Source organism: Hibiscus syriacus, unplaced genomic scaffold, assembly GCF_006381635.1.
Source record: "Hibiscus syriacus cultivar Baekdansim isolate YM2019G1 unplaced genomic scaffold, ASM638163v2 tig00117009_pilon, whole genome shotgun sequence".
Taxonomy (NCBI): domain Eukaryota; kingdom Viridiplantae; phylum Streptophyta; class Magnoliopsida; order Malvales; family Malvaceae; genus Hibiscus; species Hibiscus syriacus.
In genome coordinates, this window is record NW_024063521.1 from 942,256 (window position 1) to 1,014,344 (window position 72,089).

The 72,089-nt window shown below is 33.8% G+C and overlaps 2 protein-coding genes and 1 pseudogene across 2 annotated transcripts; 1 reads left to right on the top strand and 2 right to left on the bottom strand.

Moving 5' to 3' along the window:
• The first annotated feature begins 14,191 nt into the window (after window positions 1-14,191).
• Window positions 14,192-16,714, top strand: LOC120195187. Its single transcript, XM_039197272.1, has 4 exons — window positions 14,192-14,230; window positions 14,263-14,403; window positions 15,312-15,423; window positions 16,349-16,714. Exons 2-4 carry the CDS (start codon window positions 14,279-14,281, stop codon window positions 16,421-16,423), a joined length of 312 nt encoding a protein of 103 aa, XP_039053203.1. The 5' UTR covers window positions 14,192-14,230; window positions 14,263-14,278; the 3' UTR covers window positions 16,424-16,714.
• A 7,319-nt stretch (window positions 16,715-24,033) lies between these two features.
• Window positions 24,034-25,879, bottom strand: LOC120195186 (annotated as a pseudogene).
• A 34,638-nt stretch (window positions 25,880-60,517) lies between these two features.
• On the bottom strand, window positions 60,518-61,953 carry LOC120195184. Its single transcript, XM_039197271.1, has 3 exons — window positions 61,837-61,953; window positions 61,416-61,627; window positions 60,518-61,109 (listed from the first exon to the last, which is right to left on the bottom strand). The coding sequence occupies exons 1-3, from the start codon at window positions 61,951-61,953 to the stop codon at window positions 60,518-60,520; spliced, it is 921 nt and encodes a 306-aa protein (XP_039053202.1).
• Between the last annotated feature and the right edge of the window lie 10,136 nt (window positions 61,954-72,089).

The following is a 72,089-nucleotide window of genomic DNA, read 5'->3' on the forward strand; positions in this document are numbered from 1 at the left end:
TTAAATTTGAAGTTTGTCATGATTGGATAATGGTAGAGGATGTTAAATTTGAGTAGTACAGAACCAAAAATAATATTCATCAATTCAATTAACCTTACTAGCATTTTATGAATAAAAACGCCACTACAAGTCATAATGTTTACGAAATTATGTTAAAATAATCCACTAATGTAATACATATTTGTGAGAATACATGCCCAATAGCGGCGTTTGGGTGAAAATGTTACTATATATCAAAACTATTGGCAACGCTTAAGTGAAAAATGCCACTATATATCATTACTATTAGCGGTGTTTGTATTAAAACACCGCTAAAAGATAACGACTTTTTGCGTCATTTGTATATAAACGCTGCTAAAGATCTCAACTTTTTGTGGCATTTTGTGCTCACAAACACCGCAACCTATTCTGGCATTCGCTTTAGCGGCGCTTCTTGAGGCGCTTTTACTAGCGCTGGGTGTAACACCCTTAAGTCGTATATGTACTTAATTACGAGTTAAAGATGTCACATTGACTTTGAAAACATTCTATACAAGAAAACTTGTAAAATTTTGTTTCTTTTTAAAATTTCAATTTATTTATTACAACTAATTTAATTAATCGTGTAAAAACATAAAATAATATTTGATTATCAAATTTAAATATGATTTTAGGCAGCAACTAGGCAGTTGAATGTTGTTTCTCAACATATATAAACGGACAAAATATCGACAAATTTATAAATCATTTAATTACCCTTTAAATTCTGTCCACTACAACCGTTTGAAGTTAATCCATGATCGCAATTCAAAACATTTATAATATACATGCCAATAATGATTAAAATATGTATTACTGATACTGTAAGTTGGTTTGATTTCCCAAGAAGAGAATGTCTCAGTACTTTTTACATCACGTCTTTTTCTTTATCTTAACTTATGCATGAAAAACATCACGCGCTAAGTAAAACTTAGTGAGGCAGTAACACACTTAAGGTGACATTAAACATAAAATTTCATAAAAATTTCATATCATTAAAATTAAAATTAAAATAAAATCATTGAACTTTCAAACCGAGTTATTCAAGCCTTTTTCTTCTTCAGAAACCTGAAAATCATCATCTCATGATTTTATCAAAATTATGTAAATCAATTCCAGATGTAACAATAATTCTATGTTCTTTTTCATTCGAACACAATTCAGAACTTTCATATTTCATTTTCATATTCTTTCCTTTTCAGATCCTTTTCATAACTTTCACATTTAATTCCATAGTCCAATGTATATGCAAGAGAATGCAAGGTACGTGAGTCATACATTAATGTACTCACTAAGTACCAACGATGCCAATCATCATCATCATAAGATGCACTCCAAGTGCAATCCTATCATTTGTACCAATGGTGCTATACATAACGTACACGAATATACCATATCGAAATCAAACTTTACCTTACTTTACTCAACTTCCTCAAGTATACCTATGACTCTCAATGCAATATACATTGTGCTTTTATATCATATCATATTTGTTTAAATCAAACATTTCCATTTAGATCGTTTTCAAAATATCCATTATTAAAAACAAGTACTTGGACAGTCCATACCCTAAAATAATTCAGAAAATATTTCTAAAATCATTAAGAAAATATTTCAGTATTAAAATTCAAATCATTCTTTAAAATCATTTTAGAAATTTCATTAAAATATTTTTCATAAAATATCATATATGGGTAATTCATACCCAAAATAAATCATAAATCATTTCGGTAACTATTATGGAAATATTCCATAATTTGATTCAAACTTTTCTTTAAAAATAAATCATCCGAGCTTGACTTATCGTGAGTCTTCCTCAATCAGAATAATTAAATAAATAAATGCACTCACATTTGCCTCACTACTGAACTTTTAATATGATATTATTTTATTCAATTGCTTTGCCCCTCGCTTCCGGATAACTAAGATAACAAGATTTGTCGTAGTCTGTACGACATCACATTCGTAACAAAATATTCAAACTATATGTTATTAAACTAACATAATCTAATTCCGATAATATAAATTCTATAAATGTAATTGATACTATATCGATATATAAACCTAAATCACAATTCCATCATAACTTTAAACTTTCCAAAAAACTATTCGATTCCATAAATATTCATTTCCATCACCAATTCTTGAACTTTCAAAAACTTTACATTTAAATCACCATTTATGAAGTCTTTTAGAATTCACATCAACTTTTTCATTTAATTTAAAACAGTCCTTCACCATTTTACTCATTCCAAACCAAATATTAAAAATTCCAACATATAGATAATATACCCAATTTAATACATTAAGAATTGAAAATTTGCAATTTCATCCTTTATTTTCCTAGCCTTTTCGAATTCAAGCATTAACTTTAGCAAACTTAAAATTTGATCCCAAATAAATACTTATACTTGAAATTCAACATTCAAGTAATAAATTCCAGCATTGTAGTATCATACTCAAATGGTACCCCCTAAATTTAGCAAAATTGCAATCAAGTCCCTAAATCCCATGACTATTCGAATTCCACCTTGAAATTTAACAAAAAGTTGTACTTTGATCCTAAATCAACATTCCAACTTATAAATTTGTAAGTACTAATTAAATTTCATCATTGAATACCCCAAATTACACATTTATACATCAATGTCTCACAATTCTCAAAACTTGCAAAATAGTTTTGTTTCTATCTCAAGTTTTCAAATTGATCCAATTAAATCTCCAAAGCTTGTAGAACACATCTAATATCAATTCTAAACCTTAGGAATTTTTTAACATTTTCCCCATAATTTCTTCCCTATGGTTGAATGTCCTTAATGATACAGGGAAAACTTTTTATTCATTTCAAGCAAGAATTCATCTTCCTAACATCCAATTCATGTTATTCCAATCATCCTAACATTAAGCTCAATCAAAACTATATCACTCCTCATATTCCTTAATATGTTTGAACCTTGTGTATGGCTTTACACTTGATTTTAATCATCACTCATGCTTTAGAATTAATCTACAACATCAATAACATAAAAATCTTCCATCAAATCTTCTAAATCAAACATGTTCTTCAACCACCTAATTCATGAATGTCAACATCTAAGCATGATTTGCATGTAAATTTTATACCAAATGGTAAACAATTTTAAGAGGATTAATTATTTATCAAACAGTTTAATCCAAAAAGAAACCATGGAAGCCTAAAAATCAAAATAAAATTCTCACCTTTGGCAGCTATGGTGTTTCAACCCTAGCAAGAGGAAATGGTTGGAAATTTTTCCTTTCTCTTCATTATTCTAGTATTATTTCATAAGACACTTATCTTTATACTAATATAATTGAATTTAAAATTCAATTAATGATAAACCCCACTTTTACAATTAATGAACCATGATAATTACAACTTGACATTGGAATATCTTCCATTAAAATATTCCACAGTCAAAGATGAACCAATTTGGAGTTGACTTTCTACTTTAGCCATGCAATTTTTAAAAATTACAATTCAGTCACTAAATTTTCCTAATTTCAGCCAAATAAGGAAATTAACTTCAATTCAATTGATTCATGCTAAATTTCACTATTCTAAAATATGGAAATAATAATTCTAACCTTTATCTAGCATCATTTAAATTTTGGTGAAATTATGGTTTGATCCGAGTATCCTATTTCTTACCGGACTTTACTACTTTATAGCTTTTAATTTAAATCCTGAATCAAAATTATGATTCACGCGAAAACAATTACTTCGGAATAAACAATTCATTTATGAGCTATAATATATAACTTTTAGAAATTACTTTTTTGATCCCTAAACTTTTATAAGTTTATACATTGGTTGTTAAACTTTCAAAACCCATATTTTGGTCACTACCCACAAATTTGGTGTATTACAATTCTTTCCCCTTAAAGAAAATTCCTCTTCAAAATTTCCATACATATTTACATACTTCAAGTAAAAAATATGAGGAAACTATTTTTTCATATTTTCCTCTTGTTCCCGTGTTGCTTCGTCAACTTTATGATTCCGCCAAAGAACTTTTACGAGTGGAATTTTTTTATTCCTTAGTTCTTTGACTCTATTAGCTAAAATCTTTATTGGTTCTTCTTTATATGACAAGTCCGGCTGGATCTCAATTTCCTCCGATGCAACCACATGTGAAGGATCCGATCGACACTTCCAAAGCATCGATACTTGAAACATTATGTATTTTGTCCATTTCCAGAGGTAATGTTAGATAATAAGCTATTGGTCTAACTTTTTAATAATCTTACATAAGGAAATGAATCTCTGACTCAACTTTTTTTTATGTCTGAACCTCATAACCTTTTTTCTAGGTGATAATTTAAGAAATAATTTATCACTAATTAATATTCAATTTCCTTTTCTTCATATCAAAATAAGATTTATATCGGTCAGGAGCTATCTTGAGATTGTCATGTATAAATTTTACCTTGTCTTTTACTTCTTTAATTAAATATGGACCGATCATATCTTTATCATTCAGCTCATGCCAGTTTAGTGTTGTCCAATATTTTCTTCCGTATAATATTTCAAAAGGAGTCATCTTAATATTTGACTGATAATTATTGTTATAAATGAACTCTAATAAAGGAAAATACTTTTCCCATGATCCTTTAAAATCAATAACACGCGCCCTTATCATGTCTTCAAGTATTTAGATAGTTTGCTCAGACTGTCCATCAATTCGATGATGAAATGTTGTGCTGAAATTCAACCGAATTCTCAATGATGTATTCAGAGATTTCCAAAACTTCGAAGTAAATCTCGGATCTTTGTTAGAAACTTTCTAGACATGTACTCTATACATTCGTATAATCTCCTGGATATATAATTCAGCATACTTATCCATCGAAAAATCTGCTCATACTAGAATAAAGTGTGTTGTCTTAGTCAATCTATCCACAATCATCTAAACCAAGTCTTTCTTGCTAGGTGTCAAAAATAAACCAAAAGCCTATCACGAAATCCATAGTAACCTTTCCCAATTCCACAGAGGAATGAAAAATAGGTTGCAACAACCTAGATGGATGCAATGTTCTACTTTGATTTACTAACAGGTCAAACATTTGAATATAAACTCAGTTGTGGTCCTTTTCATACCTACCCACCAATATCGACTCTTTAGATCTTGATACATTTTACATCTTCCTGGATGCATAGTCAAAGGACTGCAATGAGATTTGGAAAGAAGATCCTCCCTTAGTTCCTCATCATCAGGTATGCAAACTCGCCCCCGATAAAACAAACATCTATCATAATTAACTTCAAATTCTCTAGTTTCACATTTCTTCTCTTTCTTGATATTTGTTAAACATTTATCATCCTTGCTTTGAAGATCTTTTATCCCATCCAACAATAAAAGTCTCAAACTTAATTTTGCAATAAGCACACCATCATTTTGCATAAATAATCGAACATCCAAAACTATCAAAGAAAAAAATGTTTTTCGGCTAAGTGCATCAGCCACCACATTAGCATTTCTAGGATGGTAATCAATGATTACATTGTAATCTTTCAGAAGTTTAATACATCTTATTTGTCTCATATTCAATTCTTTCTGAGTTAACAGATACTTAAAACTTTTATGATCTATATAGATATAACATAATTCACCATACAGGTAATGGCGCCAAAATTTTTAAAGCAAAAACCACTACTGCTAACTACAAATCATCAGTCAGATAATTTCTCTCATACGTATTTAACTGTATCGAAGCATAAACCACAACTTTTCCTTCTTGCATAAGCACGTACCCCAAGCTATTACGAGATGCATCATTGTAAATCACACAGTCTTTGTCTAATACTAGTTGCACTAGAAATAGTGCTTCTGGTAGAATCTACTTAATCATATCAAAGTTTCTTGGCACTTTTTGTCCATAACAATGGCACATCTGTAATACCCCAAGTATCGGATCAGTGATCATAATGAAAGGATTTAAAATTTGGAGAATTAAATTGAATAAATGATAAAGTATAAGAAATGGTTTAAACATTTTGATTAAGATCAATTAGTAAGAATAGAAGAATGTAAGGGTGTTTTGGTCCTTTAGAGGGAAATGGATTTAATTTTTTTAATAGGGTATTTAAAGTAAAGGAAGAAGGGGAAAATGGATAAACAAGTAAGTTCTCTTCTTCTTCCCCTGTTGCTCGTGCTCTCCTCCATAGCCAAAGGTAAGGCTTCATTTAGATAGTTTTTCCTTTCGTTTTTGGTTTATTCTTGAAACCTTAAGTGTGGTGGAAGCTTAAGGATGGTTTAAAAATGATTAAACTAATAAATGGATGACTTATTGGAGATTGAAGAAAATGGGTTTTTAAGTGATTTGTTGAAATATGAGTCTTTATTGATGTTTACAAGCATAATTGACTTGTCAAAGAAGTAGATAAGAGATTAGAAACCTTGGATGTGATTAAAAACATGTTAGAAAAAGTTGTATGATTCTTGGTTTGAGAAGTTCTTTGGAGATTTTAGATGTTATAAGGAGCAAAATGAAGGAAAGTTAATTGGGATAAGTAAAAAAGAGCTTAATAGTATTGTTGGAGGTAAAAGTAAGGGAATTTGACGAAATTTGGGTAAAAATCAAGCTAAAAAATGGAAAATCTAGGTAAGAGTATCGGTACTGGAAGAATATTACCGATACTATAGGTTTAAATTTGAAGAAATACGATGAACAATATCGATACTGATACAATTAGTATCGATACATATGTGGATATCGATACTAAGAGGAAGGTATCGATACCATGAATTCTAGAATGCAAAAATGGTATCGATACTGAAGGGAGTATCGGTACCATAGTATAGAAGTATTAATACCATGGTAGGTGTACCGATACTATTGAGTCTGGAAAATTAAGATAGGATGAATTTTGATAGAAATTGAATATAATAGTACTTTTAAGTATTATTAAAAGTATAAATGTTAGAGAGTATACTAACATTGGTATGGTATGTGTACTTATTGGATGCTTGTGTAGATCGTAACCAAGCTCCTGAGTCAAGCAAGAAAAAGGGAAAATATAAGGTTTCCGAATAGCCAGACATCCTTAAAGCATATTAACGAGGCATATAAGATTAGTGTGTTTATTATGTACATTAAGAGTTTTAGTTGCATGTGGTTAAATGCATATGTTGCATTGTTATATCAGTACTATGTGTACTATCGGCACTAAGTGTGCAACCCACGGAATTCATAATATGTTTATAAACGACCGTATCAGCACTAAGTGTGCAACCCACCAAATTCATAATATGTTTATGAACGATCGTATCGGCACTAAGTATGCAATCCACCGAATTCATAATATGTTTATGAACGACCGTATCGACTCTAAGTGTGCAACCCACGAAATTCGTAATATGTTTATGAACGACCGTATCGACACTATGTGTGTAGCCTAAATGACTTATAATGAATTGAAAATAATAAATTCGAATTTGATAGTTATGATATACTGATGCATTGATTTCACTGTAACAGTGTTATTGCCTCACTAAGTAAATACTTAACGTGTGTTTATTTCACGCGTAGGTTTTAGCAAGCAGAGTAAGGAGTGCATCTGACATCGTAAATCAAGAGTTGCCTCATCAGTAATTGTACGACAGCTATGTCTATTTTTGATATTATTAGTCGGCATGTAATAGAATTATGATAACGCTCTGAAAAGTATTTGATTTATAATGATGTAAAAAGATAAAATGTTTGAACATTAAATTTTTGTTTACATACTAAACTTTAATGAGCGTTTTATTATTATTAAAATAAAATATTTTATGAAAAGAAACAAAATTTTTATTGGTTTTCAAAAGAGGAAATGCTTTAAAAGTGATGTGACATATGTGTCTCATGTACGGAAATGTATAAGGGAAATGGGTGTTACAACATCCTTTTTCAGTAACTTGATGAGTGAAGAAGCAATCATCGAGAAATTCTTCAAGAATCTCCGATATAGTCAGCTAATTCCAAGTATCTTCGAACTTCAGAGCCATTTTTCGGAGTTTTCCACTCAACTATTGCTTGTACTTTCTTGGAATCAAACCTAATTGCCTCTGCTGAAATCACGTGACCAAGGTAAACAACTTCCGGCAACCAGAATTTACACTTTGACAACTTAGTATAAAGTTTTTTTGTCCCGTAGTGTCTGAAGTACATTACGGATATGTGCATCATGTTCTTTTCTAGTCTTGGAATAAACCAAAATATCATCAATAATTACAATTACAAATTGATCCAAGTATGAATGAAACACCCAATTCATCAAATCCATAAATGTTGCAAAGGCATAAATAAATCCAAATGGCATCACTACGAACTATTAGTGACCATATCGAGTCCTGAAAGCCATCTTTGAAACATCTTTCTTTTTAATATTTAATTGATAATACTCGGATCGAATATAAATCTTCGAAAATACTGAAGTACCTTTAAGCTGATCAAACAGATCACCAATCCTCAGAAGAGGATATTTATTCTTCACTATCACTTTGTGCAACTGCTGATAATCTAGGCATAATCACATAGATCAATCTTTCTTTTTAACGAAGAGTATCGGTGCATCCCATAGGGACACACTCGATTTGATAAAACCCCAACCAAGTAGCTTCTGAAAATGTGCCTTTAGCTCTCCAAGTTCAGTCGGTACCATTCAGTACGGGGTCATTGAGATAGGTGTTGTACTCAGAAAAATATCAATATTGAATTCTACCTCGCAATCAGGAGGTAATCCAAGTAATTCATTAGGGAACACAATCAAAAATTCTGAACAATCAGAATATCCTCAAACTTAACCTCAAATGCTCGAGTATCAATCACTTAGCCAAGTAAATTGAACAACCTTTTGACATCATTTTATTTACAGTCACTGTTAATTTCACATTGGGCAATGATTGCATTTTTTTCTCCTGTATTATTATTTTAGACTCCTTTACATCTTTCAGAAATAATCATTTCATGCAACAATCTAGCCAATCGTAATACAAAGATAACCAATTCATGCCCAAAATGATCTCAAATAGATCAAATGACAATTCCATAAGATTCGTTGGGAACATAACCCATTGAAACTTTATTGAACAATTTCTACTTATCCGCTTTACTCTGACACTATGACTTGTCGAATTTATAGTTTTTTCTCTACTTATATATGGGTTCTAACAAAATACCTTTTTCTCTAACTGATTTCATACTAAAATAGGAATACGTAGAACCCAAATCAATCAAAAGTAATACAAATGCATCTTCTACTTTTATTTCATTTAACTAATGATATTCTATATAAGACCACATAAAATATTCTTTCTTTAAACTTTTAGCGGACACTTTACTTACCACTTATCCTTGCTCTCTGGCCGTAAGGATTTAGTCTTTAATCTATCACTTAAGATTAACTCAAACCATACATTTCTTTAAGCAACTTAATACTCAACTTATATACTTTTCAAAAATTTAAACAACTTAGTAACACTAAAATCATCACTAGATTCAATAATCTCCGTATTCTCTTTAGTCTTAAATACCTTCTAACATTTGATAGATTTCTCTAATTCATTAACCACATTAAGGGCGGGGCATTTCTTCGACAAAATAGAGGATAATCTCTTATAGCTCCAACCCTTTTAGGGCGAATTACTAAAGTTTTCTCTGGTTTGTTTGAATCAATTACCATCTCGATCTTCTTTTTATCCTTATTAGGTTTATTACCCTTGTTTTTAGCTTCATCCTGAAGCTCAAAATTGATCGTTCGAGACAATCCTTCTTCTTTCAACATCTAACACAACAACATTTCAAAATTATGTTAGTAAGGAGAAAATCACTAACCATACCAAGTCAATAATTTCGAAATCATAGTGGCATGTATTCCCTTTCAACATAAAACATACTTGGTTTAGGCCAAGAAACGGCTAAACCTATAGCTCTTATACAAATAAATGTAACACCATTTACCAATATGCGTACTTAATTATGAGTTAAAGATGTCACATTGACTTTTTATAACGTTCCATACAAGAAAACTAGTAAAATTTTGTTTCATTTTAAAATTTCAATTTATCTATTACAACTAATTTAGTTAATTGAGTAAAAACATAAAAGAATATTTTATCATCCAATTTAAATTAGATTTTAGGCAACACCTAGGTAGTACAATGCTATTTCTCTACATATATAAAATTGCCAAAATACTACCTAATTTATGTATCATTCAATTACCCTTTAAATTACGTCTACTACCAACCATTTTAGGTTAATCTATCAGAGCAATTCAAAACATTTATAATATACATGCCACTAATGAGAAAATATGCCTTATGATATTGTAGGTTTGTTTGATTTCATAAGAAGAGATGCTCTAAGTACTCCTTACTTCACGTACTTTTCTTTATATGAACCTATGCATTAAAAATATCACGCGCTAAGTAAAACTTAATGAGACAGTAACACAACTATGGTGAGATAAAACAAAAAATATCATAAAAACTTTCAAATCATTAAAATGAAATTTAAATAAAATCATTTAACTTTCAAACCAAGCTATTCAAGCATTTTTCCTCTTCAGAAACCTGAAAATCATCATCTCATGATTTTATCAAAATCATGTAAATCAATATCAAATATAACAATGATTCTATATTCTTTTTTCATTCGAACACATTTCAAAACTTTCATATTTTATTTTCATATTCTTTCTTTTTCAGATACTTTTCATAACTTTCACATTTACTTTCATAGCCTAATTTATATGTAAGAGAATACAAGGTACGTGAGTCATACATTAATGTGCGCACGAAGCACCAACAGTGTCAATCCTCGTCATCATAATATGCACTACAAAGTGCAGTCCTATCATTTGCACCAACGGTGCCATACATAATGTACATGAATGTACCTTATCGGAATCAAACTTTACTTTACTTTACTCAAATTCCTGGCATGTCAAGTATACATACGACTCTCAATGCAACATACAATGGGCTTTTCTATCATATTTTATTTGTTTAAATCAAACATTTTCATTCAGATCATTTTGAACATATCCTTTATTAAAAACAAGTACTTGGGCAGTTCATACCCTAAAATAATTCAAAAAATATTTCTGAGATCATTAAGAAAATATTTCATCATTAAAATTCAAATCATTCGTTAAAATCATTTTAGAAAATGCATTCAAATATATTTTTCATAAAATATCATATATGGGTAATTCATACCCAAAATAAATCATAAATCATTTCAGCAACCATTATGGAAATATTCCATAATCTGAATCAAACTTTTATTTAAAAATAAATCATTCGAGGTGACTTATCGCAAGTCTTCCTCAATCAGAATAATAAAATAAATAAATGCACTCACCTTTGCCTCACTACTGAACCTATAATATGATATTATTTTATTCAATTGCTTTGTCCCTCGCTTTCGTATCACTAAGATAACAAGATTTGTCGTATTGCGTACAACAACACATTCGTAACAAAGTATTCAAACTATATGTTAGTATTATACTAACGTAATCTAATTACGTTAAAATAAATTCTATAAACGTAATCGATACTAAATCGATATATAAAACTAAATAAAAATTCCATCATAACTTCAAACTTTCCAAAATAGCTATTCGATTTAATAAATATTCATTTCCATCATCAATCCTTCAACTTTCACAAACTTTACATTTAAATCACCATTTATAAATTCTTTTTTAGAATTCACATAAACTTTTCCATTTAATTGGAAATGGTCCTTCACCATTTTACTTATTCTAAATCAAACATTAAAAATTCCATCATATAGAGAATGTACCCAATTCAATACATTAACAATTGAAAACTTGTAATTTCATCCTTCATTTTCCTAGCCTTTTCGAATTCAATCATTAACTTTAGCAAACTTGAAATTTGATCCCAAATAAATACCTATACTTGAAATTCAATGCTCAAGTAATACGTTCCAGCATTTTAGTATCATACTCAAATGGTACCCTTACATTTAACAAAATTATAATCCAGTCCCTAAATCCCACGACTATTCAAATTCCACCTTGAAATTTAACCAAAATTTGCACTTTGATCCTAAATCAACATTCAAACTTATCAATCAGCATCCACTAATTAAATTTCAGCATTGAATAACCCAAATTACACATTTATACATCAATGTCTTACAATTCTTAAAACTTGTAAAATAGCCCTTTTTCTAGCTCAAGGTTCCAAATTGATCCAATTAAATCTCCAAAGCTTGTAGAACACATCTAATATCAATTCTAAACCATAGGAATTTTTTCAACATTTTCCCCATAATTTCTTCCCTATGGTCGAATGTCCTTAATGATATAGGGCAAACTTTTTTATTCAATTTCAAGCAAGAATTCATCTTCTAACATCTAATTCATGTTATTCCAATCACCCTAACATTAAATTCAATCAAAATTAAATCAATCCTCATAAACCCTAATATGGTTGAACCTTGTATATGGCTTTACAATTGATTTTAATCATCACTCATGCTTTAAAATTAATCTACAACATCAATAACATAAAAAACTTCCATCAAATCTTCAAAAGTAAACATATTCTTCAACCACCCAATTGAAGAATCTCAACATCTAAGCATGATTTCCATGTAATTTTTATACCAAATGATAGAGAATTTCAAGAGGATTAATTCTCTATCTAATCGCTTAATCTAAACATCAACCATAGAAGCTTAAAAATCAAAACAAAATTCTCACATTTGGGAGCTATGGTGTTTCGGGACTAGTAAGAAGAAATAGCTGAAAATTTTTCCTTTATCTTGAATTTAAAATTCAATTAATGAGAAATCACACTTTTACCATTAATGAAACATGATAATTACAACTTGCCATTGGAATATCTTCCATTAAAATATTTTTACAGTCAAAGATGAACAAATTTGATGTTGACTTTCTACTTTACCTATTCAATTTTCAAAAATTACAATTCAGTCACTAAATTTTCCTAATTTAGCTAAATAAGGAAATTAACTTCAATTCCACTAATTCATGCTAAATTTCACTATTATAAAATATGGAAATAATATTCCTAAACTTTATTTAGCATCCTTCAAATTTTCTTGAAATGCTGGTTCGATCCGACAATCCGATTTCTTATCAGAATTTAATGCTTTATTGCTTTTAATACAAATCCCAAATCAAAATTTTGATTCTCACAAAAACATTTATTTTGGGACAAACTATTCATTCACGGGCCAAAATATATAACTTTTAAAAATTTAATTTTTGGTCACTAAACTTTTACAAGATTATACTTTAGTCCCTAAACTTTCAAAACTTACATTTTTGTCACTACCCAAAAATTTGAGTATTACACCGGGTGAGTTTTTGGACGTGCTTAAAAATGCCGCTATAAGCCTAAAAAACATTGTGAAAAATCTGTTTTGTTGTAGTCAATTGTAACGTTCAGATGAAATGTTGGATGTTTTAATTGTTATATCCCAATCATTTATACGTTTATCATTAAGTACTAAAGTAGACTTAAACTATGATTGAAGGACCAAATACGATATTCTCCATTAATTTAATGTGTTACATTATCCTTTCAACCATAATAAAGACATAATGCCTATTTTATGAAAAAATTTAAATTTTAGTATTTTTTATTACTTTTAAAATTTCAATGCCTAAAGTCAATAATCTCTAGAGCATATTGTTAAAAGTTTTCCGTTACATTTTCCATCTCCCATAAGTTATGGATTCAGTACTTATTAATAACAAAATTTCTCTTTTCCTCCCCTAGATAGAAATTATTCAAAAGAAATTTAGTGTCTAAAAAATATTTTACTATAATTTAATTTTTATTTTTAAAAATTCAGCTAAAATTTAATTAAAATTTATGGGAAAACTATTTTATAATAATTTTATACTATTAAAAAATGATCATTTTTAGAATTTATCCAAAATTTAATTAAAATTGGAACGAGTATACACCACTTTCTTCTTGCTTAGTAGTTAAGGCGTTAAGCAAGCTGACCTGGTATCCTAACTCGGTGCCAACACGACGCCGCTTTCACTCCCACGTCACGAGCAGAAAATCAAACTAAAATCATATTATCTTTTTTTTTTTTTTAAATTTCGCGAAGAAAACAAAAGTAAACCCAAAGAAGAAGAAAAAACATCTGGCGTTTCTATTCCAACTTCCAATTTATTATTCATTTTCAAGTTAATTTACATTTTCGGGCGACAAAAATTAGATTTAAGCAGTTTACCATGTGGGTGGAGATCATCTGTGGATTTATCTTTTACCGCTTGTTCCGCCGCTTCTTCTACGGCTCCGACGACGTTTTGGGCTTGGAAACCTCTGATTTCAATGCCATTTTCTCCGTCGCTAATAGGTACTACTTTTTCAATTTCAACTTTTTTTTTCTCTAATTTCGTTCTTTTTATTGTTATTTTAATGATTTTTCTAACTATTTTTTAAAAACAAAAGAGTGGAACTTCATTGATTTTAGTTGAGGTTGTTACTGAGCTGAGCTTGATTGTGTAAGTATTAGGCTGTTATGGTTTGTATGGTTTCATGGAAAATTGAATTCTTAGAAAGATCTTTCTAGTAGTAGTCATTTCTTTCCGATGGAAATAGTTGTGAATTTACTCTTCGTTTGTTGTTGCTCTTTTTTTCTTTTCTTTTAATTTCTCTCGGGTTCTGAAGTGAAACGGAAGAATGGGTTTGAATGCGAACATTTTAAAATTAATATTTTAAATCTTCGTAGTAATGAAGTCCATGATTTTACTATGTAGAGTGGGAACAATTATTGTTGTTAACATGTAAATGTTGCTTTTTTCGTTGGTATAGCCAAAAAAAAAATCAAGTAGCAGAAGACCAATCACAAATTATCTTAGGTTACTTTGTTAGTTTATTTGCGACCAAAATTGACATTAGCAGAGTATTTTGGCAAATCTATGGGGCCGTTATCAAATTCTCTCACTTTTTTTTTATTAACTTCTTCTTTTGATGCAACTTCATTGTAGATTGAACAACTTTATGGTGGCAAGGTGTATGTGGGGCTTCGTATTCCAGTTGCTGACATATCGATATTGTTCATATTACTAAAGGGTAATGTGTTTATGCTTTTTCACCTTCATTGCATTTTCATAGAAAATTTTTAAGCGTCTATTGTTTTCTTATTTTCATTTTTGGTTCGTGTTGCAAAGATAAGACTGTGTTATCACCGGAGTTCTCCTCGATGCTCATTTTCTGGTGCTTTTTTAATTTTACTTTTTGAAATTTAATTCATTTGTGCAGAGAAGCAGCGGTTATTTCTGTCAAGAATCTAGCAGGCTTCGTTTCTGTAAATGAGGATGGTAGCTGGACTACTGATGGTGGCAGTACAAGGGCTGTGTGTCATCCTGATCCTGTAAGTCACCATGTTTATATCTGCTTCTTCAGGAACTCAATGTATGTGGTATGTTTAGGGTTGTAAATGAACTGAGCTTGAATGAACGTACTTTTGTTCATGTTCGTTTGTTTATTTTAAGCTCGTTCATATTCAATTACGAATTCCAAAATTGTGCTGGTGTTTGTTTAATTTCAAATTATACGTTTTTGTGTTTGTTTGTTTAAATTAAATGAATTTTTTCGTCAATATTAAACAAACACGGTGAACGTTAAATGAACGTGCCCATGAACATATGATACAACATGTTTGTGAACAATTAAAATTATGTTTGTGACATATGTATAAATATGCATGTTTTAGATATAGAATATCCAAACATAAATGCTAATAATTATATCATATAATAAATAAAAGAAACACAAAACAATAATATTATTGATTATATAACAATCAAATAATATACAAGTCGTAAATGAGTTATTAAACAGTCTTTAAACGAACATAAAAGAGCATGTTCATGAACATAAATGAACTGAACATGCCTTGTTTGTGTTTGGTTTGTTCAATAAACAAAACAAATCACAAAATCTTGATCATATTTGTTTATTTAGCTTGATAAACAGATAGAAATCAAAATGTTTCTCGAATGTTCTTTTCATCTATGGTCCTATCATGTTCACTTGCTTATTGTGAGGAGTGTGATTGTTTGTTGCCAATAAAAGCTTTTCTAGATGGGTTATATCCTCAGTGTCATGATGTTCATGAGCTGCATTTATGAATGTATATATGTTGTCTTATAGGTTCAAGCAAAGCCTTAATATGAATGCCAAACTTTTCTACCGTCACCGATGAGAAAAAATTCTCTTTCTATTTTCTGCCAATAGTAAAGCATTCTAACTTTAGAGGGAGGTGAAGATAGAGTATAAACTATCTGTTGTTTCAGGTTTCAGAGGCTAAAGAACAAGCTTCAGTACTTGAATCATATATTGAACAAAGGGGAGTTCGTGTACCAAAATGATATTTTTCGTACAAAGCTGTAATTCCGAATCCGGAATTCCAGTATTTACTGAATAACTCCCCCCCTTTTTTAAAGGAAAATCCTTATAAGACTGTACTAAATAGATTTCATTTGCAGTACCTTTTACAAAAATTTTCCATCCGAGGTTATTACTTATGACTAGTGGGTGCAATTAAAACCAGAACCAAAAAGTATTTTTCCTGGATGGATTAAAAGTGCCTTTCGTGGTGGGAAGGAGGAGTTGCAGGAATCTTTTCATGAACAACTAAACTTTTTTCTCAGCACAGCTCCAATGTGGGATAGGTTTTTAACTTAATGTGCCAGTAATTCTGATCATAACTTCATTCACATAGTGGATTATATATAGACGATTTTAGATATTTTGTAATTTTTAATGATAATCTGTTTTTGCCCCTCCCCATAATTTTATAAGTTCATCTCATCCTAAAATTTTAGAAGTTTGACCCTTACATAATATTCTGTGTCCGTCCTTAATATTATCCATATTATTTCGTTTTCGATCTATAATATTGACAATGTACCTTGCTATGTAACACTAAAACTCTGTTGTGCAATTTCATTTTTATTTCTCTTAACTAATTGCATGATTTTCCATCTTTCAGACACTTGTAAATAAAATGATAATGCAAAGAATATCTAACTAAAGAGATTTTGAATTAAGCATTAGGGATTACGTAGGAATTAAGTTATTTTGCAGTCATATAGGAAGATGAAATTATTTGTTATACGAGTGGGTTTCAGATTCTTTTGAATGTTATATTCTGATCATCCGCAATTTAAGCGCTAGAGGATATGTGCAGGATGGAGCTTAAAGATAACAAGTATGTTCTTAGAGATCCTAGGTTCGAGCATCTAAGTTTGCAGTGTTGCAGAAGACGGCTATAAGATAGAGGAAAATCGAAACTGATAATTTGAGAAAATAAAAATGAAGATAAAAGAGACACAAAATTTACGTGGAAAACCCCTGAATAATATAGGGTAAAAACCACGGGCAACAGGTAGAAGAATTTCACTATGAGAAAATAGGAATTATAACTTCTCTCGATCTATCAAGGAGAAAACAATGATAATTCTCTCTTGATAAAAATGAGAAAACAACTCTCAAGAAACTCTCTAAATTCTCTCTAGTATTGGAAGAAAGCTAGAATGCTTTGGGATGATTTTGAAGCTAAATGAGCTAGGGTATTTATAGTTGAAACTTAAGGACTAATTTTATAAATACCCTAAATTACAATGACTAAAATTAATTATCCAATTACCAAATTTCAACAAAAATTAGGTGCTTAATTTTTGTCTTTGACAAAGCACCATTTGGTGCCTAATTTGGTGCCTAAATTATTTGACTTTTAACAATTTCTCACTTGAAGATTTGATTGGAATAATCATATCTTCACACCATTCTTTCTACATTGTACCTTCATGTTGCTTACGTTTCTGACAGGCCACAGGAGGATCGACACCAGGTAAATTTATCAGCATTGATTGTCTTCGTCATGAAATCTGCTATGTTGTCTTTGGTATGGATCTTCTGCATATCTACCGTTCCTTCTTCCACCTTTTCACGAATGAAATGGTACTGAACTCGTATGTGTTTTGTCCTTGAATGAAATGTTGGATTCCTTGCTAAATGCAAGGCGCTTTGATTGTCACAAAACAGAGAGACATACTCTTGATTGTGCCCAATCTCCTCCAATAGCATCTTCAACCAAATTGCTTCTTTACTGACTTGTTTAGCTGCTACATATTCTACCTCTGTTGTGGACGTAGCCACAACTGACTGCAATTTTGAAACCCAGCTTACAGCTCCACCAGCAATTTTGAACACATATCCTGTAGTAGATTTGTTTTTATCCAAATCCCCTGCATAGTCAGAATCGACATACCCATTTATAAGTAAGTTTGATCCTCCGTAATATAATGCAACATTTAAGGTCCCTTTGATGTATCTTAGGATCCTCTTTACAATATTCCAATGCTCTTTGCCTGGATTCGTCATGTACCGACTAACCACTCCCACTGCTTGTGCAATGTCTGGTCTTGTGCATATCATAGCGAACATTAAACTTCCCACTGTTGATGCATACGGTACTCGAGACATCTCCATCCTCTCTTCTTCACTGCTACGACTCATACTGGAGGATAATTTGAAGTTAATAAGAAGAGGGGGTGGAAATTGGCTTACAATCTTGCATGCTAAATCGTGACAATATTTTCTTCAAGTAATTATTTTGTGAAAGCCAAATCTTCATATCACTTCTGTCTCGGTGAATTTGCATCACTAGAATCTTGTTTGCTGATCCCAAGTCCTTCATTTCAAATTCCCTAGCCAGTTGTGCCTTTAATTATTCAATATGATATTTGTTGGGTCCTGCAACCAACATGTCATCTACATACAACAGTAATATAACAAAATCGTTATCACTAGACCTCTTGAAATAAGCACAAGGGTCTGCATTAAGTCTGTTGTATCCAAGGCACATAATGAATGAATCAAATCTCTTATACCAACACTTCGACGCCTGCTTTAGACCGTACAGAGATTTGTTCAACTTGCAAACCAAGTTCTTCTTTTCTTTTTCTTCAAAACCTTCAGGCTGGAGCATATAAATCTCTTCTTCAAGATTTCCATGAAGAAAAGTTGTTTTAACATCTAGTTGCTCTAGATATAAGTTCAATGTAGCACACATTGCCAAGACTACTCGAACTGTTGTTAGTCGAACCACAGGAGAAAAAATTTCATTGAAATCAATACCTTGTTTCTAAGCATATCCTTTGACCACCAGTCTTGCACGATACCTCTCCACTTGATCGTCACCATTTCGCTTGATTTTGAAAACCTATTTTGTTACCAATTGGCTTCATTCCTTGTGGTAGCGGCACAAGGTCCCATGTATTATTTTTATGAAGGGCTTCGATTTCTTCTTGCATTGCCATCATCCATAGTGAAGCATCTGAGCTGTTTATTGCCTCCTGGTATGTTGATGGCTCACCGTCCTCTGTTAAAAGGCAGTATGCAATATTACCTTTTATAACATAATCTGAGTTCCAATTGGGACGTCTTCTCACACGATCTGATTGACGAGTTGTTGGAGCTTCAGAACTCTCTGGTTCTTGTTCATCATGTGTTGGTTATGCTTCAGAAGAATCTCCTTGTTCAAACTCTTTTTCCACATGTATCTGCGTAGTCTCTGACTTTTTAGCGTTACCATTTTCTTCTTTTCTTTGTAGCTTATCTTCTACAAAGATAACATCCCTGCTGATGATCACTTTGCGGGCAGTGGAATCCTACAAGCGATACCCCTTGACTCCATCAGCATACCCCAAGAATTTGCATTTCCTGGATTTTGGATCCAACTTTGAGATTTCTTGGGAGTTATACATCACATACACAATACTTCCAAATATATGGAGGTTTGAATAATCAGCTGGTTTACCAGTCCACATCTCCATTGGTGTCTTTAGCTCTATTGCAGTTGATGGAGCTCGATTCACCAAATAACAAGCGGTATTGACTGCTTCTGCCCAGAATGATTTTTCTAGGCCTGCATCCCTCAACATTGCTCTTGTTCATTCTAACAATGTTATGTTCATCCGCTCTGCCACTCCATTTTGTTGAAGAGTGTTTGCCACTGTGAACTGTCTTTTGATGCCTTCTTTCCTGTAAAAGTCATCAACTTCTTCGCTTGTGTATTCTCCTCCATTATCTGTTCTGAAACACTTGATCTTATTTCTAGAATCAAGTTCCATCCGCACTTTGAAGATTTTGAAAGTTGAAAACACATCTAACTTCTTAATAGGATACACCCAACATCTCCTAGAGTAGTCATCAATAAATGAGACAAAGTATTTTGCTCCACCTAGGGATGTAACTGGTGCTTGCCATACGTCAGAATGAACCAATTCTAGAACATTTTTGCCTCTAGAATTTGACGTGTTGAATTTCAACCGGTGCTGCTTACTTGTTATACAATGCTCACACAAAGGAAGTGATATCTTTGTTAAGCCGGGAAGTAGCTTTTGCTCCACAAAGACTTTCATTCCTTGTTCTGACATGTGTCCAAGTTTCTGATGCCATAGCATCGCAGAATCTGAACTACATGAGGCAACAGAGGCTTCTGCTTCTAGCAAAGTCTCTCCCTTCAGCATGTACAAGTTTGCTGCTATCTTTTAGCCTTTCAGCACCACAAGCGCTCCACGGAACACCTTCATGATTCCTTTCCGTGTTTCAATCTTTCTTGCATTATTATCCAACAATCCATAGGATAATAAATTTTTCTTTAGGCCTTTCACGTGCCGCACATCTCGAACAACTTTAATTGTTCCATCATACATATTCAATTTGATGGTTCCCACGCCAATGATCTCTAAGGCATGATCATTGCAACTATACACATATCCTCCTGAGACAGGTTCATACTGACGGAACCATTCTCTTCTTGAGATCATGTGATATGTTGCTCCTGAATCAATGAGCCATATATCTGCAAATCTTTTTCTTCCTTCTACGGTGGTTGACGCTTCACAGCATAGTGCATATCTATCATCTGAAGTGTTTGATGTATTGCCTTGTAGATTGAAGTTTTTATTTTGACTCCAATAATCCTTCTTCAAGTGACCTTTCTTTCCACAGTTGTAGCACTTTAAATTCTTCTTGCTCCTTGACTTTGATCTACCATGTTTGTGACTGCTGCTTTGGCCACGTTCTGTTGATCTCCCTCTCGTCGTTGTCAACGCTTTTGCTTGTTGCAGATTTACTTGTCTGTTTTCTTTGTTCTTGCGCCGATTTTCTTCTTGTAGAACAGTAGCTGCAACGTCATCGAAGACTAGACTGGTGACGTTATTGTTTGTCAAGTTGATAATAAGTTGATCATACGAATCCGGTAGACTTTGAAGTAGAAGTTCAGCATGTTATTGTTCTACTATTTTATAGCTTAAGGATGTAAGCTGAGAAAATAAAGTGTTCAGTGTGTTTAAGTGTCCCGTCACTAAAGTAGATCCTGACATCCGAAGAGTGTACAATTTCCTCTGAAGGAAAATTTTATTGTGCAATGATGTGGCCTCGTACAATTTGGTGAATAGCTTAAGGATGTAAGCTGAGAAAATAAAGTGTTCAGTGTGTTTAAGTGTCCCGTCACTAAAGTAGATCCTGACATCCGAAGAGTGTACAATTTCCTCTGAAGGAAAATTTTATTGTGCAATGATGTGGCCTCGTACAATTTGGTGAGATGATCCCATATCTCCTTAGCTGTCTTCTTCTCCTCGATACTTAACAATACTTCATCTGTTAATGCTAGATGAAAGTTTGCCATAGCATTTCCGTCCATCTCGTTCCATTTGTTGTCATCTGCGAAATCCATCGGCCTTTCATTGATAGCCACTAGACACCCGTCTTTCCTCAGGATGACCTTTATCTTCAATTTCCACAGTGAGAAATTTCTCCCATTGAATTTTTCAATATCAAATTTTATTGCCATAGCTTCTATTATTGATAGCTCCCACTATTTCACTATCGTGAATAGTTCTCTAGAACCTCAAAGAATGGGTAATACCTTCTTATTTTCTTATGTTAGAGGATCCACCCTTTGGTGGCAACCACAAAGACAATAAGCAGATATTACACACTCAAATCTGATTCTGATACCAATAGTTGCGGAAGACGACTATCGGATAGAGCAAAATCGCAACTGATAATTTGAGAAAATAAAAATGAAGATAAAAGAACACAAAATTTACGTTGAAAACCCCTGAATAATATAGAGTAAAAACCACAGGCAACGGTAGAAGAATTTCACTATGAGAAAATAGGAATTACAACTTCTCTCGATCTACCAAGGAGAAAACAATGATAATTCTCTTGATAAAAAAGAGAAAACAACTCTCAAGAAACTCTCTAAATTCTCTCTAGTATTGGAAGAAAGCTAGAATGCTTTGATATGATTTTGAAGTTAAATGAGCTAGGGTATTTATAGTTGAAACTTAAGGACTAATCTTATAAATACCCTAAATTACAATGACTAAAATTAATTATCACATTACCCAATTTCAACAAAAATTAGGTGCCTAATTTTTGACTTTGACAAAACCATTTGGTGCCTAATTTGGTGCCTAAATTATTTGACTTTTAACATGCAGGTTGTGTATACATTGTCGATGATTAAGAAAGATTCTAGATAGATAGCCAATGAAATTGTGATACTAGAAATGGTAAACTACCAATGAAATTGTTATGGATATTGTTTCTTCCCTTCTTTCCTACAAGACTAACAATTTGGAGTACCATAAAGATTATGCATAGGCATTGAACTTGATGTGTATAGACAATTATCTACTGGTTAGCTGTATTGCCATATACTTGTGCAATCATCTTATATTTTCTTGTTGATGCAGCAGCTCATTCAAAGCTTCAGGTTTTGTACTCTCCTCGAGATTATCGAAGTGGAGGAGCTTCGGCTTCTGAGTGGAAGGAAGTAACTGTAAGATCGAGTACAGAGGTCGTATTCCAGCCTCAAAATTCTACTAAAGTCCGCAAATTCAAGATCTCTTCGATCACGTCTCTGTCTCTAAGTGCCTGAGGATGATTCCTTCGAACATATAGATGTATTCTTTCGTTAAGTTAATGACAACCAGTTCTGTAATGAATCATAATTTTGTTTATATGGGTGGAACTTATACGTCATACTGGGAAATTCATAGAGCTAGTTGTTAAGAGGAACAACTCCTGAAAGTGGATGTAAATATTATATTTTCCTTTTCAAAAATTGCTTAGAATTAGATAACTGTGCAGATTCCATAGTTTGTTTGTGATGCGCAACAGTAAAAATCAAACTAGCCAAAATGGCAAAATTGGCCAGATAAGGCATTGAAAAAAGTTTCCTTTTCATTGCAATTAATCTTTTATTTTTTTTCCAACTAGAGAGAAATTCACGATGTTTGAGGAAGACGGCTGGATGATATGACGTCTTCCGTGAATACAGTTGGTCGACAATGCGTCTCTTAATCTCTGTGCATAATCCGGCAAGAGTGTGAACAAAGGTTATCTGTAGAAGATGTCATGTTGTCTAGTTGTTTTTCCCGACGTTGTCTTGTAATTTCGACGTCTTCCCTGAAGTCGTCTTGTGATTCCTGCATCTTTCCTGAAATCGTTTTGTAAATTGTAATTCCAGCATGTTTCTTAATGTATTGTAAAACAAAATCTTACTTGAAAAACTAAACTCTAATGATTTTTTTCCCTTTTTGATTTCTTTAGTTAACTGATTTTAATCGCCACCATTTTTTTTAATGAATAGTGACAATTTGATTAAAGAATTGGGCTACAGATACAAAGCCTTGTTGTATGTTTGCAGGCGAATGGATTTAATGTATAAAATAATAAATCATGTTTAAAGATATATTGATATTCCCAGCTGGAGATATATAATATAATCAGAAGCCTTAAGACCAAGCAAACTTCCTTTTAAAAAATGTGGCAATTCCCTTTTCTTTAAAGAATATATAAATGGGGAGGGTGTATGAATACATGATGCTAAATATATAACCTACCTTACAGAAACTTCTTTTGCTTTCTTTTTTTTAAAAAAAATACTCAGTTCTTCATAACAAAACAGTGAAAACGTCTAAAAAAATAACATAGGCAGCAATCCAAGTCTCAATTGCTCAAAACTTGGTCATTCTCAAACTCCATCAAATTGTTCAGCTTCCTATTGCTTATTCTTTGTTGATACACTCTTGTTTTCTCCCAACTGCAGGCACAAAGTACTTATAAAATCAATAAAATAATAACATTAATTACTTCAACCTATCCATATCGGCCACCAGACAAGTCCATACACACAAATATAAAGCTCCATTAGGTCTCTCATAATAAGTGATTTAAATTATGAGTGCGATCGTGTTTTCAATCGCGATTGTGGATAAAATCAGTGTTATTGTGGTCATTACGAGTACTGCGATAATACAATTAGAGACGGACGTAAAATTTTATATTAGGAGCAAACTTATAAAATTTTAGGGAGCGAAATAGATTATCAATAGAAGATATACAAAAAAAAAAAAAAATTAAAATATAGAAGAATTTGAAAAGTTTTAAGGGAGTGGGTGGGGGTCGGTCCATCCCTTCATGCAATGACCATTTCGGAAGGTAGCTTTACAACTATATAACAGCCGTTGTTTTGATAGTGGACCGATATTTAAATCTTTGCTTATAAGCTTTGAATAAATTTTTATTTTGTTAAAAAAAACCGAGAAGGAAATTGCTAACCTTTGAGGAGGTGAAGAATTAGAGGAAGGTAATAGCATCTGAGCAAGTTTATCAGCATCATGGCTGCAATTGATCACATGGTTGAAGCATAGATACCGACCGTAGGATGAGACATCTTCGAACACACAAATGTGAGCATTGGCAATGAACCTCAGATCCACAGTCACAAAAACCCCATCTTCATACATCTCAGCTGCTCCTTTTAGATAAGGGTTGGTGATGTTCAGGTCGGGAGTCATCAACAATCCTCCATTAATGGTCACCATGTTTATATCTCGGTCCATCGCCAGCGCCCATGCCGACTTCTCGGCTAGAGTTTTCGATAGTGCATGCCATAGCTGCTCAAAATTGAAGTCCCAAGGATCAATTGATGCGTCCAAGAAACTAAATCTGGTTTCAAATGGAAGATGAAAGTTATGTAAGTTACCTTGAACTTCTTGCAAAAATCGATGTCGGTCCAGTTCTTTTCGTTGAGGTCAGACGAGGCCGTGGACAGACCTTCTTTCCATATGACGGCGGTCACGGAGGACGTGAAGACGACCTTCTCCATTGTGTCTGTTTGAGCACATGCTTCCAACACATTGTGTGCAGCTCTCACCTCAATTTCCGCCATGAATTCCTGCACCAAACAAGCCCACATGCATGATTCTCTCTTTTTGTAAAGATGTGATTCTTCTACCATTTTAGTTGTACCATATGCAATGAACTTTAATTTTTTTTCTTTTGTAAACTAGAAAATATACAAATAATTGAATCCATCAAGATGTTGCCTCATAATCACTCGTACTATTTAAAAAATAGTACAGATAACCTAAATAATAGGGGAAAATAGAAAGAAACATACATCATAGGTAGAATGATCAGAAGGAGGCTCGAAGCAGTAAAACAAGCCACAACATCCCTTCAATGCATTCGTTATGCTATGATAATCAAAAGGGTCTGCATCGAATATCCTTAATTTTTCATTATCACAAGGAAGAAGAAAAAGGAAAACAGGAGAAGGTAGCTAATTACCACCATGAACATGGGGCTGAAGCGCTGCATGGACAGTGTATCCTCTATGCAAGAGCAAGTGGACAAGGGCGGAGCCGAGGTGGCCGGAGGCATCCATCACGCAAACGGTCCTCGAGTTCCGATCATTTGCCGAGATTGCCATTGGTATAAGATGAAGATGAAGAAAAGGTATACAACTGTAGGAGAAGAGGGTGAAGGGTATTTATTAGAAGAGAAAAAAGTAGATGGAAGTTAGGTTGGGGTTAATTATAGAGATAGTTGGAAGGGTGGTAGTTAGCTTCTATAACAGAACTGCATTACGCAATATGCATGGAATTGGGTAAACTTGCCTTCATGCAATGAAATGGAGAGGATTTGAGATTATTGATGAAGTCAGAACTGAATTAGAGAACTAGTGTTTATATTGTTTTTATCTAGTTTCAAATTTATTTTTAATATTTTTATATAAAATTTATAAATTATTTTTCTTAAAATTTTAAGTGTTAACTATTCATCGACAGATTTATAAAAATTTAAGAGTGAATTTATAAAATTTAAAAAAAAAACAAAACACCTTATCAATAAAAATATAAAAAATTAAAATATATAATATTTTAAAAATTTTAAAGAAACGACTGCTTTCTCCTACTTCTCATATTTGTCCCTACATAGATATCATGTGTCGTTCAATGATTTTTGTAGTAATTGATTCTGTCAAATTAAACAAAATTATAAAAATGTTAATAAACATTAAACTTTTAAAATTTTAATTAAATTTTAATAATCTTATATCAGTTAATTTAAATGATGGAGGTATATTGTTATTATTATTATTATTATTATTTGGCGGATGAGAGGACAGGTCACGTTCTGCAAATTATGGGGACCAAATGCAAGCTAAGACCTAAGACCATCATTTATGACTTCAAAAGGTTTTTAATCACACACAACTGTCTCTTCTCTTCTCCTCTTATTTTTTTTCTTTTTTTTTTTATATTTTCTTTTTCGAGGTTTACGTGTGTTAAACTTTTTAAAATAAAGGTCCGTTTATTAGTAAGAAAATAAATACAACGAGAGCAAGTGCAAACCCACAAGAATGGGATGGGGGCTCAATAGAAAGCTCAAACGAAGAGGATCAAAACTCAAACAGCATAATATTAAAATTAGTCTCTAACATTTACTGAAATAATTATTTTTATTTTTATTTTTTTGAACAATTAATATCTAAAGTTTCATTTTAAAATAAAAAAATTCATTTATAGATGAAAATAATTAACTAACAAGCAGTTAACGATTCAAAATAGAGGTCTTTTACCTTAAATAAATATTGAGAATTAAAATGCTCTAGAAATAAAATAAAGCCCAATGGACTATTCAGTAAAAAATCAATTGAGAGCCCTGGAGATCAAATGAAGAAAAAAATTGGAAAAAAATGTCACAAATTGGAAATCCAAATGTCTTATGTTGATGGTGGTCCTCCTATCAGGACGCTTAACTATACTACAAATTCGAACAGGTCTCCAAACAGGAGTCTAAGTGGTAGGAGCTGACTACAAAAACTCGTCCAAAAATTTTAATAAATGCAATTACATGATTTTGATCTAATAAAGGATTAAATTGAAATTTCTGTAAAAATCAATATTTTATTCGATTGAAGATTTTTTAAGTTTGTAAAAATAATTTTTAAGTATCAAGTTGTCAAAAATAAAATATTTTTTGGAATTCATAAAGATATAAAATACTTATGCAAAACAAAACAAGTCTAATTTTTAAAGTTTTTTGGGTTTGGTTTCGAAACCCCCTTAGGTGGTTTCAAAACCCCTAAGGCAGTAGCTAAAACTAGCCTAAAGATTTCGTAACTCCCGTCACTGGTTTTGAAAACCCCCTGTTCAACGGTCAAGTTTTTTAAGTGCTTGTGGGTTTCGAAACCCCTGTGTAGGTTTCCATTGAATGCATAAATTTATTGCTTTAAACGGCTCCAAACTCTCTCCAACAACCTCAAACAACTAAAAATCAATGAGCGTATATAAAAGAGGTCTTCAAACAGCCAAAAAAAGACAAGAAAGTTATTCCAACAATCAAAGAGCAATTATCATTGTGCTACCAAACTCTCTACTTTATCAATAATCGTTGAATTATGATAAGCTTCAACCATTCAGAGGCCTATGTTGTCCTTGGCTAGGACTGTACACCAATTATAACACCCCTTTCCCGTATCCGATCCCGAACATGAGTCAGAGATGCTACCGAACTTTTATAGACAATCTACATTTGAAAACTGGTAAAATTTTGTTTCTTTAGAAATAAGACAATTTAACATACATAATTTAATCGCATAAAATCAGAAATTAATATTTAAAATATTTCAGATTCTTTTATACATATACATGTCAACTAGAAATTTAAAATAATAGTTGGATGTCATTACTGATACCGGTAAGTAGTCTCCGATGATTGATGCCAAGCTCAGCTCCTTATTCCATTCTCTTTCTTTTACCTACGCGTGAAAATCATCACACGCTAAGTATACTATTAGTGAGGCATTTTCATAACCATATAAAACAAAATAAGGCATATCAACATATGAAATATCATAATAACCAAAGTACCATATGAAATATATATATATGAACATATAAAGCATACTTATTAAAGTCATTTCTATCATCACATAATGTATAACATCAACATTTCATTTATAAAGCATATTATGCCAAACCAAGTATTCAGTACGACACAAGCTTTCATTGAAAACACATAATATGTACCTGTCATATATATATATATATATATATATATATATATATATATATAATATATATATATATATATATAATATATATATATATATATATATATATATATATATATATATATATATTCAGTTCATAATATGAACTTATTCATAATTCAAGTCATGTAACATGGCAATTCACATATTCCAATCATAGTCCAATGTATATCAAATGAGAACGCATGGTACATGACTCAGACGAGTGTGCATAATATGTAGTCTAACTATCACATAGATCATCTGCATGCTAAGTGTTAAACAGGAGCATATGTATTGTAGATCAAAACATCTTTATACTAATAATCGGGATGGCAGTTCACATGTCAAACATCATGAACACCATAATTGCACGTATAGTGCCAGGAGTATATGAATGTACTAAAACAGGAGTACCCAAAGGTATTAATACAGGAGCGCCTTCATGTACTAATACAGGAGTACACATAGGTACTATTATAGGAGTGCACGAATGCACTGTTACTGGAGTGCAACAAGGCACTAAACAGGAGTGCAACAATTGCAGTAATACTGGAGTGCACGAATGCACTAAATAGGATCGATCGATAAACTCTAAACTGGATTGATCGATGAAAACTCTACTTCATGACATGTCAATTGTATCAAAGACTCTCAATGCACATACGCTGGCTTTTATACCATATTCGTATATCACTAATTTTGGCCCCATAAATGAATAGTTCCACCCCAAGAATGATGTTTTGGTGGTTAACAGTTGATTAATCAGATTAAAAGCTATAAAGTATTAAAGTCCAGTAAAAAATTAGTAAATCAGATCGAAAAAATTCTAAGAAAATTTTAATGACATTAAATTAAGCTTAGAAATATTATTTCCACATCTTAAAATGATGGAAAATAATATGTATCATTGGACTTGATAATTTATTTCCTTGTTCAATTTGGGCCGTTGGATTAAAATGGCAAGATTGAAATTTTTGGAAAGTTACATGGATAAAACGTTAAAGGGTGAATTATTTTGTTCATCTTTGACTTTCGAAAGATGATAAGGGTTATGTGGCTTGGTATGGATGTACTTATTACGTTTCATTAATGGAAAAATTACCATTTCTCAATTAAATGAATTTTAAATTCATTTAAGCTTAAATAAAGGATAAATTAACATGAAATTAGTTAGAAATTTCATGTAAGCTTTCTCATATTATTCATCCAAGCCGTGAGGTCCCAACCAAGGTAAGATAAATTTTATTTTCATTTTTGAGCAATTTTCTTTGAATTTTGGATCGAACTGTAAAATAGAAAATTATTCTATTTGAAAAACGCTATCATTTGGTACCATTATTGCATGCTAATTTTGCTTGAGTTCAAATATCTCAAACTCTAGGGTTTATGTTCATATTAGGGATTCAGGAATTGATGATGGATTTAGAGGTTATTGAGGTTGTAAGATCATTTTCAAGCTTGTTTGATGATTAAATTATGATCAAACCTCCTAGAGATGGTTTTAATCAATTCGACCTAAACCCTAGATTGGGAAATTTTGTGATTTCATGAAATTAAGTTAGGGGTATGATTGTAGAGGTTTTGAAATGATGAATAGAGGTTGATTTCATGATTGAATCAAGTGAAAATCATGGATTTACAACCCCTAAATGTTTCAACCTTGAAGAAAGAAATAGGGAAAATTGTGAAAAAATTCCCTAAGCTTATAAATTATATTAGGAAGGTTCTACAAGATTTAGAAAATTAATTGGGCTAATTTGTAATTTTATGAAAGTTGGGGGACCTATTCAATAATTATGAAAAGTTACGAGGTTAATGTGTAATTGTTTAATAGTTGTTGTACCATGTTGAGAATTAATGTTAGAATGTTTAAATTGATGTTAGAGTGTGAAATTGAACCACTTTAGAAAGTTGGTAAAAATTGAGGAGTTAAATCACAAATATGGAAAAATTGGAAACTTAAGTGAAAGTGTTATGTGAAGTTTGGATAAATTGGATAAAAAAGAATTGGAATGATCAACTTGAAGTGATAAAGTCAAAATTTGTGTTGTGACATGGAAATTGTATCAAATGAGCATCGAAATGTTTTTAGGAAATTATTTTCTACTGTGTGCCTATGTTAGTGAGATTCTAACATGTGGTCAGAAATGTATGTCTTATAATGACGTTCATTTAGATTATTATTGAAGTCAAGAAACTAGAGTTAAGGATGAATGTGAATTTCTAAGGAAGGTTTGCAAGCTAAGGACACCAGGTGAGTGCATATTTAATTGTACTTATGTTATCGAATAAACATTGACTTGCGATTAGTGAGTGACAGAGTTGATATGGTAATAAGTGACTCATAATGTTGTATAAATTGATGATTCATGATTATATTTACATTTGGTGATCTAATATAATTAGTGAATAAGCTGAAAATGCAATTGGTGAAGTCTGCCGGGATTTATGATATGATCAGTATATTTAGAAAATTACCATAAATGCTACAGAAATGATTAGAGGATGATTCTTATACCTTTGGATTTTTATATCAGTATAGTTTTGTGTAAAACACAAACTTATACTAATTTCAATAAGTATACAAAAATATATTAATTTTTAATCGAGGATAGGACATAAAATAGGGCAGTAGATTCTGCTCAAAACAACTTCTGTAAGTAAACTTTGAAAATTCAATATAAATTGTACAAGATGAAATAGAAGGAGTGTCTTATATGGTTAGAATTGTATTTGAGTCTAATTTCCATTGGTATAAATGGAATAATTTTTAAGTGTGTAGATTAATACATAATAATATTTTTTTGAAGGTAGTGCAAACCGCCATAATATGAAAATATGATAAATTTGGGATAGAACCAAATCGAAAGCAAGGGATCAAGTTAAAGCTTAGTGGTGCTTATATTTTGACTTGAATATAGAGTTTCAAGTGAGTGCATTTTTATTATGTACTTATATGATATCAAGAAGACTTACGATGAGCCAACTCGAGTGTTTTATTAAGCGTGTTTTTAACGCATTTTGAAATATTTTCATAAAGTTTTATGAAATGGTTTTTTATTGAATGATTTTGGGACATGAACTTCCCTAAAATAAATGGATGTATTTCACACTATTTAATGTCTATTGATGTTTTGGAATAAATATTTAATATGCGATTAGGATATAATAGCATATTGTATGTACATTGAGAATCATAGATGCAATTGTAATACCTTGAATAAGGTGATTATCTATCGATATTATTTAATGCATTATTGTGTTATTGGAGTAGTACATTTGTTTTACTATGGCACTAAGTGCGCAAAGATGGTAGTAGTACATTTGTTGTACTATGGCACTATGTGTGCAAAGATAATAGTAATACATTTGTTGTACTACTATATGTGCAAAGATGGTAGTAGTACATTTTTTGTACCATGGCACTGTGTGTGCAAGAATTGTGTTTAAAATGAATTACCACTCCTGAATTATTAGTATAGTTTCATTGTATTCTATAGTACCTATACGTCATTGTGGCACTTAGGTGTTTATTGGGTATCTTGCATTCCCATTTGCCATACATTGGGTTGTGATTGGATTTTGAATACATCGACTGATAAATATGTTATGCATATGAAATAATATTTCACAGGATATGTGACAGAAACTTTGCTTATCAAGGTAGTTTTATGAGTTTATATATTTTTATATGATTTAGTTTGTATTTTGATCTTTTATGGTTTATTTATGTTTTTAAAATGCTTTACTTAATTCCTTATATCCCACTAAGTGTATACTTAGATTGTGATGGGTTTCACACATAGGTAAAAGAAATGATTGGAGTAAGGAGCTGAGCTTGGCATCAATCATCAAAGACTACTTACCAATATTAGTAATGACATCCTATTGTTGTTTAAAATTATGGTTGGCATGCATACATGTATAAAGAGTATATATTATTTTAATATGAGTTTGACACATTTTATAGTAGAAGTATATATTAGATTATATTATTAAACCGTATTATTTAAAGAAACAAAATTTTACTAGTTTTTGAGTATGTAAAATGTTTTAAAAAGAATGTGACATCTATGATTTGTGTTTGGGGATGTATACAGGAAAGAGGTGTTACAATAAGAGTAGCATAAAAAGCATAATTTATGACAAACTTCATATGTTGGCAGTTTGCGCTACCCTTTAAGAAGTATTATTTTGTATTAATATACACACTTAAAAATTATTCTGTTTGTACCACTAGAAACTAGAATCAAATAAGAATCCAACCATATAAGTCACTTCTTCTAGTTCCATTTGTACAATTTAAAGTGAAATTTCAAATTTGGCTTACATAAGTTTTTTTTAGCATAATCTGCTGCCCTATTTTTTGACATATCATTGATTAAAAATTCATATTTTTTGTATACTATTCAAAATTAGTAGTTGATTGTTTTAAATAAAAATATAATGATATAAAATATTATGGTATAAAAATCATCTTCTAACCACCTCTATAGAATTTATGGTGATTTTCTAAACTTACTGCTCAAGTCACAAGTATAGGCAGATTTCACTAGTTTGCATCCTTAGCGTATTCACTAATTCTTAGCATACAAAATGAACATATATGCGTGAATCACAATTCACTAAAATTTAGGAGTCACTTCTTACTATAGTAACTCTTTCATTGTCTCATCGCAAGACAAAGTTTGTTCGATAACATAAACATAAATTAAATGCACTCACCTGGTGTCCATAGCTTGCAAACCTTAGAACTTCACATTTCATCCTTAAGCTTCTCCTTAGCTTTAATATTAATTGATCTTGTTTCAATCATAATCTAATGAATATAATTATGAGACATATATATTTCAAACCACATGTTAGAATCTTACTAACATAGGCACACAATAGAAAATATATTTCTAAAAATCCTTCGAAGCTCATTCGATACTATTTCCATGTCATAACATCAAAGTTGACCTTAACACTTCAAGTTGCCAATTCGAGTCCCTCTTTATCCAATTTCATCACTAAGGAACACAACATTTTTCAACTTCACATTTTAACCACTAATTCTGAATTCTTTTAGAACTTTTCTCAACTTTTCCATTTTACTAAAATGGGTTCCCTGCCATTTAACTTTAAATCAAGCTTCAAATGATATAATTAAAAATCACAACATTAAAATCCAGTATAATACCTAAAATATTACACCATTTTCAATTAAGTCACTAACTTTCCCAATATTTTCCATTCGGTCCTTAAACTTTCATAACTTTTTAAAATGGTCAATTTTTACATTCTAACATCAAATTCAACCCTCTAACATTATATTCCAGCATAGTATATCATGTGTTAAACATTTGAACATGAAGCCCATGATTTTTCATAATTGATGAATAGGTCCCCCAACTTTAACAAAATTACAAATTGGTCCAACCAACATTCTAAAGCTTGTAGAACCTTCCAAAATCATTTCTAAGCTTTGGGAATTTTTCATAATTTCCCCCCATTTCTTTCCTCAAGGTTGAACACTATAGGGGTATATGTTTCATGATTTTCACTTGATTCAAGCATGAAATCAACCTCTATTCAACATTTCAAAGCCTCTACAATCAAAACCCTAACTTAATTTTATCAAACCATAACTTTTCCCCAAACCTAGGGTTAAACCGAACCTACTATAAGCATGTATAGGTAGTTTTAGTCATCAATCAAGCTTGGAAATGATTCTACAACATCAATAACCTCAAAATCCATCATCATTTCACAAAACCCTAATATGTTCATAAACCCTAGAATTAGGGATCTAAGAATTCAAGCAAGATTATCATGCAATAATATTGAGTAGAACAAATTTCTATTTCACGCTTTAATCCAAATTCCATAGGAAATTGCTTAAAAATGAAAAATACACTTTCTCTTACATAGGGTTTATATTCCATGGAAATGGAGGATGATGGAGACCAAGCTTACATGAAATTTCTAGTAAATTTCATGTTAATTTGTCATTTATTAAGATTAAATGAATTTAAAATTCATTTAATTGGAAAATGACAATTTTACCATTAATGAATCTTGAAAATTACCTCCATACCAAGCCACATGTTACTTATAATCTTTCCAAAGTTAAATATGAACAAAATACATTGCCCTTTCCAACTTTACACATGCACTTTTCCAAAAAATTCAATCTTGCCATTTTCATCCAACAGTCCAAATTGAACATGGAAATAAATTCTCAAATCCAAAGATACATATTATTTTCCATCATTTTAAAATGTGAAAATAATAGTTCTAAGCTTAATTTAATATCCTTCAATTTTTCTCAAAATTTCTATTCCGTCTGATTTACTGAATTTTTACCGGACTTTAACATTTCCTAGCTTTTAACACAAATTCCATATCAAAAATTTAGATCACCATAAAAATGTCATTATTTGGGGTGAACTATTCATTTATGGAATAAAAATTATTTTTGGGAAAATTACCACTTTGGTCTCTAAATTTTCCCACTTTTATACTTTGACCACTGAATTTTAAAAAATTACATTTTGGTCACTAACCAAAATTTGGGTATTGCACCAATCATAAAATTGAACAATAGTCCACCGAATGTTTTTTTATTAGATACTCTATGATGTAGTCTTCTTATAAATGCTTGGATCCAGACACCAACATAATTTATGTCTCTCATCATATTCAATTCGTTTATCTTATTTTCCTATTTAATGCATGGAGTGCAATCATTGTGCCACAATATTCCTCTCTTTCATTATTTCCTACTACCTTTATATCATATCCTCCAACTATATAAGTTTATATGCCACCAAAAAAATGATGAATCGACTGTAGTGCCAACACAACTTGACAATAGATTCTTTGCCATTGCAAAATACTCGACAACCATACACTTTTCGACTAAATCTGAGGCATTTTGGTCTTTCATTTTTTAATATTATTACATGTCACCATTTGCCTTCCACATTAGAGTCGAAAACTGATGCTTAAGATCTTAAAGATCCGTTATGGAGGCTTGATATGAAGGATGAGTTTACTGCCTTGATGTACAATCACACATAGGATCTTGTTCCATGATCTAAGCAATCTGTCATAGGATGCAAATTAGTGTTCCATGTGAAAATGCATTTAGATGGCTTTGTTGATTAATACAAAGCCATATTAGTTGCAAAGGGGTATTCTCAAGAGGTTGGTCGAGACTATTTTGAGGCTTTTATTCCTATCATGAAACCTGGTACGATACACATTATCTTTACTTTTGTATTTCATGTTATGTGGCATATCAAACAAATTAATATTAATAATGCCTTCTTTAATGATACTTTGCATGTGTATCTGGAACAACCTTCGGGGTATATTGACACTACAAAACCTTCTCATGTTTGTCGATTATGTAAGGCCTTGTATGTACTAAAATAGGCACCAAGGGCATGGAAAATTGAGCTTTCGTAATTTCTTCTTCAGTTTGGCTTTAGAAATCAAACGCTGGTGAATCACTCTTCATTTACAATACAAAGTGAGTCATTTTGTATCTTTTAGTATACGTGGATGACGTTGTGATTACTAGAAATGGTAATGAATTTATTGCTCATTTTACTAGCTTATTATCTACTAAGTTTTCTTCAAAGGATATGGGGTTATTCAATAACTTTCTTGGCATTAGGTAATTTCTACTTTGGATGGTTTGTTTTTATATCATACGCAATACATCTCAGACATCTTGGCAAAATTTCATATAAAAAATAAGGCAATTTCTGTCACACCCCGAAATTTTGGGTTAACATTAATAATCTTAATTGGATTATTTGTTTAATTAATTTTGGAGAATAGTTTATGAGTTTCCAAAGTTTTGGTCCAGTTTTTAGATTTCCCTAGAAGTTGAAGGACCCAACTTGAGGTTTTCCCATTCTCTACATGAACAAAAAAAGAGAAAAAGAGGTTAGGGTGGTTTGAACCTATGACTTAGGGAAAGGGTGTGCCATGCCTTAGCCACCTAGGCTAGGCCACTCTAGTATAATATAATAATAAAACATAATTTAAAATGCTTAGACTCGGGTGAAAATACCCAAAACCAAAAAGCCCCCTCGTGTTCGTGTTTTAATTCTAAATCAAACCCTTTATTCCCCAACCTTATTTGCCACACCCTTCTACGATTCGCCCTTCTCTGGCCGTCGTTGCGGTGTTTTGACCCAACCAGTCAAACTTCCATTCTTCGGTGACCCGTCCCTAGTCATCAACAACCCCAATCGGTCACTGATTGTCATTAATCGAAGGAGGAAACTTTGCATCGTCATCGCTATTCTTGTCGATTATCGTCGATTTAGTCGTCAGCTTTCCTCACCGCCTATGCCGTTCACCTCCCCATTGTCGTTCGCTCGTAACCCAATCAGGTTCGTCATCCACCATCGCCATTCTCATCGTTCACCGTTGGGGGTAAGCCTCGAATGATTTTCGGTTGATTTATTGTGGTTTTGGTTGATTAATGGCTTGTTGTGAGTTGTATTTTGTGCTTGAAAGCAGTAGGAGCAATCAGATGATCACCCCAACTTTGTTACCTCCATCACGCACTGCCACACGTCACCTCATGCGTATGGGGTTCTTCTACGCTCCAGGAAGCCTTCTAGACCAGCCCAGTCGATCTGGACTGTCTCAGATCGGTTTGAACCGGCCTGAGTCAACTCGGACCGAACTGAGTCAACCCGAAGCAACCTGAGTCAAATAAACCGATCTAACCCATTAACCATTAACCTAAACCGTTGACTCTGACCTGACCTTTGACCTTCCGTTAACATTGACTTTGACCGTTGACCGTTGAATTTGACCAAAAAGTCAAAATTTTTGAAAAGTCATATTTTATGTTTTTCGATGTCCTAAGTTCGAATATGAAGTTCGTTTTGCCAAATTTGAACTCGAAAGCCTCCAAATTGACCGTTAAACCTGAATGTGCATATACAAATTAAGTATTTATTTCAGTGCATCAAATTCAACTTAAGGGTGAATGACTAATTAATGTTATGGTATATTTAAGGTACTTATGGATCTCATGATCGTTCGACTGCTCGACCCGGTTCCTCCTGACCTTATCGTCCGTAAGAGCTCGTGAATACTCTTATAGTTTTATAACCCTGTTAAATATTTAGTTTAGTATAATACTCCGATAATAACTCTGTGTTGTTATGACCTAGGTTCCTGTACCAATAAAGAGCGCAGTGAAGCCTGTGCTCAGTAGATCTACCGAATTGATACTTTTTACGATGTGTGTTCCTTGTGTGCCATATAGTTGTTTTAAATATATGTTTGAAATAGGATGTGCACATGAATGTTTATCTTATTTGCAATATGACTATCTGTTTGACTTGTTTTCGTATGATTTATCCGATTTAAAGTCCAATTTCTGATTTACTAAAATTTAAGCCTGATTGTTTGATTCCTATTCTCTGGTTACTGGTTTTATTGAATTGATATCTGTTTGAACTCTGATTTCCTGCTATCATTGGTTATTGTTTTTAAAAAGTTTTTCTTCGGGGTACTCTGGGATATGGTATAAAGTGTGTATAGATTCAGCTTCGGTCGAGCTGTTAATTCCTTATGGACCTAAGACAACCCTTGGGTGGGCTTCTGGGCCCAATGGGCCTAGTGGTAATACCTTATGGACCTTAAGGTACTCCCTTAGGGTGGCACCTCTGCTATGTGCATTGTGTAAGTCCATATGGGCCTAAGGGCACACCTCTTAGGTGGGCACCTACGCTTCAGATAGGGTAAGACCTTATGGACCCAAGGTGCTCCCTTAGGTTGGCACCTACGCCCTTTGGGCCTAGGGTAAGTCCTTATGGATGTAGTTCTGGGGAACTACATATGATGTTCGGTTGGAGGGCGATTCTGTATTTTTAAGCTAAAACACTACTAACATTTTCACAAGTTAGAACTGAACTGATTTTGGAAACTCTACCGACATTTCATGACTTCATTGATGAACTGATTTTGAAATCTAAACTATATGTTTTTATTTCTACACTATTGGAACACACTAAACTCCCTAGCTCACTCCCCTAACCTTTTTCCTTTTAGATACTTTTGATAGGTGTACCGAACCTGTCACTTGGATGATCAACACATTCGTACAGTTCCATTGTAATGTATTTATCTTCCGAGCTGCATTTATTTTGGGTGACATGTGTCTATTTCAAAAGTACTTCTTTTATGATTTATACTGCTTTTGCTACTGCTGTCAGATTTGCTTTTACACTGATTATTGAATGTTTTATTTTACTTAGTCATTAATACTTTAACTATATGGAATTGAATTTTAATATTATCAACAATAATTTTAAATATATTTATTCGAAATATGATTTTAAATTATTGAAAAATGTTTTGGAAAACTTTATCGTAATCCGTTAGATCTGGTCGAACGTATAGGTCGGGTCGGTTTTGTAATGTAATACACAAACGATGCCCCATGTTGTACGCTCATATATATAAATACCAAGACTTTTTGTAATTCCTTTCAATAGGAGAAGGCTATCTCGTATTTGTAAGAGGGTAGTATTTGGGTGTATTTCCTCTGAGGTAAGGTCAAGGGTCCTTGTTTTTCTGGTTTTCAATCTTGATATTTTGTCAAAGATTATAACTCTAATCATAAAGAGTTTTTTAATCCAGTTGATATTCAAAGAACTGCAAGATTGCAAAATTGACTCAATGCTTATAACCTTAAAAGCAACACGAGTTTATTTATTGCACAAAAGGCAGAGAAAGGTACTACAGTGGTTGAAAACAACTTCCACTTGTTTTGTTTAGTTTGCTCTATCATTCCTCGAATGTTGGGTGTATACTTGGCCCATGATTTTCATCCTTATTTGCCCCTGTAACCCCCTAGACCCGGTCTGTGAGTTAGACTCAAACCTAAGTGGTCACATATCCCATTCAGAGGTTTTTTTTTTATATCTTACAATACATTATATTAATAATACATATATGTCCAAAATTATAGCAAATACATGTCACCAAACATAACTGAAAAACATATAGAAATATATGTTCGTACAAAATAAGTAGTTGATTTCCACTGATGCCAAATCTGCTAGCTTACTGTCTGCTACTATCTGAAAAAGGGTAAAAACTACAGAATGAGCTAAAAAGCTCAGTGTGCTCCATACAGTATATCAGAAAAATATACAGATAAAATCTTTCAATTAAATCGGTTTATGCAATATGTTTTTTTTTTATTTTTATTTTTAAAACATGAACACTACCCCCATCCGTTCACATCATAGTTGTGTAGGTTCCCCAGAACCATACACCCAACCGCACATGCCATTTAGACCCTGAGCACAAAGCCGAGAAGTCTGCAGATAATCTTCCTTCAACAATACCCACCCAAATGACAATGAATGTATTCAAATGAAAACAATGATTAATCACTTAAAACATAACAAATATTTCATGCTTAAAAACCATATGCAGAATACAAAAATCAGAATTCAAATCAATAATTCAGATATCAGATAAGCAGATCTCAGAAGTCGGTATGAAATACCTTAATTCAGAAATTATATCAGAATATACAGTAAATCGGATATCAAGTATTCGGTATTCAGATAAATCATTTAAATCAGTAATATAATACTGTTAGGAAACACACCTGTAACAGTCTGAGAAATCGGATAGGGAAGCCTACTACTGGATTTGTCGATCACGCTCTGCTGCAGCGCTAGATCCTACGAATTGGAAAAATCCTTATTGGAATTCTAATAAAAAAAATAATCTTAATCTTTACTTAAATAATATACGGAAACCTACGGGTAGTTCTTGTAATATGCGGTTCGGACTGATCTGACGAACGGACAACACCGGACCTGACTAATCCTTGCTCAGGTGAAACACGAGTACCTTCATAAAATATTTTACTTAATCAATTTCTTAACCATATATCAAAATACTAAAATACTAAGCCTTTTTAGGTTCACAAGCTCGATTCGAGAATTTCGGGTCAGAATTTGGCAAAACGGACTTCGGAATCAAACTCAAGACGTCGAAAAACATAAAGTATGACCTTCCGAAATTTCGAATTCTCAGTCAAAATAAAAGTCAACGGGTTTGACTGACGATTTGGAGACTTCCGGATTCGAATTTGGTGAAACAGACCCCAAAAACGGATTCGGGACGTCGAAAACTGTCAGGATAGGTGTTTTCGGAAAAGATTAACGATCGTTTAATAGCTGGTCAAAGCCGGTCAAAGTTCTGGTCAAAGGAGGTCAACAATCTGTTGAACATTTTACACAAATAGCACCCTTTTTCGAATTATTTACCAGAATAGCACCAAAACCTAATTATTTACCAAAATAGCACCGGTCAACGGTCAACGGTCGGGTCGGGTCAACGGGTCGGGTTAACGGGTCGGGTCAACGGTCGGGTCGGGTCAACTATCGGGTCGGGTCGTGACCGGTCAAACCGGTCAAACCCTTAAGAAAACCGGTCAAACCGGTTTTTTTCAAACATTCACTCGCCCACCGGCGGCGCGTGTAGGCGCGTGGGACGTCTTCCGGGACTCTAAAAATTCCGGAAAAATTTCTAAAAATTATTTTCAGTGATTTCGAGATACTTACAAAGATCGGTTCAAATTTTTGAACGGCGGAGAGCTCGATTTCATCAAATCGGAAACTTTGACCGCTTCACCTCCCCACGCGCCGCCGTCGACGGAGATCGAGGATGACACCGGCGAACTCGGAACGGCACAAGGAACACGATGGTGCGGAAGGTGTCGTAAACGGAGCAACGATCGGCGATGAATTTAGGATTTTCAAGGCGATTGAGCTAAAAAAAAACGTCGATGCTTTGACTTGAAATTCACGACGTTTGGCAGCGTTTCGTTTCAATTAAATTGAGGGGATTGTTCCTGACTCGATAACGAACACGATGGTGCTTTCAAAACAACGATCGGAATTCAGACGGCGTCGGAATCGGGGTCGGAAGTTGAGGCAAGGAAATGGAAATTTGGGAGGAATTGGGTTCTGATTTTCAGAACCCAATTCACGCATAAATCATATATATAACCAAATACCTAACTTTTTGGGTAAATTCAGGGCTTGGTCCCTGAATTTCCTTTAACTCTAAAACAAGCTTCAAGTTTTAAAATCTTTCAATTTAGTCCCCAAATTTTCACCAATTACACAATTAAATCTTCAAATCCCAAATTAATATTATTTGAAATTTTCGGGTTGTTACAATTCTCCCCCTCTACAAGAAATTTCGTCCTCGAAATTTACCTTATGAAAACAGATGAGGAAATTGAACCTCCATTGACTCCAATGTCTCCCAAGTAGCTTCTGAGGGGCTACGGTTACTCCACAGAACTTTGACCATTGGAATACGCCTATTCCGAAGAACTCGCTCATCCCTCTCTAAAACATGAACAGGCTCCTCCTCATATGACAAATCAGGTCTCAGCTCTACCTCATCAACCTGAATGATGTGATCTGGATCTGGACGGTATCGCCTTAACATAGACACATGAAAAACATCATGAATACGACTGAGCTGGGGAGGCAACTCAAGCTGATAAGCAACAGGTCCAACTTTCTTCAGAATACAATACGGCCCAATAAATCTCGGACTCAATTTACCCTTACGTCCAAATCTCAATACCTTCTTCCATGGAGATACCTTGAGAAAAACCTGATCTCCAACCTCAAACTCGATATCCTTACGTCGCTTATCTGCGTATGACTTCTGCCTATCAAATGCCTCTCTTAAGCGATCACGGATCAGTCTGACAGTATCTTCAGTCTCTCGAACCAAGTCTGGACCCAAAGTCTTCCTATCATGCAATTCAGTCCAACATATAGGAGTACGACATCTACGTCCATACAGAGCCTCATACGGTGCCATGCGAATACTCGCCTGATAACTATTATTGTAAGCGAACTCAGCTAATGGCAAGAAATCTTCCCAGCTACCACGAAAATCAATCACACAACCACGTAACATATCCTCCAACACCTGAATCAATCGCTCAGACTGTCCATCGGTTTGAGGATGAAAAGCTGTACTGAAATTCAAACGAGTACCCAGAGCCTCGTGCAAAGCTTTCCAGAACCTGGAAGTGAATCTCGGATCTCGATCAGATATGATAGACAACGGGACACCATGAAGTCTAACGATCTCAGAAATGTACAACTTAGCCAGTTTATCCAGAGAATAATTAACCCGAATAGGGATAAAGTGCGCTGACTTGGTGAGTCGATCAACAATCACCCATATAGAATCCTTTTTGGAAGGAGTTAGAGGAAGACCAGTAACGAAGTCCATCGTAATACGCTCCCATTTCCACTCAGGAATCTTAATTGACTGTAACAATCCAGATGGATGCTGATGCTCTGCCTTAACCTGCTGACAAGTCAAACACCTCGCCACAAAATCTGAAATATTTTTCTTCATACCAGTCCAAAAGTAGCGCTCTTTGAGATTATTGTACATTTTGTCCCCACCAGGATGCATAGCATAAGGACTACTATGAGCCTCCTGAAGAATAACTCGTTTCAACTCATCATCTTTAGGGACGCAGTAACGATTGTGAAAACACAAAATACCATCCTGATCCACAGTATACTCCGAACTCGATCCTTGCTTAACTTGTTCAATAATAGGAAGCAACGAGCTATCAAGGAGTTGTTTGGCCTTAATCTCCTTGGCCAAAGTAGGTTTAACTTGTAGCTCCGCTAACAGACTGTTATCATCAAATAAGCTCAAGTTGGCAAATAAGGCTCTGAGATCTGATATCGCCTTACGGCTCAAGGCGTCTGCCACTACATTAGCCTTTCCTGGATGATATTCTATCTCTAGATCATAGTCCTTTAGAAGTTCTAACCAGCGACGTTGTCTCAAATTTAATTCTTTCTGAGTAAGTAGATACTTCAGACTCTTATGATCAGTATACATATAACACTTCTCTCCGTAGAGGTAGTGTCTCCAGATCTTTAAAGCGAAAACCACAGCAGCTAATTCCAGATCGTGAGTAGGATAGTTACGCTCATGCGGCCTTAATTGACGTGACGCATAAGCGACAACCTCCTATCTTGCATCAAAACACATCCTAATCCAGAATGAGAAGCATCACTGTAGACAGAAAAATCCTTCCCAGATTCAGGCTGAATCAACACTGGGGCTTGAGTTAAAACAGTCTTCAATTTCTCAAAGCTAGCTTGTTGGTCCTCAGACCAGACAAATGGAACATCTTTCCTCAATAGTTTCGTCAGAGGAGCTGCAATAAGGGAGAACCCCTCAGCGAAACGACGGTAGTAACCAGCTAAACCCAAGAAACTACGGATCTCAGAGACGTTCCTGGGTTGCTTCCAGTTCAGAATAGCCTCCACTTTGCTCGGATCCACCTGAATACCATTAGCAGAGACGATATGTCCAAGAAAAGTCACTTCGCTGAGCCAGAATTCACACTTGCTCAACTTAGCGTATAGTTTATTCTCCCTTAGAGTTTGAAGAACAATCCTTAAATGCTCCTCATGTTCTGCTTCACTTCTAGAATACACCAGTATGTCATCAATGAATACAACTACAAACTGGTCCAAATAAGGTCGAAACACCCTATGCATCAAATCCATAAAGGCAGCAGGGGCGTTAGTTACCCGAAGGACATCACCAAAAACTCATAGTGCCCATACCGAGTACGGAAAGCAGTCTTCGGAATATCCACATCTTCACTTTGAGTTGGTAATAACCAGATCTCAAGTCTATCTTGAAAAGATAGAAGCCCCTCGGAATTGGTCAAAAAGATCATCGATTCTGGGCAGAGGATATTTGTTTTTAACCGTGAGCTTGTTCAGTTTTCTATAATCAATACATAGTCTCAATGTCCATCTTTCTTCTTAACAAAGAGAACTGGGGCTCCCCACGGTGATACACTGGGTCGGATAAATCCCCTGTCCAACAACTCCTGGAGTTGGACTTTCAGTTCCTTAAGCTCCTTCGGGGCCATACGATAAGGAGCCATTGAAACCGGGGTAGAACCAGAATAGACTTCAATCTTAAACTCGACTTCTCTATCTGGAGGTAATCCAGGCAACTCCTCGGGAAAAACATCGGAAAATTCCTTGACAATTCGGATGCCTTCAATATCTGATTGAGATCTCTTAGTGTCCAGAATATAAGCAAGAAACGCCTCGGAACCCTTCCTGATCATCTTCTCCGCTACCAAGGAAGACACAACATTCGTCAGAAATCCACGTCGTTCCCCGATCATTACAATCTTTCGATTATATGGGGTCTTCAGAACAACTCTTAGTCTCAAAATCAATATTTACTCGATGTTTATCCAACCAATCTACGCGAGAATCAAATCAAACTCTTCAAAGGGTAACTCTATCAGGTCAGCCAGAAAAATCTCCCCATTGATCTCTATAGGGCACTCTCTAAAAATACAATCCAACACGATGGAATTGCCTAAGGGCTTTGAACTATCACTGAACGCTCAGTATTCTCAACAGGAATATTTAGACCCTCAGAAACGGAATGTGATACATAGGAATTTGTAGAGCCACTATCAAACAATGCAAAGTATGGAACTGAATGAATAGTAACAGTACCTGCAGTCACATTAGGCCCATCTCGATCTTGTCGAAGTCTAGCAGTGTAAACCAATGCAGGTTGTCTAGCCTCAGGTCTGACTGGACCCCTACTCTGAGATGCTCGGCCTCTATTAGCCGATCCAGGTGCTCTCTCCTGAGTACGACCACCTACAGGAGTCTGAACAGTACTCTGAGTACGAGCGGGTGTACGAGCTGGTGTCTGAACTGTAGAAACTGACACTGTGCAATCCCTTATAATATGGTCACTAGAACCACATCTAAAACATGTGCCAAATTTTCTTCTGCATTCCCCAAGATGATGTTTTCCACAGTAATCACATGTCTGCAAAGGTTGCAACCCAGAAGATTCACCATGTCTAGTAGACTGAAAAGTTGAAGCACCAGATGCAACAGGTCTGACACTCGCACCGCCTCTCTGAAAGGAATCACCCCTGCCTCTCTTGCTAGGATGTGCAGAAGAATTAACAGAACCAGAAGGCCTCCTGAATCGGGTTTGAGCTCGATCATTATCTCTCCTGTGCTCCATACCCAGTCGCTCTATTTCCTCAGCAGTCTTGGCTATCTCAACCAAAGCATCAAAATTCCTCTCTCGGTGAGTAGCGACTCGACTCCTGATTTCATACCTGAGTCCATTCTCGAACCTCAAGCATCGATCTGTCTCAGTATCCACAAGTCCAGGAGCATATCGGCTCAATCGGATAAATTCAACCTCATAATCCATAACAGACATATTACCCTGCTCCAGATTCTGAAACTCCTGGCGTCGCTCCTGCAGATATCTCTCTCCGATGTAGCGACTCCGGAAGCGCGTCTTGAAAAGATCCCATGTTAATTGGTTCCTTGGAATACTACCAGAAATGGATTGCCACCATCTGAAGCTTTCTTTCTTCAACATAGTTAGGGCCCCCTTTAACTTTTGCTCAGGTCTGAGGTCCATCTCATCCATAATCCTCTCTGTGTCCTCCAGCCAGTACTCAGCGTCTGTCGGAGGTCCACCAGTAATACCCTCAAATGGTACTACACCAGCAGCAACCAGAGAATTTGAAATCTCCACTGCAGTCATGTTACTAGGGGCTCTAGTAGCTCTCTGAAACATGCGGAAGATAGCTCTATTAATGGCGTCTTCATTCATCTCAGAATCCTCATTTTCAGTGACAGGAGGGTCTCTCACAGGAGTAAACTGATCATCTTGAGAAAGAGTCGGATCTACTTGTGGAACAGGAGAATCAAGTGGTGACAATGGATCGTCTATCGTAACAGAAGGTCGAGTGACTCGCCCTCTACCACGTCCACGTCCTGTCCTACGACCTCTAGCAGCATTCATCGTTGGATCTATAAGGCTCTACATAAAGAATTTGAAACATGTGTCAGATTAGCATCAGGGATCTCGAGAAAACTTTAAATCATAACATAAGGTGACATTTTTTTTTCTTCTTAAAAATCCAAAATTTAGGACCCATATACAGTCCGAGTGTTTAAAACCGAAAGCTCTGATACCACCAAATGTAACCCCCTAGACCCGGTCTGTGAGTTAGACTCAAACCTAAGTGGTCACATATCCCATTCAGAGGTTTTTTTTTTATATCTTACAATACATTATATTAATAATACATATATATCCAAAATTATAGCAAATACATGTCACCAAACATAACTGAAAAACATATAGAAATATATGTTCGTACAAATAAGTAGTTGATTTCCACTGATGCCAAATCTGCTAGCTTACTGTCTGCTACTATCTGAAAAAGGGTAAAAACTACAGAATGAGCTAAAAAGCTCAGTGTGCTCCATACAGTATATCAGAAAAATATACAGATAAAATCTTTCAATTAAATCGGTTTATGCAATATGTTTTTTTTTTATTTTTATTTTTAAAACATGAACACTACCCCATCCGTTCACATCATAGTTGTGTAGGTTCCCCAGAACCATACACCCAACCGCACATGCCATTTAGACCCTGAGCACAAAGCCGAGAAGTCTGCAGATAATCTTCCTTCAACAATACCCACCAAATGACAATGAATGTATTCAAATGAAAACAATGATTAATCACTTAAAACATAACAAATATTTCATGCTTAAAAACCATATGCAGAAATACAAAAATCAGAATTCAAATCAATAATTCAGATATCAGATAAGCAGATCTCAGAAGTCGGTATGAAATACCTTAATTCAGAAATTATATCAAATATACAGTAAATCGGATATCAAGTATTCGGTATTCAGATAAATCATTTAAATCAGTAATATAATACTGTTAGGAAACACACCTGTAACAGTCTGAGAAATCGGATAGGGAAGCCTACTACTGGATTTGTCGATCACGCTCTGCTGCAGCGCTAGATCCTACGAATTGGAAAAATCCTTATTGGAATTCTAATAAAAAAAATAATCTTAATCTTTACTTAAATAATATACGGAAACCTACGGGTAGTTCTTGTAATATGCGGTTCGGACTGATCTGACGAACGGACAACACCGGACCTGACTAATCCTTGCTCAGGTGAAACACGAGTACCTTCATAAAATATTTTACTTAATCAATTTCTTAACCATATATCAAAATACTAAAATACTAAGCCTTTTTAGGTTCACAAGCTCGATTCGAGAATTCGGGTCAGAATTTGGCAAAACGGACTTCGGAATCAAACTCAGGACGTCGAAAAACATAAAGTATGACCTTCCGAAATTTCGAATTCTCAGTCAAAATAAAAGTCAACGGGTTTGACTGACGATTTGGAGACTTCCGGATTCGAATTTGGTGAAACAGACCCCAAAAACGGATTCGGGACGTCGAAAACTGTCAGGATAGGTGTTTTCGGAAAAGATTAACGATCGTTTAATAGCTGGTCAAAGCCGGTCAAAGTTCTGGTCAAAGGAGGTCAACAATCTGTTGAACATTTTACACAAATAGCACCCTTTTTCGAATTATTTACCAGAATAGCACCAAAACCTAATTATTTACCAAAATAGCACCGGTCAACGGTCAACGGTCGGGTCGGGTCAACGGGTCGGGTTAACGGGTCGGGTCAACGGTCGGGTCGGGTCAACTATCGGGTCGGGTCGTGACCGGTCAAACCGGTCAAACCCTTAAGAAAACCGGTCAAACCGGTTTTTTCAAACATTCACTCGCCCACCGGCGGCGCGTGTAGGCGCGTGGGACGTCTTCCGGGACTCTAAAAATTCCGGAAAAATTTCTAAAAATTATTTTCAGTGATTTCGAGATACTTACAAAGATCGGTTCAAATTTTTGAACGGCGGAGAGCTCGATTTCATCAAATCGGAAACTTTGACCGCTTCACCTCCCCACGCGCCGCCGTCGACGGAGATCGAGGATGACACCGGCGAACTCGGAACGGCACAAGGAACACGATGGTGCGGAAGGTGTCGTAAACGGAGCAACGATCGGCGATGAATTTAGGATTTTCAAGGCGATTGAGCTAAAAAAAAACGTCGATGCTTTGACTTGAAATTCACGACGTTTTGGCAGCGTTTCGTTTCAATTAAATTGAGGGGATTGTTCCTGACTCGATAACGAACACGATGGTGCTTTCAAAACAACGATCGGAATTCAGACGGCGTCGGAATCGGGGTCGGAAGTTGAGGCAAGGAAATGGAAATTTGGGAGGAATTGGGTTCTGATTTTCAGAACCCAATTCACGCATAAATCATATATATAAACCAAATACCTAACTTTTTGGGTAAATTCAGGGCTTGGTCCCTGAATTTCCTTTAACTCTAAAACAAGCTTCAAGTTTTAAAATCTTTCAATTTAGTCCCCAAATTTTCACCAATTACACAATTAAATCTTCAAATCCCAAATTAATATTATTTGAAATTTTCGGGTTGTTACAGCCCCCCCATTTTTTCATCATTTATTGTGTCAAGACTCCCTTGTCAACGAGCGTCTCTATTTCCTTTAACAATGGCCAATAATTCCCTGTTGAATGCCCGATACCCCCAAGTGAAAATTACAGAAGCTATTTTGATCATAGCAATGATCATAAGGATTTGGTGACACTTTTTACTAATCTTGGTGTAATGTATTGACCTTTAACTAAATGAGGGTACAAATCTGAAATAGATTCTTGAAACACCTTCAGAGTTTTTCTCGATCGAGAGACTTTCACTTTCAGTGATCGTTTTGAACGACTAATTGCTCTTTTGTGATTGAAGGGGTTCTGGATGTGACATTCATTCATATAATCAACTTTCGCTTCTTGATTGATTGGTCTTTTATTGATTGATTTTCAATTAATTCTCCACTTATATTCAGGAAATATGATATAGGTGTCTGAGGTGTCTTCTGGATTACAATTGCCCCATTACTTTTAAACCTATGTGCCAGTCTCGAATTACTTCTCCTTTTATTTATTCCTTTCTCATTTCATTCTCATTCTTTAGTATCAGATAAGTATCAGGAGTTGAATCTGCCATACATACTTCACTTGTTTTAACACTATCAACTATATTTTAGGGATTGACTCTCAATTATCTGACCAAAACAGACAGATTATTAACATCCAATTCTATGATTCCCTGAACCATAAGGTCTTGAACTCGTCGTTTGAAGTTACCACAATTCTTGATGGAGTGTCCTCGGGGTCCAGCATGATAATCACAAGAGAATTTCTAATTATACCAACTCGGGTATGGAAGCAACAAAGGCTTAGCCCGACATGGAGCAATAATCTGAGCTTGGAGCAACTTGTAATACAACCTGCTGCACAAAACTGAAGGAAAATTGGGTAGAAATTCTTTTGACCTGATTTCCTTTTTTCCATCATCTTGAAAACCTTGTGAATGATATTCTAGATTTTTGATTTGTTTAGTTTTCTTCAATGGCCTTTGAACTTCTTCGATGCTTCTCTTCAAATTGATCTTTGTCGCATTTTCATACCCGACTTTTGGAGACTTATTGGATTTTCACATTCTTTGACAAGTTCTTGGTCATTTGTTTTCATCGCATCAGCTACACCACTAATATTCATAATCCCCTTAAAATCTGTTACAACAAGATCTTCTAAGGGTTTCTTTCCATGGATCATAATATTCACCGTAGTCATTAGTTTGGTTATCTGTTCTTTTGAATCAGCCTGGAAATTTTTACTTGATCCATTTTTTCTTTTGAATCACCTTGAAATTATTTTACTTGATCGATCATCTCTTGTTGAGTCTTTATGAGCTGTTCTTGGAGTTTTTCGATTCTACCAACACTTGCTAAAATCTCATTCATGGTTCTTATCTTTCTCTAGGAAGACCAAGTTAGTTCCAATTTGATCTCAGAAATTCTGTCATGGAATTCTTCACGAATTATTCCCATATTTTCATGATTTTAATGCATGTAATATAATTTGAAACTAACAAATTGTAAGTGCATGATGTAAGATTGAAACTACTATGCAAAGATGCAAATGTAAATGTAATAAAGTGAAATGTAAAATGAAAATGCAAAGATGCAAATGCATGTATGAAAAAGGTGTTATTCAAGAGTGATCATCTTAAAACAACCTTCATTGAGCACAAAAGTTTCAGTACATCAAACAAAACTTTACATATAGGGATAACTTTCACTCCTAACTTCAACAAAACTTTACATATAGGGGATAACTGTCACTCCTAATTTCTCTAAAGCCAAGTTAGTTTCCCTTCCTACTAAAACGTTGAGTTCTCAATCTGCTTCAATTCCTTGTAAAGTCAGCTAAGTCTATCAGCTTATGAGTCATATTGCTTGCTTGAGCAGCAGCTTCCTTCATGACATTGTCTTTTTCTTTCATCTTTTGTGTCAATTCTCGGAGATGTAGACAATGTTGTTCATTTTTTCTTGTGAGGGAATCTTTATGGTTACGGAGTTTTTGGACAAGATCTTCATGTATATTGCAGCTTTTTTTTCAGTTTTATGACACATGTTATCCACTCTTCTGGGGTGTTTCCTATGCCAGCATTTTGAAAGGCTTGACTGATCTTTTGAAAATCCTCACACATGGTTTTCATATTTGTACTTAATTTGTTGTTTTCATCCTTCTAAAAACGTGTTTGAGATTCATAAAAACTTCCTTCCTTCTGAATGCTTCTATTGATACTCTTACCATAAAATGGTTTTGGTATCAATCTAACATGATATTTGTGGAATACTTTTGGTATCAATCTAAAAGGATCTTTGTGTGCATAGCTCTCCTCTATCCTCAGAGTTCACTCAGGATGCCATTACTTGGTTGCGTCATAGTTTGCTTGATCATAAAACTTTTTGTCTATTTATGAAAACTTTTCAATTTGATGAACACTCTCTCGAATCAACACCTTCTAATCATGTCATGATCATGCAATGCAAACAAAAGAAATCAATATAACAAGTTAGAACAAAATAAAATGTATCTACATAATAGATAAGAAAAAAATAATAAAATGATTAGTACCAATTAATGGAAAGAAAAGATTCTATTTATCATGGTATTTATATATAAATTTTAACCTCATGTTTTTTTTGGAAAAATTAACATAACCGCATGATTTCTAGTTCGCATGTATTTATTCAAAAAAAAAAATTAAAAGACAAAAGCTAGAGCTTATTTCTCCTTCGTTTACCCCTACGGACAGAGTTTCAGCATCATCTTAGATTTGGAGAATTTCTACGGTTTATTATATATAGGGTTTCAGTTCTAAGAGTAAAGGTACTCAAATTATCCTTTGTTGGGACCCCCTTGGGCTGTCAAACCCTTAATCCTAGTCCATTACAAACTTAAGCGAATCGAGTTTAATTCGAGGGGACACATTTCCCTATGGCTGACACGGAGAATAAATTCTCATGAAGATATAGAGTATATGAACCCTGAAAGCTACTTGCTAGGTCTGACACGGAGAATAAATTCTCACGAAGACGTCGCTTTCACTCCCACTTAAAAGGGAAAAGAGCTCAATCATAGAGCTTATGATTATACAATGCACGTATTGTGTGTGAGGAGAAATTCTCAATCCTTTGACAAAGCATCACAAAAAATGAATCCTAATATCTAAAAATAAAAAAAAATCAAAACATTAGTATTAAAGGATATAAAATAATAAAGAATAAAGAATTAAAAGAAATCAAAAGATTCATAAATTAAATAAATATGAATTCTTAATTTTCAAACTTATGGAGACAATATATAATCAATTTAGGCTTGACCAGGATCCCCAGCGGAGTCGCCAAGTTGTCGTAACCGGTTTTCGCCAGGGCACAAATGTTTCTTGGTGGAAAAGCGAGTGAATAAATAAATGGTTTTTTAAGGAAATATTTTGGAGTCGCCATCGAACCTTTTGAGTTAGGTAGGTCGAATACCTAAATATAATCTTTTAAAAGAGTTTTTAATAAAACAATATTTAAAAGATAAACTGGTCTGCGTATAACCAAAAATTCATTCTTTTTAATAATAAAAAGGAATTCGTGGTCGGTTACATTTGAGGAAAGATTAGCACCCCCACAATGCCCAAAATTGGTACTTGTTGATTATAAATTGTCTCTAGTAATAGAAATTTAAGAAATCAAATATAAATTTAATTTATGATCCTATTATTCCAAATTCAATCGCATAATTTTATTTAATAGAAAATTCTAAGAATTCAATGTTAAAATAATTTGATATAACCAAAACTAAAATAAATATATTTTTAGGTTTTATAAACAAGATATTTATTTATTTTAAAATACTATAATAGGACATCTAGTTACTTTAAGACTGCCATTTCTTAATATTTAAAAATAAGTAAATATTAGTTTTTAATTAATTTTTGAAAATATACATACATAGGACTAAAATGAAATTAACATAAAATAATAATAATTAAAATATTTAATTTAATACATTGAAAACATAAAAGGATAATAAAATTTCAATTAATAATGACTAAAACTATAGGATTAAATTAAAAGAGTGATAAAACTTATGGTTAAAATTTTAAATATTAGGGATTAAAATATGAATTAAAGGTTCTAGTCCAAAATATTATATAAATCTAAATACTAATAATGTAATTTACTTTAATTATAATTAAGGATCAAAATATAAATTATTAAAAACATTAGAGACTAATTATGGTATTTGCCCTAAATATATATATAGCTAAGGTAATTCAACGATTTGGTTTCAACAAGGAAGCAGAGTAGGTTTACTTTTCCATTCAATCAAAATTAAAAAGTCGTATTTTCACAATATATAAAACAAAAGCATTTATTGTTAGGTTTGGAAGGTATTGATTATGGGGCTTCTTTTAATCAATTACTTACTGTTTCTATGCACTTGGTTTCAACTACAAGGTTATTTTACAATTAATATGTTTCTATTATGTTGAACGTGGATTAGGGGATATAAATATATATTAATTAATGATTAAAATTAAATAAAGATAAAATGAAGGATATTAAAGTATTAAATTAAAAATATTTAAACTTAAAGAATAATAATAGAACTAAAATAAAATTGCAATTAAATAATAACCAAAATAAAATAATTAAAATTATAGGAATAAATTAAAAAATAATAAAACTTATAGTAAAAAATTAAAAAAATTACTAATATATCAGTAATTAAAATGTAAAATACCAAAATTAAAGGCTCTAATTCGAAATATTATGAAATATATATAATATTAGTGTGATTTAATTATTAATAAGTGATTAAAATATAAATTACTAAAACTAAACGTACTAAAATTGATATTTATCCTAAATACATAAATCTATGCATAATGACTAAAATAAAATTAAAAAAAACTAAATTAAAAGGCATAAATATTTATTTTAGTGACCATATTGCAAGATTACAAAACCAAAGGTACTGCGGACATAATTATCTCATGTGTGAAATTACACCCATACTCTTCCCCAAAACGACGTCGTTTGGAGAGGGGTATTTAAACCCAAAAATCGGCCCTAATGGCCTATCTCCCCTCATTTTTATTTTTTCCTCTCTAGTAGAGAGATTAAAATTCTTTCTTCCCTCTCTCTCTAACCTTCCACCAGAGGGACAGTGGACACCGACCGACTACCGTGAAACATCACCGTCGGCCACCATCTACGGTTATCGGAGTTCACCCAAATATAATAAGCCGAAGCATTTTTCCCCTAAAGCCAAATACGGCTTTAATTTTTCCTAAAAATCTCTAAAACATCCTAGATCTAGATTTTTACCTTCGAACCCCAACTGTTTCCGGTGACGTTTGGGTCTTTGATGATAAGTCTTTTCACTCTCTTCTTTTTTTGTTGCTAGTTGTTGGTATGGTTGTTTTCTTTCTTTGTTCTTGCTCCCTTTTGTCTTTGCAGGTTCGGTGGCCTTTTATAGGCCACCATGAAGCTGCCTTTGGTTTGATGGTCCCTCGGTGAGTCACCAAAGGGATGTAACATGAGCGGCTGGTGTAGATCTTCTGGAAGCTTCGGTGTCGTGGTAGCAAATGACTGGGGAACATAATGGCGGAGCAGGTGGAGTAAAAGCGGCGGAGCAGGTGGATGATAGAGGCGACGCCGAAATCACCCTAGGGATGGTGAACCCTAGGGTTTCTGCTGGGAGAGATCTAGACCGTTGGATCTCTCCAAATCCAATGGTTGTGAAGAGCTGGCAGCTGGAGATAGATGCTGAAAACCCTAGATAGGTGTTGGGTCGGGTTTGGATCTGGGCCTCCGAATTCTGGATCTGCTGTTAGACTTCAGTAACTGGGCCTGTAAAATTAATTGTAATTTTTATTATTTTTATAATAATAATAATAATAATAATAATAATTGGGACAAAAACTTGGTATTTACACTACTAAATATAGTTATATAAAATGTAAATTACCTTATAATTAATAAAGAAAAATAAAAAAATTGTACGCGAGTAACAGGGTGTTTGAAGTGCTTCACTAAGATGGGATTTTGCAAGGGTGGATTCAATTATTAATATTTATAGAATCCTTTTTATATCATTCTAATAGTTTTTGAGATATCTTTAGAAAAATATTTATATGTAAATTATTTTATATTAATTTTTGTACTCCTATTCAAAAGATATAAATAGTAATTTTAAATTAATTTTATATATATATATATATATATAATTAAAATAAATATTAAAATCAATTTTTGTGTGTGTTGAATTTGAGATTGGGATAAGTTTAAAACTTTTATTGGTGTGCTGAAGTCGCCAGCTGTACTCTTTAATGTGTGACAACTGACGCTGTTGAGTGCTGTAAGACTTAATTAATCAATTAGTTAACGTTTGTCTTTTTCGGTATCATTCAAAGGAAAAAAGAGGTAACTAAAGTAGTTGATTCATAGAAAAATTTTATAATGTTCGACAACCATTAACGATTATAACTGTTTATTTCTTTTAATATCACCTTAACCAATGGCTATTTTGTAGTTATTCATTATTCTTTGACGATGTAATTGTTGAATTCTATAAAGGAGGTTGTGGTTTGGGATAAGAAAAAAAGATTTTAAATGTTTATTTATTTTAAAAAATAGTTTTAAAAATTGCTCTCCAAACAAAAGAAGGCTTAAAGAGTATGAAAGTAATAATAATAATAATAATAATAATAATAATAATAATAATAATAATAATAATAATAATAATAATAATATAATAATAATAATAGTAATACAAAAGACTTGTCTCTTTCAATAGATATATATAGAAGATACAAAATAAAAAATAAAGTTGTGAATAGTTTGTTGAGGTTGACATTTAAAAAGAAAATTAAGAGAAAGAAACATTGAAATAAATGACTAGGCAGTGTTACCGGCCCAAAAGCTTCATTGTTGTCAACATACCAGTGAAGTGGAAATGGACCCTCTGATAAGCCAATATGTGGTCAAAATATATATACTAGCTGAGACTATCTAAGACCTCCACATATTCACCACCAACCTATCTTTCCCACCATGGAAAGGTTAATGTTTAGAGGCAGTAGGTCCTCCAGTTTTAATTAGATTTGGAGTTTGTTGATGATTTCTTTCCAAGAGAACAATCAAACTTCACTACTTGTATTACGAATTGAATTCATGAACCCCAACTACAAATCTTCAAATTTTAGCTAAGACGTATTAGGTTTATAGGTTGATTTTGACCCTTGCATTTCGCATCCCCGTCAGTTCAGCACCTAAACAATAACGTTTCTAAAAAAAAAATAAGGGTCCGCTTAGTATTGTTTTTTTCCTTAAATTTTTAACTGATCATATCAGAAAAAAAAATATAATATTATGTATTTTGAAAATAAATAATTTAGTGAACGAAACGAAATTGCGGAATAAGTGCGTGACTAAATACATAATCTACTAAACAATTTAGGTATAAACTAAAATGTATTTTTGAAATCATAAATAATACAATATCAATAGAAGTAAAACTCAAAGAAATTCACCTTTAGTTATTGTTTCTTTAACCTACCAAACAATACAATTGGTAAAAGCATGACTAACATCATGCCTGGTTTTGCATGCAAAGCACGGAACATATTGTAGAATAGTGTTGTATCATTCGCCATAATTTAATGAATAGGCAGAGATGGTTGGAAGCAGTTATGGTGATTCGAGGTGGCACCAAAAATTAAGAGTTTTATTTGGAAGGTTTGCCTTTAATGATGTAGCTACTTACTAAAGAAAATCTTGGTAAGAGATTCAACCATGTGGATCCTCTTCGTCCGAGAAAGTTCTTTTCCGCTACACTTTCGTGAGAGCCGGTTGAGGCGTCTCGAGGTTTATTTATAGACTCAAGAGAGTAGGAGTGTTTAATGAGTTGAGCAACTCGTGAGTAGTTCGAATTTGACTCGGGTTTACTCGACTCGAATTCGAGATTGACTCGAGACGTTAACGAGTTGAGTCAAGCAAAGTCCAACTCGACTCGATAAGTTCGCGAGAAGCTCGTTAATTGTTTTTATATAATATTTAGTAGTTATCTTAAAAAAATATTGTTTACACTAAAAAAATCAAACCTTATTTATTATTTTAATGTATTTGTGGATTGTTACTTTGGAGTTTAGACTTTAAAATTACTTCATACACTCTTGATAAATATTTTGGTTCAATTTATTAATTTATGTTTATATTAAATTCTATATAGTATTAGTAGATTTTACCTATAGTTAACAAAATAAGGTAAAAAATTCATGTGAACATAATGAACAACGAGGCGAGCAATGAGCATCGAGCTTAACGAATAACGAGCTTAATGAGCAACGAGCTTAATGAGCAACGAGCTTAACGAGCAATAAGTCGAGCAACAAGTTTTCTTAATGAGCATGAGCCGAGCAAAATTTTAACTAGCTTAACGAGCAACGAGTCGAGTCAAGTAACAAATTTTTTTAATGAGCACGAGTCGAGCAATGCCCAACTCGTGATCGACTCGCTCAATAAACACCCCTACAAGAGAGGATTTCTGAATCCTTGAATGTCACACTCCGATTTGAAGCTAAAAAAATTATTTTCTGTAATCCAACGCTAATTTGCACTAATCCGTGAACTAGGATAAAGTCTGAAGATCTTTTTTGGGATTATTCCCTTAACATCTCCTGCTGCAAGATAAAAAAACAAAAGAGACATTTTTGGGGATTATAAAGAATTTAAGCCAAGGCCTTTACCAACTACGTAACGAATCCCTTATTTTTTTGGTAAAAAGGCACCCAAGGTCCCTATACTTAAAAAAACAATTTGACCCTCATCCTTTTTTTCGATCAATATGACCCTCTAACTCCCAAAAAAAAGCTCAATGTGGTCATTTGACCAACTGAATATGTTGTTGCCCAATAGAGCCGTTATTTTCGGGCAACGTGGAACATTAACTTGCCTATCTCACTCGTTTAGTGCTGACTGGGCGCTGATTGGGTTTACATTGAGGTGGGAAACAATTTAAAAAATATTAAAAACCTAAACTAAATACATTAAGCTTCTTGGGCACGCTATTCCTCGTATATTGAAGAAAAACTGAGAATAAAAAAACTCTTCATCTCCAAACCAAAAATGAATTGTTTAGTTTGTTCTTTGAATCAAACAGAAGAAAAACATTTTCCTTTTCAAAAACTGATTCTAGGTTTTTGTTCTTGAAAAATTGAGTCTTCCATTTGTAAAAGATTTCAAGCCCGAAAAAAATTAGCATCCCTTGCATCGAATCTTAAACCCAGAAATGTAATACCCTAATCCAGTCTGACCCGAAGATCCATGAATTGCAATGTCACTTGGATCCACTAAAATGGTAAACCAGGAAATTTCTTTTTAAAACGTTTGTAATCATCAAAATAATTCATTATAAGTTGCAGCGGAAATCAATTCAACATTTACAAAATATAGGAGTCCTCCAAAATACGTACATCATGACCATAGGGTTTAAAATCAAAGTAGAGTTATGATTCGACTATACAAGGTCTATATAAAATACATGCCCTCTACAAATACTCAAGACATACTCTGCTAATCGGTTAGTTTGGAATGGACAGATGTGATAGGCTCCCTCATCGATCCTCAACTAACTTGCACACGAAAACATATTCCGAGCGCTGACCTCACAAGCTTAGTGCCATGAAAATAACTATGCAATACTGCATGTATTCATTACATGAACATGCTTAAATGCAAAGTCATAAACATGCGTAGGTACATATCAAATATGAGATAGGCCAAGTGGTGTAGTTGGAGGAATTTACGTGCATCTTGGATAACACACTATCCTATCTAGAACGTGATAGCTTTGGGCCAAAAATCAGAATATACTTGTGTCAGAACTTATGGCCTTCAGTCTACCTCGGACCCTGGAAAGGTCGGGCGAGGTCCAAAATTTACATGCATCGAAAGCTTACATCCAATACCTAGTCATGGGGGTATGATTCTAGAATTTACGTGTATCAAAATTTGTACCGGTATGACCCAAAATTTACGTGCATCAGATACATACCAAACAAACAATATACGGATATTCACAAGAAAAGAATGATCTTCATAATGTTAAAGTAACTCGTGTGTCCAATTCATTTCCCGAGTGTCACACAAGGCCAATCTTGTGTCATCATATATTGCTTGATTTCTAGGTGAGAAATTAGAAGTCTTAATTATTTTCACTTGTATTGAACACTTGTAGCTCATATGGGCTCAAAACAACCAAGCCCGTACTCCCAAACCAATTGAACAAAAATGCCCAAAAATCACCGTGAGTATCGATACTCAACCAAGTATTGATACAAAAATTTACTTCATTGTTTTGAAAAATACTTGGGTATCGATACCCTCGTGATTATCGATACCAAATTTAGCTTTGATGTTTTTAAAAATATGTCGGTATCTATACTGACCCTCTGAGGATCGATAACGAGCCCCAAGTATCGATACTCTTATAGGGAGTATCAATACTTCCCTTGTAAAATATCCTAATATAGGCCTTTCATGACGAACAATATCAACATTGTTCTTCCAGTATCGATACCGACGGAACATAATGCTCTGTTTTGAGCAAAAAAAACTCATATCTCACCCAAGCACTCACCTAAGCCTAGCAAAGCTTATTAATGTCTTATAGGTAAAAAAAAATGAACCATATTTCATGCATATAACACACATATACAAATCTTTCCATGAAATCACTCTAACATGCTTTTATGAACAAAACATAGCTTTTATGCACATTTAATGAACTACATGTGGTATGGACAAGTTAGAATCGTGTTACCTTGAATGATGGCTTGTTGAAAAATGTCCTTAAATTACCCAAGAGAGATTTTTTCCTTCCTATTGCCTTAGAGCTCTCACCCTTCTCTTGAACTAATTAGGACAAAGAATATGAGTTATTAACTTATTTTAAAGATTAGAAATGTGTTAAAAATAATCATATAACCCAAAATTTCCCCAAGATTAAACCCCAGCAAAAACCAATTTTGTGAAACTTAACCAAAACTTGCAAATTGGGGCTTGGGAGATGATGATTGTAATTCTTACCTTAGGATTCAGAAAGAGTGTCTAGAACTCTTAAATTTCAAAGCTTTAGTTTGATTTCTTGAAGAGGAAGAATGTGAAGATAAGAGAGGAAGAGTAGACAAACAATACATGAAAAAGGGAGGAGTGGCAGACATGATATCAGTAAAATTCAATAAATCAACTTTGATTCAAATAAATGATTAAATTACTCATCTAGTCCCTCCACATTTAGGTCCAGATTAAAAACACCCTTTTTTCTCACTTGTTGGGCTCATCCCAAGCCCAAATTATTTACTACTTGGGTTAACTCTTCATGGGCAAAGAGGATTTTATTCTAAGGTCCAAATAATATATATATATATATTCAAAACTCCTAACTTGAATTTTATGGCGTTATAACTCTCCCCGCCTAAGAAGAAATTTCATCCTCAAAATTTACCTAATTAGAAGAGGTATGAATACTGAAGTTGTATATCTTCTTCAGGTTCCCATGTTGCTTCCTCAAAGCCATGTTTTCTCCACAAATCCTTTACTAAGGTATTTTCTTGTTCTGCATCTCCTTAACGTCTCTGGCAAGGATTCTGATCAGTTCTTCCTCATAGGCCATGTCTTGCCTTAATTCAACTTGTTCAAGCAAGATAACGTATGACGAGCCAGACTGGTATCTTTGAAGTGTAGATACATGAAACATATTGTGAATGCGTTCCAACTCTAGAGATAATGCCAGACAATAAGCCATTGGCTTAACTATCTCCAAATTCTTATACGGCCCGAAGAATCGTGGTTTCAATTTACCCTTTCTTCCAAAATGATATACCTTATTCCATGGGGAAACCTTGAGAAATACCTTGTCTCCCTCTACGAACTCTATATCCTTGCACTTCAAATCGACATACGACCTTTGTCCGTTACAAGCCTCTTTCAAATGACTCTGAATCAAATGATTTTTTTCTTTAGTTTCTCGGATTATGTCAGGGCCTACTATCTTTCCCTCATTGAGTTCCATCCAACACAAGGGAGTTGTCCACTTGCACCAATACAAGGCTTTATACGGTGCCATCTGAATCTTTTTCTGGAAGCTATTATTGAACACGAACTCTACCAAAGTTAAGTGATCTTCCCAGCTGCCATTCAGATCCAAAATGGTGCACCTAAGCAATCCTCTAAGATTTGAATAACTCGCTTAAACTTTCTGTGTATCTGAGGATGAAGGACAGTATTGTAATGTAATTTATACCTAAAGCGTCAAGTAGTGCCTTCCAGAATCGATAAGTGAAATGTGGATCTCTATCGAAAATGATAGAGATAGGGGCCCCATGTAATCTCTCAATCCCGCGGATATAAAGTTAAGCCAATATCTCTATCGTATAGTCCATAGGAACTGGGAGAAAATGAGCAGACATGGTTATACAGTCTACTGTAACCCATACTGTATCATGCTTGAATCTTGACTTGTTACGAAGTCTATAGCCACTCTCTCCCATTTCCACTGTGGAATCTGAATCAGCTGTAACAACCCTGAGGGAACCTGATGTTCTGTCTTGATTTGTTGGCACACTAAGCACTTGGCAACAAATTCGACACTTCTCTTTTCATGTTTGACCACCAATACAATGGTTGAAGCTCTTGGTACATCTTGTTGCTACCCGGATGAACGGAAAGGGGACTTCAATGCACCAATTAAAGGATCTTGCCCTAAAGTTATATGTGGGATGACACACATAAACGCCCTCGAAAGTACAATACGCATCCCTCGTGTAACTCAAAACTTGGGGCCTCACCTCGGAGGACTTGCCCTACTTAGGTCTTTAATCGGTCGTCTGAACTCTGTAATCTCTTAACTTTGCTCACAAGCTCGGGCTCCACTCTAAGTTTGGCTAGCAGACAACCTGAATCTGTCAATCTTAGAAATACTAGTAAAGCTCTCAGCTCCACTACGGTCTTCCTACTCAAGGCGTCCATAACCATATTCGCCTTACCTGAATGGTAATTGATCAAACAATCGTAGTCCTTTAGTAGCTATACCCATCTTCCCTACCTTAAGTTCAACTATTTCTGAGTGAGCACGTACTTTTGGCTCTTGTGATCCGTAAAGATGTGGCGCTTCTCTTCGAACAAGTAGTACCTTCAAATTTTCTAAGGCGAAAACCACTACGACAAGTTCCAAATCATGGGTAGGATAGTTTCATTCGTGAGGCTTGAGTTGATGAGACACATAGGCCATAACCTTCCCATCTTGCATCAAAACACATCCTATTCAATTTATTGATGCATCAATAAATACGAAAAAGTTTTTTTTAGATTCTATTTTTGTCAAAACGGGGCTTGCGTAAGAATCTCCTTCAACCGATTAAAATACTCTTAGCGCTTCTCTTTCCATACGAAGGGAACTCCCTTTTGAAGTAACTTGGTCGACGGTCCCGAAATCATGGAGAAGCCCTTGATGAAACGATGATAATACACTACTAAGCCTAAGAAACGATGACTATAACACCTCTTTCTTGTACACACCCCCTAACACGAGTCAGAAATGTTACATACTTTTTAAAGGATTTTTCATACTCGAAAATCAGTAAAATTTTGTTTCATTAAATTGTAATGTTTAATAATATGACATGACATGACATGACATGACATGACATGACATGACATGACATGACATAACATAACATAACATAACTTAACATATACTTATATTATAACATGTTTTAAACTCATATTAAAATAATACAATGTAATACCCCAATTTAGGGTCTATAATTTTCTTAAAATTTATTCTGAGGACTAAATATAAATTTTAATTAAATTTAAGGACCAAAGAGAAATTTGATTAAATTCATATCAAAATTCAAAAAGTAACTAAAATTGGAGGACCCATAGTGTAATTACACCATTTTTTTGAGATTTGGGTTTAAAAACCCAAAATCAGAAACTTTCTATTTATGGAAAGTTTAAACCCTTTTTTTCTTCTCTCTTCAACCTCTCCTCTTTTAGTAGGAAATCTTTAATCGACGTTTTGTCACCGACCGTTGTTCCACTTTTGACACCTCTCGCACCATCATGTTCCTTGCATCATCTCGAGTCTACCAGAGTCCATCTTGTCTCTGTTATTGTCGGCGTGTGAGGGGGTGAAGAAGACAAAGTTTCTGATGTTACAAAATCGAGCTCTACATTGTTCACCACTGTGAACCGAGCTTGGTAAGTGTATTAAAACCCCTTAAAATATATATAGGGATTTTTATGTAATTTATTCGACCCCCGAAGGCCCTACACATGCCGCCACGCACCGCCACTGTGTGTGGGGAAGTCCCACAGCCTGGTGGGTTTATAGAAACGGCCGACCCAGCCCGATCCGCTTGTCCGACCGAACCCGTTTGTCTGAGTTGACCTGACCGACTTGTTCCAACCCAATACAAGCCGGTCAATCGTTGACCGACCATTGACCTTTGACCGTTGACCATTGACCACTAACCAAGGTTGACATTTTTCAAAAAACTCCATATTGACTTTTTTCGACGTCCTGAGTCTGATTTTGTGATTCTTTTTGCCAAATTATGACCCAAAAGCACCGAGAGCCCATTAATCCGAAAATGCTTAGTATTTATTTTAGCATTTTTGCTTATTATTTGAGATTTGAATATGGAATTCATTCGAGTATATATTTTTATTAGGTACTTGATGTGATCATACCAGGGCCAACATCAGATCCTGAAGTCATGCCATCAGATCCTATCACTCGAGTAAGAGCTAAGCAATTCAGGGAAGTTATTTCACATAAATGCATTCATACTTTCAAGTCTTTTAATGAAAAGGAAACTTTAAATCATAGGTTATATAACATGTTAAATATTAACATATGATATAATCTATAGTCCACATCTTTATATTATATACATTGTTACTTTATATTAGTTCATATACTTAACTTAAATTCTATGTCTTTGAATAAATGTACATACGTCTACACCTATGGGAGCTAAATTAAGCTAAAGGATAAAGTCCAAGGCAAAGAAACTTGCATAAGAGCACTCAAGAGAGCATAAGGATCAATTAATAAAATGTTATCCGGTGACAAGTGAGCTCATAACTGGATTGAGCTGAAGATTTGAGCTAGAAGGAGTCTTCAATTCAGCTGGAAAATTGAATATACATCATCTATGGCTAAAGGACATCATTTCTATGAAAATTAACTTTTTCTCAAATCGTGCCTTTTCTCGAATATGTGCTTTTTCGGGTCATACCTTTTCACGAGGAGCTGCCAAATGAACCAACACATCAAAGAGCATCAACGGGCATCTCATCATTAGCTCATTCACATTGCAACCTACCAATTCATGAAGAGGTTTCATCCAAATGACATGACCATTAATAAAGGTGCTACCATGGAAGGATGCCATTGAAGAGAGGTGTATATTGCTGAAGTCAATTCGGTTAAAAGATGCTTAATTGTCGAAGAAGTATGAGACAAACATCATGACCATTCACCTAACCTACAACACAATGCACACGGGAGACTTTGGTTCCAATATGAACAAGCACCTCACTATTCGGCCAAGGAAGGTTCCATTCATGCATTGGCCAAATCATCAAGTCCCTTCATGAATTGTTAGCCGACCCAACACAAGCTATTAAGACATGTTAATTCATTCCATTAGTTATGTAGTTTCAAATGAATCATGTACCTTTTTGAAACATCATCTAATTATTCGGCCAAAACCATTACTAGCCTATAAATAGGCTTTGTCATTTCATTTGTAAGACATCTAATTTTTCTAATCAATTCTCTTGTTAGTTAAATCTCTCTTTCAAGTTCTTTAAGAACTATATTGATTAAGCAAGTATATTTCTATACTTGTGGTGTCATTTTATCCACTTTGATTCTTATAATCCCTAGATTCCATATCCAGTGGGTTTAAGACACTTCTACCATCCCCCAAGCAAGTTTGTAAAGAATGAGGCTTTGCTTCTTAGTATTGTTTCTTCTTCGGCAAGTTTGAGATACTTTCATCACCATAGCAGTCCATCCTCATCAACTTCGTCCACCATATTCATCATCACTATTGAAGACCATCATCATCATATTTCTTCTGCTACCAACTCTTTCATTACTTTATTTATATTACATTTTACTTAAATTTATTTCATTTCAATTTCTAACATTTCCTTTAATTTTCCATTATTATAGCCATACTTAAATTTAAGGGAATCATTTGTTGTCTCTCCTATATCGGGAACACAATAAGGCTATCTATTCCCTTATTCCTCACGATTGTAGATTCTCCTTACATCAAGCGATATTCAGAGCTCAGATGGATTAACACAAAGAAGTACCAAAGGCGTGCAACATATAAAAACAACAAAAGGAAGTGCAAATCAAATTCAAGACTCCTATAAAACACAAAGGAGTACAAAAATAAAAGAAAAAGCACAAAAAGAATAAATTCATGCAAAGAAAAGAAAATCAAAACAAAAAAAAGACCCATTGTAATTCAAAGACTAATAGAGTGGAGGCATATCTACATCGACCATAATTGAAGGAGATATCCTTATTGTCTCTCGAGAAAGGGTGTAGTAAGTGTTGTTCTTGGATTGTAAGATTCCTATTTTTTTTCTTTTCATTCATTTTCCTAAACCCATTTCTTTTCTTTCCATCTTCTTTTCTGTCCTAACCTTAATTTCAACTGACACACACAAGAGAGAAAGAATTTGCCTTTAATATTGAGTTAGTTCTTTTAAAGGACCTAACAAGAGAGATTGAGTGGTAAAAGGCATACTGAGAAAGTGATATCAGAAGGGGAATTGATAAAAGCCAAGCAATATTCCTGTATGTAAACACGAGAGTTGAGTAGAGTGATATATCAACTTTCTTTGGAGTGAAATTGTGAGGATTTGCGAGTGTACTGGTAAGGTTTTCATTTCTTATTATTATTACTAACAATGTCTAAAGTTTTGTCAGATCTTCCAACCACTTCAGGAAAAGTTATTGTTGTTAAAAGAACTTTGAACTTACAATCCATGGAAGACAATCAAAGGGAGAACATCTTTCACACCCGGTGTCATGTAAACAACAAAGTTTGTGTCATGATTATCAATGGAGGAAGTTGTACCAATGTTGCAAGTACACTCATGGTGGTAAAGCTCGTACGTATTAAACACAATCAAGCACCCAACACCATACAAATTACAATGGTTAAACGATGGAGGAGAAGTGAAGGTTACCAAACAAGTTCTAATTCCATTTTCCTTTGGAAAATACCAAGACGAAGTCCTTTGCGATGTGGTACCAATGAACGCATATCATTTACTCTTAGGAAGACCATAGAAATTTAACAAAAGGGTTGTTCATGATGGGTTCACAAACAGATATTCGTTCCTATACAATGAAAGAAAAGTCATTTTGACTATTCTTTCACCTAGCCGAGTATCCGAAAATCAGAATACTTTGAAAAGAAGATTGAGGCTTTATAATCTATCAAGAAGGATCAAACAACAAAGATAAACGTCTATGCTAGAGTAAATGACATTCGAACATCTTTTATCACACAAAGCTCTAATTTTACTTATGTACAAGGAAAGCTTTCTTTAAACTAACATTCCAAATTACTTGCCTTCTTATATTTCATCTTTATTGCAGGAGTTCGAAGAACTATTTTAAGAAGGCATCCCTGGTGGTTTACCACCAATTAGAGGGATAGAGCATCAAATCGACTTCATACCTAGTGTAACCATTCCAAATCGACCGACGTATATAAGCAATCCTAAAGAAACCAAAGAACTTCAAAAGCAAGTGGGAGAATTGATGGAAAAGGGATACATTCATGAAAGCTTAAGTCCATGTACCGTTTTGGTTCTACTTGTCCCAAAGATAGAATGATCATGGAGGATGTGTATGGACTATCATGTATCAACCAAATCACCATTAAATATCGACATCCTGTACCAAGGTTAGAAGACATGTTAGACGAGTTAAGTAGTGCCACCAACTTCTCCAAGATCGGTTGTAAGACTAGATATCACCAAATCAGAATACAAGAAGGTGATGAATGAAAAACTGCGTTTAAGAAAAAGCAAGGTTTGTATGAATGGTTTGTGACACATTTCGGCTTAACAAATGCTCCTAGTACCTTTATGAGATTAATGAATCATATTCTTCGACCATTAATCGGTAAGTTTTGTGTGGTTTATTTTGATGACATTTGATCTATAGTCATGAATTGGAAACACATCTACAACATCTAAGGTATGTTCTTGAAACCCTTAAAAATGAAGAGCTTTATGCTAATATGAAGAAATGTGTCTTTTGCAATAATAGTTTATCTTTTTTAGGCTTTATTGTGAGTTCGCAAGGCTTGGAAGTTGTCCCTGAAAATATTAAGGCTATACAAGAATGGCCAATGCCTACTTCCATTAGTAAAGTCACAAGTTTTCATGGACTTGCAAGTTTCTATAGAAGGTTTGTGCCCAACTTTAGTTCTATTGCCACACTCTTAACAAGGTCATTAAAAAGAATTCCACCTTATAATGAGGCAAAGAACAAGAAGATGCCTTCAATAAAATGAAGGACTGTTTAACCAAGGCACCTTTACTTGCTTTACCAAACTTTGATAAGACTTTTGAATTGGAGTGTGCTGCATTTGAAATAGGGATAAAGGTTGTTCTAACACAAGAGGGACGACCTATCACATATTTAATGAAAAGTTAAATGGTGCTTCACTAAACTACCAAACGTATGATAAATAATTGTACTCTCATAAGGGCATTTGAAGTTTTGAAGCATTATCTTTTGCCAAAGGAGTTTGTTATTCATACGAACCATGAAGCTTTAAAACACATCAAAGGCCATCACAAGTTGAACAAGCATCATGCTAAATGGGTAGAAATTTTGGAGTCCTTTCCATACTTGATTCAATACAAGAAAGATAATGACAATGTTGTGGCAGATTCTCTAGAAGGTACATACTCCTTAATACTCTTGATTCAAGGTTACATGGTTTTTCATTTATTAAAGACTATTATGCTATTGATCTTGAATTAGGAGAAAGGTATAAGTCTTGTGATAAAGCTGTAGATAAAAAGTTCTATAAGCACGAAGGGTACCTATTCAAAGAATGACACTATGCATTCCATGAGGCTCACTTCAGGGGGTACTTGTTTGAGAGGAACATGAAGGAGGACTTACAAGACATTTTGGAGTAAATAAAACGATGGAAACATTGAGGAAACATCTCTATTGGCCAAAACTGAAAAGAGAGTAAAAAGGGTATGTGAAAGATGCATCATTTGCAAAAGGTCCAAATCAAAGGTTATACCTCACGATTTCTACATTCCTCTTTCCTTTCCAAAAGAACCTGATATTTTGATGGATTTCATAATGGAGTTACCAAGGACAAAGAATGGACAAGATTCTATACTTTTGGTGGTTGACCATTTCTCTAAAATAGTGAATTTCATAACATGCCACAACTCTGATGATGCAACTCGTGTGGCAAATTTGTTCTTCAAAGAGGTAGTAAGACTATATGGCATTCCAAGGATCATAGTCTTCGACAGGGATGTTAAATTTCTTAGTCATTTCTAGAGGACATTATGGAAGAAAATTGGAACTAAGTTATTATTCTCCACATCGTACTATCCCCAAACTGATGGAAAAATAAAAATGGTAATAGAGTGTTATCAACGTTGCTAAGATCCATTATCCAGAAGAATATCAAGGCTTTGGAGGAATGCTTAGAACATGTGGAATTTACCTATAACCGCTCCATCTATTCTGTAACAAAAGTTTCACCATTTGAGGTAGTATACGAATTTAACTCTCTAACACCTTTGGATCTTCTTCCTTTGCCGCAGAAACATGCAATCAACAAAGATGGGAAGAACAAGGCTGAATTCATCAAAACACTCCATCAACAATCTGTGACAACATAGAGAAACAAACAAGGAAATATGAACAACATGCTAATAAAGGATGCAAGCGACTAAGCCTGGAGGTAGGTGATTAGGTCTGGGTTCATTTGAGAAAAGAATAATATACTACAAACATAAAATCAAAGTTAATGCCGAGATGAGATGGATTTTTTCAAATAATTGATAAGGTGAACGACAATGCATACAAAATAAACTTGCGAGGAGAATATCAAATAAGTGCTACCTTCAAAGTATCTGATCTTTCCCCATTTGAGAACAACGGATATTTGAGGGCAAATCACATAGAAGAAGGAGGGATGATGTGGTCATACCAATGCCAATATCAAACCCTGAAGTCATGCCATCAGGTTCTATCACTCGAGCAAGAGATAAGCAATTTAGGGAATTTCTTTCACACAAATGCATTCATACTTGCAAGTCTTTTAATGAAAAGGAACCTTTAAATCATAGGTTATATAACATGTTAAATATTAAGATATTGTCTATTCTATAGTCCATATCTTTATATTATATACATTGCAATTTTATATTAGTTCATATACTTAACTTAAATTCTATGTTTTTGAATAATAGTACATACGACTATACCTATGGGAGCTAAATTAAGCTAAAAGACGAAGTCCAAGGTAAGGAAACTTGTATAGGAGCACTCAGGAGAGCATAAAGATCAATTGAAGAAAAGTTATCCGGTGATAAGTGAGCTCATAGTTGGATTGAGATAAAGATTTGAGCTAGAATGAGACTTCAATTCAGCTGGAAACTTGAATAAACATCATCTATGGCAAAAAGGACATCATTTCTGTGAAAAAGTCGATTTTTTTCAAATCGTGCCTTTTCACGAATAGGTGCTTTTTCGGGTCATGCCTTTTCACGATGAGCTTCCAAATGAACCAACACATCAAGGAGAATCAATGGCCATCTCATAATCAGCTCATTCACCTTGCAACCTACCTATTCATGAAGAGGATCCATGCAAATGTCATGACCATATTCCATGGAAGGATGCCATTAAAGAGAGGTGTACATTGGTGAAGTCAATTCGATCAAAAGATGCTTAGTTCTTGAAGAAGTATGAGGTAAAAATCATGATCATTCGGCCAACCTATATATGCAATGTACATGGGAGATTTTGGCGCCAATATTTATAAGCACCTCACCATTTGGCCAAGGAATGTTCCATTCATGCATTGGCCGAATCATCAAGTCACTTCATGAATGGTTAGCCGAGCCAACACATGCCATTAAGACATGTTAATTCCTTCCATTAATTATGTATTTTCAAATGAATCATGTACCTTGCTAAAACATTATCTAATTATTCTATCAAACCCTTGCTAGCCTATAAATAGGCTTTGTCATTTCATTTGTAAGACATCTCATTTTTCTAATTAATTTTCTTGTGAGTTAAATTTCTCTTTCAAGTTTTTTAAGAACTGTATCGATTAAGCAAGTATATTTATATACTTGTTGCCTCATTCTAATCACTTTGATTCTTATAATATCTAGATTCCATATCCAGTGGGTTTAAGAAACTTCTACCATCCCTCAAGCGAATTTTTAAAGAAATGGGCTTGCTTCTTAGCATTGTTTCTTCTTCGGCAAGTTGGAGATACATTCATCACCATAGTCATCCATCCTCATCAACTTCATCCACCATCTTCATCATCATTATTAAAGACCATCATCATCATATTTATTCTGCTAATAATTCTTTCATTACTTTAATTATATTTCCTTTTACTTAAATTTATTTCATTTAAATTTCTAATATTTCCTTTAATTTCCATTATTGCATCCATACTTAAATTTAAGGGCATAATTTGTTGTCTCTCTTAGATCGAGAAACAATAAGGCTATTTATTCCCTTCTTACTGGAGAGTATAGATTCACCTTACATCAGTACTCATGTTTCCCCTGACCGAGGGTCGATTAGATTTGGTGCTTCCTGTGCGTCAGATCTGCTCGATCCACATTCTTTGAGATTTACGCATAGGTTTATGTAAATTATTTAAATAGGGGTTATTATTATTCTTATTAGGATTTCGATATAGATTTTTCGATTCATAGGATCTAGTGCTGTCACTGATCGTGATCGAAAGACTCAGTAGTAGGCTTTCTTATCAGACTACTCAGACCGGTACCTGTGTGTTTCCTGATGGTGTAACATTACTATTTTAAACTATTTATATGAACTGTTTTAGATTTTTGATGACACTGAATATTTTTACGACACGATACTTGATTTTCTGAATATTAATTACATGATATCTGATTTACTATATATTTTTATATGATTTATGATTACTGTATTTATGTATCTGATTCTGAGTATGAAATATTTTCGTGTTTTAATTGATTAAACTATCATTTTCACTCAACTACATACATGTTTGTTATTGTCATTGGTGGTATTATTGGAGGAAGTATCTCAGGCCTAGTCCATGACTTGTAAGACCTTGCCGCATGCTCCTCTAATTTGTGCTCAGGGTAAGTCCTTACCGGAATTCTTATGCTATATATATAAAGTCCTTACAGCGTGTACAAGTGGGTGTATGGTTCTGGGGAACCTACAGATTCTGGTGATCGGATGAGGGTAGATTCATATTTTTAAAACATGTTTGATGAATTGACTTTTATAGAAGTATTTTATATGTATGTTTTTATACACCGTAAGGAGCACACTAGGGTTTTTAGCTTATTCTGTAAATTTTAACCTTTTCAGATATTAACAGACTATAGACTAGTAGACTTCTCATCAGGAGGACAGACTACTCCTATTTTTGTACCACTATATATCTCTATATGTCTTTAGTTATACTTTGGTGACACATGTTTTTTATACTTTCTTAGTATATCTGTATTATCGATATTTTGTTATATATATGTTTTATACATGTTTCTGATATGTACATATATTTATCGCATGAATCATTCCTATGGCTAATTCCATATTATACTATTATGTAGATTTTAATGTTGTTTTAAATATGAAAAGAATTTCTGAATATGATATGTAACCGCCTAGATTTGGTCATAACATCCAGGTTGGTTCTAGGGGATTACATACAAATTCTTTTACATGTATACATGCCAACTAGAAATTTAAAACAACAGTAGGATGTCATTACTGATACAACTAAGTAGTCTTTTATGATTCATGCCAAGCTCAACTCCTTACT

What these genes read in the sequence shown, in the direction of transcription:
- LOC120195187 (XM_039197272.1), top strand. Translation starts at nt 14,279, where the DNA reads ATGTGGGTGGAGATCATCTGTGGATTTATCTTTTACCGCTTGTTCCGC. An exon ending in ATTTTCTCCGTCGCTAATAG is followed by an intron (nt 14,404 to 15,311) that starts GTACTACTTTTT and finishes TCATTTGTGCAG; the next exon opens with AGAAGCAGCGGTTATTTCTG. An exon ending in CTGTGTGTCATCCTGATCCT is followed by an intron (nt 15,424 to 16,348) that starts GTAAGTCACCAT and finishes CTGTTGTTTCAG; the next exon opens with GTTTCAGAGGCTAAAGAACA.
- LOC120195184 (XM_039197271.1), bottom strand. Translation starts at nt 61,953, where the DNA reads ATGGTTATGGACGCCTTGAGTAGGAAGACCGTAGTGGAGCTGAGAGCT. An exon ending in TTAGAGTGGAGCCCGAGCTT is followed by an intron (nt 61,628 to 61,836) that starts GTGAGCAAAGTT and finishes TCATCCGGGTAG; the next exon opens with CAACAAGATGTACCAAGAGC. An exon ending in CAAGATTCAAGCATGATACA is followed by an intron (nt 61,110 to 61,415) that starts GTATGGGTTACA and finishes TCTGAATGGCAG; the next exon opens with CTGGGAAGATCACTTAACTT.